This window comes from Mustela nivalis (assembly GCF_964662115.1).
Source record: "Mustela nivalis genome assembly, chromosome: 16".
NCBI lineage: Eukaryota > Metazoa > Chordata > Mammalia > Carnivora > Mustelidae > Mustela > Mustela nivalis.
In genome coordinates this window covers 65,287,835-65,339,982 of record NC_139035.1, presented here as the reverse complement: position 1 = coordinate 65,339,982, position 52,148 = coordinate 65,287,835, and the positions used below count along the sequence as shown (strand labels likewise).

Genomic DNA, 52,148 nt, shown 5'->3' with positions numbered 1-52,148 from the left:
CGTGGGCGCCGTGGTGCTGACGTACCAGAGCTCCAGGAGGGAGAGGACGCTGAGGAAGAAGTACATGGGTGTGGACAGCGCCGCGTCTGCCCGCACCAGCACGATGACGAACAAGTTCCCGGCCGGCGCGAGGACGTAGATGCACAGCGTGCCCAGGAACGCCAGGGGCCGCAGCGTCCTGGGGGCCGCGAAACCAGCCAGAAGGAAACTCGGGGTCCAGGTGCGGTTCAGCGGGTCCATGACTCCTAAGAATAAGGGACAAAGACAGAAGATTCACTAACTTCAGAATTCTTCTTTTGAAAAATTTCCCCAAGCCAAAAGTATGGAATGAATCAACCTGACAATAAATGAAATGTCATCAAGAACACTTTTCAACCCCTCATTCTTCAAAAGCGGAACTAAAGGCTGGAAGGCAAAAGAAGTCTGCAAGTCACAGGCTTGCTGACAGCCGGAGTGGAGTCCCGGTCCTGCGGCCATCCGTTCTTTTCAGATGGACAGAAAGTGACCCTAGAGTCAGGACCCAGGGCTTCCTCCCACACTCCCCGCCAGGAAACAGCAGAGACAAGAAATCCTCACGGCCATCCCCTTATGGTCCAGATGAAACGTCCCTTGATCCTTTAAAGCATCCACACCTGCCACCCCCCCCCCCCCCCGGTACCCAGCAGTCAGTCGTGCTAACCTGCGCAAGAAGAGAACACACCTTCTCGAAAGTGCCTGCTGGGTCTGCTGGGGGGACCTCTCTGGAGTTCGGGGATGCCCTCAGCAGAGGCTGGAGGAGGAAGCAGTGAGAGAAGTGTTCTCTGAGAGCACCCTCAGAGCTCAGAATGGTAAGGCCAGAAGAGGAATCAGTGAGTAGACTCGGTGCGTTCTGAGGAAGGGTTGCCACAGAGAATTCTGTACCAGGAGGTCCCTAAGGAGGTTACCTGTGAGCAGATGAAGTCGGGGCTCTATGGTATCGGTCTAGAAGAGCTGTGATGTAAGATAGAACTCGTTCTTTTTTTTTGGAATTGGCTTTCTAAACTCGTGTTGCCACCAACTCAAAATGAACATTGAGTCTGGCCATTTCTCCTCAACGTCCTCTTCTCTAAAATGAAAAGGTTTAAAGAGATGTCTTATAAGGACCTTACAGCCCTGGTATCTGTGATCCCATAAAGCTACTGAAAAATATTTTGGGGGTGAGGGTAGAGCTAGGTGACCTACACTTAGGTCCCCGGACTTCTCCTCCCACACCCCGCCTCCTAATGAGTCTCCCCTGGCAAAGACCAGTGCCTTCCCTTCGTCCTCCGTTTTCCCGACGTTCACGTCTGCTGCCCCACCCCTGCCCGTTACCTGTCTGTTGGGATGACATTAACACTCACAGCGTTCTCCTCAGCATCCTTTCTTCCCCAAGACTCTCCCCTACTTAGAGCTCATGTACCCAGACACACTAAGTGTCCCTGGGCTCCTTGCTGTGTGCTCCCCGGGGCTGCTGGGTGTGACTGGATCCTCCCCCCCGGGGTTCCTCTGGGGCAGGAAGTTGGGTGCAGGGAGATGAGGCAGATCTTCTCTGATTCTCAAACGATTTTTCTCATCTCTGCACCCCTGGCTGCTGGGCTTGGAATCCAGTCAGGGACGTTGCCTTCGGTGGGCCACCACAAGTCTGTGTGAGTTCCTGGTAGCTTTCTCTGAGGAGAGACAGCCCCTTTCACATAAACCTGTGCACACATGGACGGTAACACCTTGAGCTTATCAAGTGACATAGGGTCTCTTGGACCACAAAAAAATGACATTAATACATGCATCACATTAATAAATAGAATGTGTGATATTAATTAATTAATAAAATAAGTGAAATACAACCACTTCTGACTATCAAAGTACAGCATATAACACAAGAGAGAGTATCTTTGCATAAAGGTTCTGAGAAAGCAAACAAAACATAATCCCGTGCACACATGGACGGTAACACCTTGAGCACAAACAACAACAACAACTTCTCCGTGAATCCACATCGTTTGGAAAATAAATTCAAACTCATTTTAATATAATTATTTTTTGTTTTGTCCACTAAATCACATCCAGAAACAAGTACAAAGAAATTATACATGAATTGCAGTAAATACGCATTTAATTACTTTATTTATCATTCATTCATTCATTTATAATATTTAATAAATGCCGATCACTTCCCAATCACTGGTTTGGTGATAGGCTTAAAAGCCAACAAGGGAGCATTGAAGCATTACTGAAAAGGTGAACCTGAGGGACGCCTGGGTGGCCCAGTTGGTTAAGCAGCTGCCTTCAGCTCAGGTCACAATCCTAGTGTCCTGGGATCGAGTCCCACATCGAGCTCTCTGTTCCGCAGGGAACCTGCTTCTCCCTCTTCCACTCTGTCTGCCTGTGCGCTCGCTCTCTCTCGCTCTCTCTGTCTCTGACAAATAAATAAATAAAATCTTTAAAAAAAAAAAAAAGGTGAACCTGATATCTCCCCGTATCGTGGTTTAATAAACCGACAAACAACAAGCCAACACGAGAAACCTAATCTCTGATGAATAAAAAGTAAATCAGCCAGCACGAAACGTGCATCCCACTTCGGAGAAGGGCTGACCTTTCTCTGGGTACAGAGTTTTGCAACTGGCCTTTTACTAAGTTTTTGCTTCCTCTGCAGTCCCAGATACGAAAACACTCTTCACTGTTATCCTCATTTCTTGGGTCCATATCGACTAGCATCTCTCTAGTCTCTCCAAATGAATGATCCTGCTGTACCCGAGTGGTCCTATTAATGCTCGTTTCTTTGCTGTCTCTGTATCACATCACGATGGCATCCCTACCTCCGCTTTCAGGAGCCCGACTCTGAAACCGACGTGCATGTTCACTCGCAGAGCCCAGTTGTACGCCTGGATGTCTTGGCATTAACTCAGGATTAGAAGGCGGTCCGTGGGATGTAAGGACCCAGGTATAGGACTTGCAGACATTACCTGGAATCAGTAGCAAAGAAATAAAAATACCTATGAAAGGGCCAAAGGCTTCCATGTGGCCTTGCCAAGCCAAGAAAGCTGTCCCTGCTCTTATCTGTCCTCTTCGAGTCGAGATCGCCTCTTCAGCACCTACTGTGCATCAGGGACAGAAGGACAGAAAGACACAAGAACTCCTGACCCCCTTAAGTCATTCATGACTCAGGCAGGGAGATGACATCCAAAGTTACTTATGCTTAAAACACAAGTGAAGAAAGTAGGACTCAATGTGTGAAAAAACTCACAGTGTCGTGTTAATATTTGGAAAAAGTGTCTGCTTATTAGAAACTGATAGTGAACCGTGACTAATCATCTAAAAATTTCATTCGTCTAAACATTTTTATGTGCCGTATTCCTCTATAAGGCCTTCTTTTTTTTTTTTTTTAAGATTTTATTTATTTATTTCACAGACAGAGATCACAAGCAGGCAGAGAGAGAGAGAGAGGAGGAAGCAGGCTCCCTGCTGAGCAGAGAGCCCGATGCAGGGCTCGATCCCAGGACTCTGGGATCATGACCTGAGCCGAAGGCAGAGGCTTTAACCCGCTGAGCCACCCAGGCACCCCTGTATAAGGCCTTCTTAAAAAGCATGATTTAAAAGTTGGAAAATGGTGTCAAGTATCACAAAAATAATGTGAGAAATTTGGGAAATGATAGTCATTCATTATATTCCTTTATTTAATGCGTCTTTCAAACATCTTTGATTCCTAGGCCTCACGTAGGAAGTCAGCAAAATGAGATGCATGAAACACAGTCCTTTCCCTTATGGTGCATTTAGCCGGTAGGAAAAACCATCTGCGGGATAGAATGTCAGCCCTGATGCCCGTACAGAGCCGACAGCCCGGTTACGGTGGGAGTGCTGGCTCGTTGTCACCCACTAGTCTCTCCTGGTGGCAAAGCCAGGCCTTGCCTTGAGCCTCACCCCAGCAAGACATCGCCTCTCAACCATGTTTCTCACATGGCAGCACACGGAAAAATTGGCAACATCTGGAGAAAGCCCTTCGGTGAACAGAAAGGCTGCTTCTGCTGGGCAGGTGTCTGGGTGGGAGGCAGCCCCTCAGCACCCCAGTCATTTGTATCCGTTGGGAAACTACACGGAGGGAGACCTAAACTGTCTAGTTTAGGAGAGCGGGAGAGGGAAAGGTTGTACAGTGAAGGTGAGGGGGATTGGAGCAGTGACGAGACCTACGTAAGATCCTGTCTCCCGGGGTTAGAAGCGGGCGCCAATCTCTGTGACACGCATCTGAGTCTCAAGAGTTCATTCCTTGCTCGTGTCTTTGTTCCTAAGTCCGCTGGAATACCAAGTACTAGAAACCAACGGGGCTGCATTGAGTTGTTCCTTAACAACTTGTGTCTCCAAAATGCGATGGGGAGTCCCGAGGTGCGCCGCGCACTTAACCCACAGAGACCGGATCCACGGGGCTTTGACTTAGTACGACTCGAGCCATGGCAAGGACACGCAGCCCCGCGCCATTCCTTGGTGCTGCCCCCACAGAGAACAGAGTCGCTTCCATTGCACCATTGCACCTGCCACCGCCCCACACACGGCTGTCCGGGTGAGGAGAGAGGAAAGAGCAGAGCCCGTCTGCAGAGCGGGGTGCTGCCCCTTGCATGTGGGAGGCCACGTGCACTTCACGCAGGCAGGGCGACTCCTCAGGTTGTGCCCAGTGGGCGCTGGACACGGATCAAAAGAAGATGCTTCCTTTGGAATGTGACCTGTTCTACTGGCTTCACACACACAAAAATGGGAGCTACATGGGAAACGAAGCATTTTCACAAGAAGAAATTTCCACTGCAGAATGGATTGGGAGATCTCTGAAGTGGTGACAATGTTTATACAGTGCTCAGAGTTCTATGACTGTCCTCGTATTACAGATCAGGAAACGGAGGCACAGGGAAGTTAAGTGCATCGTCGAAGGTCACAGGAAGCAAATGGTAGAATTAATGTTCAAGCCCAGGCAGACGGGTCATAAAGGAACTCTTTGTTTTGTTTTGTTTTAAAGATTTTATTTATTTATTTGACAGACAGAGATCACAAGTAGGCAGAGAGGCAGGCAGAGAGAGGGGGAAGCAGGCTCCCCGCTGAGCAGAGAGTCCGATGCGGGGCTCCATCCCAGGATCCTGAGACCATGACCTGAGCCGAAGGCAGAGGCTTTAACCCACTGAGCCACTCAGGTGCCCTGGAACTCTTTGTTATAGGATTTCTTTTCTTTTTTTAAAGAAAACAAAAGAAGTCCAAGAGCAGTTGAGCAGTTACTTTTTTTTTTTTTTAATTTTAGGATCTTAGTCAAAAAGCCAGCAAAACTAGGGTTTGGGCCAATACCCCGCCCTCCTGTTCTGGATATGCAAATCTCAGGCCCTCCTGTCTCTAGGAAGTGTCACAATCACAGGATCAAAGCTCCCTGGGCAGGACGGCACGTGAGCAGCCGATGCTGTGGCTCTCATTGGTCAGAGAGGAAGAGGCCACCGGTCTCGCCAAGGTCGTGCCCACCAGAGGGGACCCATCCACTGTCAGACCCGAGACCTGGGCAGGGTCTCTGACTCCTCACAGCCGCTCTAGGAACGTTTCTATCTTCCTGACATAAATGTTGGGGTGATTCTCCCTTCTTCGGGGGGTCTCACAAAGAGGAAAGAAAACATCTGAAAGCAGCTCTCACTGTTCTCCGCCCCAGGGCAGCCGCAACAGAAAGTCACTGGCTTGACTTTTTCAGCAGTCATTTGTATGAAACTGAAAAGGAGAGAGGGTATTCAAGACCCATTCAGTGGCCTGGTCTCCACCGGGGCCGTCTCTCTCCCCAGGCCTCTGACACCATTTGCCACTGGACCAACAATTCACGCATCAGCCAAGTCCCACGGCTGAGCCCGAGTGTTCGTTCTCCAACTTGGCTCAGCGGAAGACGTGGGTGGGGGTGGGAGGGCAGGGCCGGGAAGAGGGCGCAGAATGGAACCGACTTTCTATTTCGACCGGTTTTCTACTTGGCACGTGTGTGCCGAGCGTACCAGACAGGCAAGGCTCTTTGCTGCTTGGTTTCTCTTTCTGCTTAGAAACACGATGCTCGGTGAGAAGGCAAACAACATCCTCACCGTCCCCACCGCGCTCGTGCCTCAGGGGACAGCAAGCCCTGGCGTCCGGCTCCCAGCCTCGCCCACGGGCCGCCCACTCTGCCCCTGCTCACCGCCTCACATCGGGGTCAGAGCTTCGGGCCGTGCTTTCTGCCGTGAGTCCCTTCCTCTGGGACACGCTCCCCCTTGGCTTCAGATTGTCTCCCCGCCCCGGGCTGTGCTCTCTCCCCAGCTCAGGGGTTCAGCAAAACCATTTACATTGAGACCCTGTTCTTCCCCCGCTTCTCTTTCGTGGCGTTTCCCCCCGGGAGACTGGAACGGAATCAGACCCATCTCCTTTCCCTCAACATCTTCCACATCTGATCATCCCGGACTACGTCCTCCTGAGTCGGCCGTGGCTGCATGTTTGACAAATAGACCGATTTGTTCCCCGGTGTTGACTGTCACTCTGACCAGATGACTAAGTGATCAGCTGCTTCCCGCTGTGGCCAGGCAGTGGGGCTGTGACAATAGAGATCCTCAGGGTCCCTCCAACAGAGCCCTGATCCTCTGGGTGACCCTTCTGACGGCCTCCTGCACCTCCTTGTTGCGGAGTGTGTAGATGATGGGGTTGAGGAAAGGGGTGAGAAGGGCATACACCAGGGCTATATACGAGTCGGTGCCCTTGGAGCGGCTCTCAGGCGGACCCACATACACCGTGAAAGCAGAGGCATAAAAGAGGGCCACCACGGTCATGTGGGAGGAGCAGGTGGAGAAGGCCTTGGCCCGGCTGGCCGCCGACGGCAGCTTCAGCACAGCCCTCAGGATACCGCCGTAGAGACCTAAAATGAGCACAAAGTTGCAGCCAGTGGCCACACCAATCACTGCTCCGTGGACTCTAGAAGCCAAGGCCCCCAGTCCCAGCCCGATCCTTTCCTAATTTATAAGATTGGGTTCTAGAGAGCCAGGCACCTGGATTTTGTATCCATTCCACCATCAGGAAATAGGACACATGGGAAAATTCCTACCTGTATCCTTCCTACACTTTCCAATGATGAAAAGACCAGCAGAACTGGGGTGTGGGAAAGAAAGGAGTCATGCCCCAAATGTGACTGTCAGAGATTCTGGAAGCCCCACTGGTGCTTATGGACTGTGCCCACAAGCTCTGGAGGGAGAGGTGCGGTAGGACAGAGCTGCGGGGGCTCCGGGAACAGGCCCTGACATCTCGGGTCCGTGGTGCCCGGAGGTGGCTCCTTCAGCAGACACGCTGTGTCTTTTGAAAGATGATCTCGGCAGGAGAAATGCAACAGGGATTCTCATGGAGGAAAACCGTGAGGTCAAACGTCGCAAGCACGAAGTCTTGTGGTATGAAAAGAAGAGGCATCTCTGAATCGGGAATTTGGCTTTGGTACGTGCTCTGTCACTGACGGCGACGCACACAGAGCTGAGCAACTTCTCACATATGCTCCACTTCTTCTCTAAAATAAAATTAAAAAAAAAAAAAAGTTTGAGCAGATGTTTTCTAAGACTCTTACAACACGGAAACTGTATGGTTCCCTAAAGTCACCGAAAAAGGTTTTTGGGGTGAGGGTTGAGGTAAGTGACCTACACTAAGGTCCCAGACTTCTCCCACCCCCGACACCCTAATGGTCTCTCCTGGGAAAGGTCAGTGCCCTTCCTTTGTCCTCCGCTTCCCGAGTTCACGTCTGCTGCCCCACCCCTGCCGTTACCTGTCGGTTGGGATGACATTAACACTCACAGCGTCCTCCTCAGCATCCTTTCTTCCCCAAGACTCTCCCCTACTTATAGCTCATGTACCCAGACACACGAGTCTCCCTGGGCACTTGCTGTGTGCTCCCCGGGGCTGCTGGGTGTGACTGGATCTCCCCCCCCCGGGGTCCCTCTGAGGCAGGAAGTTGGGTGCAGGGAGATGAGGCAGATCTTCTCCATTTCTCAAGCAATTTTTCTCAACCCTGCACCCTTGGATGTAGGGCTCAGAATCCAGTCTCAGGGACGTTGCCTCGGTGGGCCACTACAAGTCTGTGCGAGTTCCCTGTAGCTTCCTCTGAGGAGAGACAGCCCGCCTCACATAACCCTGTGCACATGGGGACGGTATGAGAAGTGAGTGTCACCTTTCTAAATATTGCTTTGTAAGACTTCTTGATCAGCTTCATTGCCACCAAAGACAAGAGCTGGATGACCCAGGAAGACTTCAGTTTGTCCTCAATTAGTCTTGCCATGGTTTGAGAAAGGTCAATAGCCTCAACATTCTTCTTTGGCTCCCTTCCTGTCCGTGACGACCATGATGACCACCAGCAATGGCTGTCCACGTCCGCTATCACCCATTCACCGATGCACTCATCATCATGTGCCAAGTGCTGGCCCAGACCACCACCACCACCTCCCCCACCCCTGTCACCCCCCTTAGCCCACCACCACCATTACTACTAGGCGGGACACCTATGCGCTCCTGATCCAGCTTCCGGTCATCCCTCTCAGGTTATGGCTGTCAGTATCACCTTCATAAACGTCCTGCGGTCAGCATCTGAACCCTGACCTCAACGGGATACCATACATGTATGTGCCCTGGGTGGATATAAAGTCCATATAAATAACAGACAGAAATCATTAACCCATTGGAGAATAACAGATTCTCACTTGTAGATGCAAGTGTGGATTAACATTTAGGAATCAGAGACACGGGATAAGATCGTAGCAAAACTGAATGGGCCCTCAAGACATTAACCATGAGAGATTTGCACATAGACTACATAGACTTAGAACCAACCATCGTATGTCTTCGGGTCAACCGAGAAAATCTTCCTGCGAGAGCTACAGTAGTTTGTGTGGTTTTGACAAATTTACTTTAGAAAACTATGTAACCTTGAGATCAGATGAATCTCTACCAGAGTAAATATTTCTCAGATGGTTGGACAGTTAGAGGTTCTCATTCAGTCATTTCTAGCCCTGACCCTATGCTCCCTGTCACCGGAACACCTGCCCTTCCTCCAGGATGGATGTTTGGCAATGTTGCTGTATCCCCCACAGTCCCAAACACCAACACCCTGAATTTGCAGCCTCATTTATGGATCTGTGAGATTCTCAGACGGACTTCCCCATGCTCTGTAGTGCCTGCTTTTAAAGCTACTGGCTGGGCAATGGAGTATATTATATTGACTGCATTTGCCTTCAGAAAGCAATCCATGAGCCACGCACGTGCGTTTATAAGAAGCTTATACACAAACCCAGATCGATGCAATGATTTGTGCTAAAGATTTGGCAGTGATTAAGTTAAAAGTAGCAAGAAGAAAGATATGAAAGTTGGAGTGTTCCAAGTGTACGCTTTTCTTGGCTAAGGAAGACACTTGTTTTCTCCAGGTCATCCTCCCCGAGCCGGCTGTGCTCACCTAACATTTGTTCTGTATTAGCAGCAGAGCAAGACCAGGAGGTACCTTCCGATGCCTCCATCAAGCATTTACAGTGTAGCAAAAGAGAACAATGTAGCAACTGAGGACTGGGCCAGGGTGTTAAGTGAAGAAAGTAAGATTTCCAAAGTGTCAACATTTTACAATATGACTGTTAATATTTGAAGAGAAAAAAAGCCTATGTATGGGAAGCAGTCCGAAATAAGAGATCAGTAATTGTTTAAAAACAATTGTATAAGTGAGTTTTTATTTTTATTCAACTAAATATCCTGTATTATGGACATTATTTATATATAATATTGTTCTGCATGGGGGAAAAAAAGGAATCCAAAGGTTAAAAAAAGGTGTTATAAAAGTAGCTTAAATGGTATGAGGAGAGGGAAAACCACAGTGATTCTGTTCTTCATGAATTAAATGTTTTTATTAAGTGTTTTTTTTTTAATTTTCCACACTATTAAGAAAAGTATGAGATGTATAAAATACCATCTCTTTCCCCAAGATGCTTAATTTGGAATGAGTAAGACACACCCCAGAATAGGCATTTATAAAACAACAGGGGCACTTAAATGTATGAAGAGATATTCAACCTGACTCATAGTAAGATTCATACAAATTTAAATACATTGAGGTGCTTTCCTCACCTTCAGATTGACAAAGATTCAGAAGTTTAAACACACCCTTTGCCGGCGGGGCTGCGGGGAAACATTCTGGTGCATTGCTCATAGGAGGACAGAAAAGCTTGATTCATATGGAGGAAAATCTAGCAATCCTCAGGCTCACTGCACATCCTCTCTTCTATCCCCCCAATGAGTCGCATGGATGTGTGGCTTCTGACTTCTTTCCGCCTCATAGCGGAAGAAAAAAAGCAGTATTTGTAAGATGCAATGAGGTGCACCGAAAGGCTGCCTGCTGACCCAGGCACATGGCCCAGGGGGCTGATTTCCTGGGGCTCTCGCTTCCCGCTCAAAGGGAGAGGTGCAGGGAGAGGAGGCAGCCTCTCCCCTCGTGTCTGCATCTGGCAGGAAGCCCTGCTCTAGGGACGACCAGAATGGAAAGACCTTGAAAAGCCCTTGAATTACGTGGGAGGGGGAATCCAGCACACTGCACTGAGGTCCAAGGGAGGAAGGATTGCTGGTGGGGTTGGGAAGGGGACCTCCTCCCCGTCCTCCTCACTAGGTCTTCAGGAAGTCTAATCATTCATTCATTCCTTTTTCATTTACTGTCAATGGACACACACATAGGCTGCATATGACGAGTCGGGTGGATGTGGACTTGTTAGGTCAGCACGTCTGTCCCCACGGCGGGACAATCTCTGCGGCTCACCGTGCAGTACTGAAGAGTAGGACCCGAACATTCACCGGGGGTGTTTTTGGCCTGCCACCGAGGAGTGCCCTGACCCGCGAGCTCCCCTCAGTAAGAGATTCTGAGAGCACCGTGCAGGCAAAGATAAGGACCCCAGAGCCATGCATTAGAGCAAAAGGTTAATTTTGTAAGGGTAGGGAGGAACCCACAGGAAGCTCCAGGGCGATTTTGGAAACCTAGACGCACAGAAGATGCTTGATTTGGAGTCTTACCAATTCACTGACCCACACGTGATGGCCATGAGAGGTTATAAAACGGGGCTCACTCGGGGAGAGGAATTCCCACAGCAGAAACCTATGTGGCCAATCTGAAATAATATTGACCGTCTCGCATGTAGGGTTTATTAGTCTATATGCTTTCCAGGTATAAAATAATGGAGCCCTCACAAGGTTTACTTAAGTAAGATTCCACTGTGGTGGAATTTTCATTTTCCAGATGGGATTGAGTGCCTCGTGCAAGGTCATGGAACAAGAAACTGGTAGAGATCATGATATTGAATCAGGAATCCGGGCTTCAAAGGCCCTTCCGGAACCACCCCATTGCCCTGCCTCCCGGATAGTAAGGTGCTTTGTCATTTATGAAACACCTGTGCACTGTCGGGAGAGCTCAGGGTTAGGCCTCTAGGCCCCTTGTGTTGTTTCCTTTAATCCTTGTAGAACTGTGTGGAGATCATTATACAGACGTATAACATGAGAGAACGGGTGTTTGCGAGGGGTTATGTGTTTTACGGGCATAGAGGTGGCAAACTGGGGTTTAGACCAGTACCTCCCCGCCTCTGTCCTGGACATGCAGATCTCAGGCCCTGCTTTCTCTAGGAAGTATCACAACCACAGAATCAAAGCTCCCTGGGCAGGAGGGAATGAGCAGCCTCGCGCTGACGAGGCCACGGGTGTCGCCAAGGTCAAACCTGCTGCAGTGGACCAGGACCTGGGGTTGGGTCCATGTCTCTCCAGCTCTAGGACTCTTTGTTAATTTTTTTAATCTTTACAGAAAAACAATTAAAAACAATTTTATGAGGACCGAGACCTGTCTCTGCCGTGCCGCAGTCCTGTCTTTGTCACCAACAAGACATGCATCCTCAGGAAGGCCGGTCACCTCCTGGGCCCGCAGTTCACTGGTCTGAAGAGCGAGAAGACAGGACTCTATGACCTCAGAGGAGGGGAAACAAGTGAGGGGTCGGAGAGAAGAGCAGGAGGTCAGGAGTGGCCGGGCCTTCCGGTCCCCACTTCTACTTTCTCCTGAGTCTGTTTTCTACTTTGTGCATACCTGCTTCATATATTATGGTTCTAATATTGTTTGTTTGTTTGAAAATATGGGACCAGATGATTTCCTGGGTGTCCTGGCTGACTCTCCAAGAGGGTCTGCTTCTTGCTATAGGCGAGGCCACAATTGCTGAATGGACACAAAGAAGGAGCGAGCATCCCCGGGCCCGGGGCCTGCCCACCTGTGGGGGACTCTGGCCAGGGTGCGTCCTGAACGGTGAGACAATGCAGCGTCCCCATCAGAACAAATCCAGATGCCTCAGGCATTGGGGTCCAGGAACCAAGGGCTGGATGATAGTCTAACTGGATTAAAAACTCCTACTGGCAGGGGGGCAGCAAGGACGGGGAGACAGGCAGGTCTGAGACCCTGACACAGTAGTGACTCTTTCATTTCTGCCATGCCTGGCACGGAACCTGGGTGCATTAAGAGGCCAAGGATGAGTTTTTTCAGCCGATCCGGAGCCACAGGTCAGGGCAGGCGGAACTGCAGTAACTCAGAGCTCCAGTATTTTCTGAATCTATTGTCTGTAATTGTGTCTCCAAGTTACCCCCTGCTTGTGTGCTTTCCTGTCCATTCATTCTGGGCTGTCCCTCATCGTGGAAACCACCTCCTTCCTACCTGTATCAGTCCTTCACCTAAAATCTGCTCCGCCCTCCCCGACCTGGGCATGAGTACCAGATCCATCCTTTTCCTAGACTAGTCGTGGAACATTCTGAGCCTCAGTTTCCCTAGTGTAAGTGTATATACCACTTCAGTGGACTCTCAAATCATATTTCTGCTGTCCCTACTAATGTGTTGGTGGTAGACATATAGGTATTGAATAAAATTACTGATGGCTGGTCTGAAGGGGCTGAAAGATCCGGCAACTTTGAGTGTCATTTCACGTGACCTTCCTTCACAAGGGCTACAAAACCCTCCCCCCATCTTGCATAGTCAGTGTCCCTTCTGGGTAAAGTCCCAGAGGCCTGGACCTCTGCTTGCTACATGGGGAGTCAGCGCATGTCCTGTCCTGCCTTGCTTGGTGCAGAGGCACTCCTGAGACGGGGGAATGTGTGGTGGACGATACAGAGCTGAGAGAGTCCTTCTGGGTGGGGGTGGGGAGCCTAGAAAACATCCAAGGATGGAGTGATGATCTAACTTAGTTAAAAATCCCTATAAATGGTGGGGGACGGCGAGGATGGGGGGGCAGGGCAGGGTCCGAGACCTCGGATACACCGAGTCTTCTGTTTCTGTCGTGTGTAACACAGAGCCTGGGTGCATGGAGAGACTCCCAGCTCACACCTAGCAGAGACGGGGCTGCCAGTCTCTGAACAGCATGTCCAAAACAAGCCTTAGCTGGTACCCTGGTCCTCAGTGGATCTCAGACAGTAGGAATGAACTGTCATATCCTTAACCAGATCAGGCTTTGCTTCCACTCCACATGGGTCAAACAAAGGCACCTTGGACCTAACACTGAACCTTCATGCCACACACAGATTTCCCGTAGGGAAGCAGGACGGCCAGACCCAAGCAGGGAGCCAAGGAATCCCTCCCGCAAAACTTTTCTTCTGAGCAGCTCAGGGGACAGAGAAAGGCACTAACAAGTTTGCTAATGAGAAGGCAAACAAGCTGCTTAATTAAGCTGGGCAAGCGAGAGGGTGAGGCAAGGGTACTGCTCCCAGGGGCTCTGCCTGCTTAATGAGGCACAGTCTCAACTTCGGTAATTATCAGCATGACGTCTGCAGAGACCTCCCCCTGCCTGAGTTGGGGAGCGGGCACTTTGGGGAGGCTCCTGTCTCCTCTGCTTGCCTCCCTCATTTTGTACTAATTGGGAACATGGGGATGCAGACCAGGATGTCAAGGAAGCAGCTGTAGTACACCGAACTTCTTAGAGTCCCTTCCCCAGGCCCCGTCAGGAGACAGCAGGGTCCCAGTGTCCTCGGAGCCACTATCTGTTCCCTGTGCTCACGGGAGGAGCTGTGGGTGTGCAGGGCTGGGGGCCAATAGGCCTGAGTATGAATCTAGGCTCTGCCACCAACTAACAGACTCAGAGTCAGTCTAACACTTTCCCTGACCCCTATTTTTGTAGTACTGAAATACAGAGATTGGATTTTGTGAATTCCATGATTTCTTTGAACTCTAATTTTTTGAACTATGATAAATAATACGTTTTTCATTCTGGTACTCAGGAAAACAGCATCAAGGATCTAGAGTAGTAGACTAACTTATGCCTTAAAAAAAAAAATTCTTGAGACTGAAGGAAGTGAGGGAATTGCTCGACAGACCACGGTGTGCCCAGCCCCCACAAAGAGGGGCGTACACCATCTGAGTTCCAACAAGGGAAGGTGCTGCCACATTGTTTGTTCTTTCAGATTATTTTTTTTAAACTCTCATTTCCTTTTTAAGAAAAAAAAAAAAAAGATCATTTCCTTCTAGAAAAAAATAATAAAGTGGGTGTTGATCACCTGCCTGTCCGCACATCCCTGTTTCTCTGCGTCTGTCTGTCTAGCCACACGTACAGGGCGCTGTGTCTCCTGGCCGCCAGGGCTGTCAGCGGCGAGCTGGCGCATCAGTCAGAAAACCTGGCATCTGAATTCCCTTCCACAAATCGGCAGTTAGGGGACGTAGTGCAGTTTAGCTAAGCCCTTCCTGCCCTGTTTTCAGAACTGAGAATGCGAATCGTATCGACTTCTCAGGTGACTGCAAGAATTGAGCTAATTCCTGCTGGCACGGAGTGAGTGGTTCAAGAATAAAATCTACCTCTGTGGATGGCTGTTGTGATCTGTTACAGGGACGCCCCTAATTCCAAACAGAACCAGAGCGATGACCCCAGTCCATGGAAAGGCTCAAGAAAGGGCATAACCCCGATTAAGCTGTAGGTCTGTGGAGTCCCCAGGTCCCTTCAGAAGCCCTGTGACCACGTCCGCACTAATTAGAAGTGGTCACTTAGGACGCTGAGCCAGACCGTTCTCTTCAAGGATCTGAACTCCTTCTGACAAGGGGCAAAGCACACCAGAGATCCCGTCTAGAAGGGAGGGAGTTCTCAGCTGAGCTGAACCAGCCTTCACGAGTTACCGGCAGGAATCGAGGGACCTGGGAAAGGAACCTGACCAACGCCTGGTACAGGGAGACGTTTAGTTAATGAAAGTCCCTGTCTTCTTCCCTTTTAGAAGTGCCCCGGCTGCTGAAACCCCCCCAACATGGGGTCACTCATCCTTTTGCCCACGGGGCTTTCTACCAGCTTCGGTCCTCCTGTGTGTTCTGGTGCAGAGACTGCTTCCGCTGCCTTTAAGCACCATAACACACCCTTTTTCATTTTTTAAATAGACTTTATTTTTAATGGTCTTTTTAGATTCACAACAAAACTGAGCAAAAATTACAGGGTTTCCCTCTCCCTCCTGCCCCCACACGTGCCCTGCTCCCCCTGCCCTCAACATGCAGTACCAAAGGGTCTGTTCACAACCACGGATGAGCCCACACTGACTGACGCACCGTTACCACCCAACGTCCGCAGCTGCGTGGGGCTTCGGTCTGGGGGCTGCACGTTCCATGGGTTTGGACAAAGGTGTGATGGCACGCGTCCTTTTTGGTGTCACCCTGTCTAGTTTCCCTGCCCTCGGAGCCCTGATTTCCACCGCTTTCTCCCCTACTCCCTGACAACCACTCTTGTTCCTGTGGCCACCCGTTCGCCTTTTCCAGAATGCCGCATAGTTGGAATTACTCCATTTGCGGTCTTTTCAGATTGGCTTCTCTTACTTAATAATGTGCAGTTAAGGGACCTCCATGTCTTTTCATGGCTTGAAGCTTGTTTCTCTGCAGCATTGAATAATGGTCCAAATGTCTGTGTGATGTGGGTTTGGATTAAGACAAGTGGGCTTCCTTCGTTTCTGTAGATGGTCTCAGAACATTCTCCTGCATTAGCTTTGGGAAAAGCTTGTCCTTCTAGCAGACCAGGTGGTGGGTTACCACAATCCGTCAGCTGACTGCTGTCATTTACTTGACATCTCAGGGGTATGGAACTCCAGAGTGTACCCACTCTGGAAAGCACTGCAGAGCAAAGGGTCTGTCGGGCCCCCTAAACTTTCAGAAGCTCTGTGCTCTTCCAGACTTTCTGAGGCTTTAATAAGCCCATCACCCATTTGTACTGGCTAGGGCAGAAAGCACGCATACCATGAGTTTAATCACTGGGGTAATGCAGCCTAGTCCAAAGGCAGTAGTGTCCAGCCCCTTTCATAAATTTGAGTCAGGACATATATTTATAATGAAGCTTCAGGTTTGCCAATTATTAAAAACTGGGTGAACGCTTAGGAACGGTTTAAACCAAAACAGTGTCCCAGAAGGCCCACCCCGATTCTAGAAGACCCCGTTGGGCACTAGCAAAAAGAGAAGCTTTTACCAAGCTCTCCTGCCACAGCTGGTCCGTGGACAGGAGCCTAGGGGAACGTAGCTAGGGGGCACACCGTTCCCATGTGATATGCTGAGCTTCATTCAAGGGCCTATAGGTTTCTAATGACCGACCTGTAAGTGAGCCGAAAAAGAAAATTCTAATGTTCAAACTCACTTCAGCCACTGATATTTTTTTTTTAAGATTTTATTTATTTATTTGACAGAAATCACAAGCAGGCAGAGAGGCAGGCAGAGAGAGAGGAGGAAGCAGGCTCCCTGCTGAGCAAAGAGCCCAACGTGGGGCTCGATCCCAGGACCCTGGGAGCATGACCCAAGCCGAAGGCAGAGGCCTTAACCCCCTGAGCCGCCCAGGCGCCCGAGCCACTGATACTTTTAAGTCAAAAAAAGCAAAGAGGGATTACTTAACTTTCGTTTCTCTTGTGCAAGATTACTATTTACAGACAGGAAACTTCAGTCTCTCGGGCTGCTGAATAGAAACCTACAAGTTTGAGAGGTGGGGCCTCAAAATTGCTCCCTAAATACATAACTCTTTCTCCCTTAATGTTAGCACAGTGTGAGATGGATGTCAACGACCACCTCTTTGAGGGACTCTCACCACTGACATTTTTCCTTGTTATGTTTCAGAAAACGTCATCTGCTCTGCCCTTCATGAGATTGTAACCTCGTAAAGTAGCCTTGACAGAGCTTTTCTGTTTTGTTTTATTTTGTTTTCCCATTCAGACAAGACGGTGATACCTGCATATCCGAGGATCCGAGTGGAGGACGTAGCCGGGGAGGTGAGACCTGTGCGAATCTCTCTAGGAAAGCCCCCAGGGTACCCAGTGGCAACTACACCATCACCGTGGAGAACGAATTATGGGATTGTCTGGGAGGAAAAGGGATGTATCAGCCGTGTTCAGAAAAGTCAAAACTGATTCTAGTCCTTCCCCTCTCTAGATGGCAAACAGACATCTTTCATTCTGCGACTCTGGGGCCTGAGCAACGGGACTCGTGGAAATGTAACATTAATTGTCACACGTCTGCTGGCCTAAGTGGGCATTTAGAGGAAAGCTTTGTTTTTGTCCCCTGGGGGTTGAGAAGGAAATCTGGTGACTGCTGTTGGGCCTGGCTAAAAGACAAGACAGTAGCGTGGGAAAATCATCATGAGCTAATATCCAGGAATCATGATACAACACCGTATTGTGGGCATTAATACTAAGGGGCTAGCCCAATTTTAGAGTGCCCCTCAGGAGACAACCTCTCACTTCCACAAACACAGTTGCACCAAAATGTAGCTTCTTTACTTTTTCTCGAGTCTGTTTAATTTTGTTTTGAGTTTCATTCTACAACAAGGGACAGAGGCATTCTCAACCCTTTTTGGATGGTTCCTCCTTTACTGCGTCACAGACAACTTGCCCTGGTGCCAAGGTGTAAGGAAGAGAGAGTTTTAAACACATGACCTAGCTTGGGGATACACGTTGACTTTGTGTGGCCTGGCACGTGGAGAACATTCTGTTACTATTCCATGTGTGCTTGCGAAGAGTTTACCAGCCTGGGATTCCACATCCTGTAAATTCAGATAAAGGTTCTTAAGCTTGTGACTTGTGTTGATCGAATCTAAGCCTAAATCTTCACTATTTTTTACCTTGTTCTTTCAGCAGTGGAGACGGTGAAACCACCCCTTCTGAGGGTAAGTGTGTCCATTTCTCATTGTCATTCTCTTGATTTCAGTGGTGTATTTTACAGATAGCTTGCCTATCTGTGCAAGTATATGTACTACGTGTGCACATGTGAAAATAAAGAAAAATTTACTGTATGGTTCTGTATTGAGTAAAATGATAACAAATTATATACATTTTTATTATTATATAAATACATAATTAAACTTTTGTTTTCTTGGGGATTGAATATTTCATCAATATGTAGTGAATTCCATCTGTACTGACATTTTTTTTCCCTAAAACCTTATTGTAAGCTACACTACTAAACTGGCTTTCTTCAAGTTCAGCTTTGAATAATATCACTTTTTCTAAGTTTTTGTTAAGCAACTTAACGCTTTATGTGGATTTGGTCGAGGACATATAGGTGGATGTATATTTAATCCAAATTGAAAACCCTTGTCTCTGAGCTGGGGAATTTGGTCTGTTGATGCACCTATTCTGTGAATATGTTTTAATTTGATTCTCCCATCTTTGTTCATTTCAGTTTGCTTTCTTTTTCTCCCTTCTTACCAAGTTTCTTTTAACAATTTTTTATGTCTCTTCTCCTTAAAGACAAATGCCTTAAGCAAACTCTCATAGCCTCCGGCTCCTAACCTCCTGTTACTATGTGATAGACTTTCTGTTTTCTTCTCCGTGGTTCTGCCTGGGGTGTATTTTTGTAAGACTGCCGGTGCAGGCACTTGTTCACTTACTTCCCTCTGGGCTCCCAGCGCTTCTTAGACTTACTCTTTTCTACTGAATAGCTGTTGCCAAAGGGTTGTCCATGCGGCTCTTTGCACTGCCCACTTGCAATTAATTCATTGCAAATTAATTGCAAATTAATCCGAGATTAATTTTCATTGTGGAAAAACGCATCTCACATAAAATTCACCATCTTCACCACTGTTGAGTCTACTGCTCAGTAGTGTGGAGGGCATTGATAGGGTTGTGTGACCACTCCCAGACCTCTTTGCACCTTGCAAAACGGAAACTCTGTCCCTGACAAGCCGCAAGGTCCCCAGTCTCCCTCCCGCAGCTCCCAGCAAACACCAGAAACACTGCTTTCTGTCTCTGTGAATGGGAATGCTCTTCGTACCTCATACAACCGCAATCATACAGTATTTGTCTTTTTGTGACTGTCATACTTCACTGAGCATAATGTCCTCAAAGTTTATCCAGGTTGATCAGGTGCCAGAATTTCCTTTCTTTATTTATTTTTTTTTCCTTTTTCCTATAAATGATCACATTTATGTATTTATTTATTTTCATTCAAGTATCATAGTATACGGTGGTACAGCAGTTTCAGATGTACAAGAAAAAGGAGACTCTTAGATACAAAGAACAAAGTGGTGGTTGTCAGAGGGGAGATGGGAAGGGCGTGGGGGGAGGTTGGGGGTGGGATGAGGAATGCACTGACCGTAATGAGAATTTCCTTCCTTTTTAAGGTGGAATTATTGATATTCCATTGCATCACACACCGCGCTTTATTAACCCACTCACCCGTTCACGGACACTTGCGTTGCTCCAATGTCTGGGTTCCTGCGAAGGCTGCTGGGCTATCCAAGGTCTGTCGCTGTTCCTTTCGGATTCTGCTCTCACTTCTTTGTGGCTCTGAGCCTAGCACTGGAATTCCTGGATCGCAATGATTCTATTTCTAATTTCTATGAGGCTTCATATTCTCTGCATAATGGCTGCCTTGTTTTACATGTCCAGCCACAGTGCACAAGGGTTGTTGTGACTTGTCTGAATCCTGATGGTTCTTGCTGTTTTCTGTTTGGGAGCAGCGGTTCTGGCGGGCCTGTTGTGGTAGCTCACTGTGTTGACTTTCATTTCCATAAGGACTATTCAATGAGTATCAAGTATTAGGGCCCATTTTCTCCTATGATCATTGTCCATTCGTATAGCGTTTTTGAAAAAAAGTCTATTCAAAGTCTTTGCCCATTTTTAAACCAGGTCGGTCATCTTGTTAGGGTATGGAGTTGACCACCCTCAGTTAGACAGAGAACACTCTCGACAATGCAAGTCACACAGCGAGGCTTATTTCCAGCTCGCTGGGGTCCAAGTATCCGCCCAGCGCAGCGGGTTTCAACAAGGACCCCGAGCACTCCGAGCCAAGGGTTTATATAGCATTTTCAAGGCACTTCTCCACAGCTACATACATATCCTGCGCCCCACTTTGACAGTTTAACTTTGTTTAACCTTTTGCCACCCCAGCGTCACCCTGGCGCCATCCTAGCGGTTAAGTGAGATTTAGGTTTAGAAGAAATTTAACTTTATTTACATTTCCTTCTGCCTCAGCCTCCTTCAGTTTTATGGTGGGGAGGGCGACCTTAGGCCTTGAGGAACTGAGCCATCTGTCTCTGGAAATTGGGCCATTCAAGAGATGGCCCGTTTTGTTGTAAATCACAGGGACATTTGCAAACCAAGGGAGACTCCGGTCTAGCAGAATTGTGACCTCTGCAAGTGAACTATTTGTTTTTCTTCAACATTTGGTACCTGTGGTGGTATATGATTAACTTGTTTCTTAGGTTTTAGCTACTTTCTCTTATCTCAAGTTATGGGCACCCTGTGGGCTGGTTAGAGACGCTCAGTAAAATGGCTTCCCGGCCCTCAGGGTGGCCATTCTGATGCTAACCCAGTCTTACAGCGCAAGGTGCCGGCTTTGCTTTGCCAAGATGGCTGTGCTTATGTCAGGGCCAGACCCGAGGTGGGTACAGCCTTGTTTTTCTTGGCCTCCACACCTGGAGCTGGTTTCCAGGACTTGTTTTTAAGTCCCCTGGGGGAAGGGGAGCAGGGACAGTCTAAGGGTTAAACAACAAAGTTATTGTTGAACCTCAGGGGAAGCCTCTGGCTAAAATAAAAATATAAAATAGGTCCTTACAATCTGTGTTTCACTGATTAGTAGTGGTGTTTCTGCATTAATTCCTCACAGGCAGATACACAATTCACAAACAGTTTCTGTCTTTCCAAAGGAAAAGGTTTCCTTTTCACTCTGTTGCTCTCGTAGTTTGATGCACTCAAGTTTCTCATTTTGATGGGCTCCAAGTCACCTGTCTCTTCTGTTCCCGGTACACTGTGTACACCACAGCCTATCTGAAGATCAGTGAATCCTGGGCCCTGGAGAAAGTTTTATTCAGTTTCCTCCCCCCGCAAAAAATAACTCCTTTCTGCACTTATGCTCTCTGAAGGGGAGCATTTGTGTCACTGGTTTCTCTGGAAGAAGCACGATCGCTGTTTTATACAGAGAGGCCAATATTTTGAAGATGCTTCCCCATCTCCAGCTGCAGGGAAATACTGAGTTCCATCCCCAGATCTGCCCATTCAAAGATGGGCAGTTGAACTAAACAGACATTTTTCCAAGGGAGACATATTAATAACCAACAGGTACATGAGAAAATGCTCAACATCAGTCATCAGGGAATGCAAACCAAAAACTACAATGAGCTGTCCCCTCATGCCTGTCAGAATGGCCATTATCAAAGATACGAGAGATAATCATGCTGGCAAAGTTGCAGAAAAGGGAACCTTCGTGCACTGTCAGTGGAATGCAAACTGGTGTAGCCACGGTCAGAAACAGGATAGAGGTTCCTCAAAAAACTGAAAATGGAACTACTATATGACCCAGCAATCCGACTTCTGGGTATATATCCAAGACTACAGGATATCAAAGAGATATACGTCACCTCCATGTTTATTGGAGCATTATTCACAATAGGTAAAATATGGAAACAACGTACGTGTCCATCAGTGGTGTATGGATAAAGAAAATGCGATGTCTATGCACAGTAGAATATTAGTCAGCCATGAAGAAGGAAATCTTGCTATCTGTGACCACATGGATGGATGGATTTAAAAAGCATTAAGCTAAGCAAAATAATTCAGACAGAGGAAGACAAATGCTGGATGATCTCACTTCTATGTAGAATCCAAAAAAAAAAAAAAAAGAAAGAAAGCTGAACTCACTGAAAGAGTAGAGTGTAGCTTACCAGGAGCTGGGTAGGTGCAGAGAAATGAGATATTGGTCAAAGTCTCAAACTGGCAGGTATAAACTGAGCGGGTTCTGGGGGTGTGATACACAGCATCATGATTGCAGTCACATATTTGAGGGAGCAAACTCGAATGTTCTCAGCACAAGCGAGGATGGCAATTAAGTGGTATGAAGGAGGTATTAGATAAGGCTCAGGTCAATCCTTTTGCAACATGTAAGTGTATCAAATCAACACACATGCCTTAAAAGTACACAGCGTTATGTGTCTGTGACATGTCAATAAAGCTGAAAAGCAGTCGAGGCACAAGATGGCAAACAGTGCTGGGGAACATATCAGATGTCTGAAGTGGAGACAGAAACTCTTGTCATCCAGCTTGATACCCGAGAGCCTGAATCCTGGGAAGAAGACCCAAGCACTAGAGCAGGGGCTGTTATGAAACACACCCCAAGAAAACCCAGACCAATCCCTGACATGAGTCTGAGTTTGAGTCACGACAAATAAGCAGGAGCAGGAAAACAGCGTGGGAGTTACACAAATCCACTTTAACTAAGGCTAAGCCAAGCTCTGACATGAGTCAGAGAAAGCAGGTTAGAGACAGGACAAAAAGAGAAGCTTGAGAATTACCTTGGCCAATTTATCAGAAATTTATAGCCACTCACAAGATGCATCTAATTAAAGCTTCCAATTAGAAAGCAAAACTTAATAGCATTAATACAGTATAAGATAAATCAACAATCATGGATACTTAAAAACTCTGACACAGTAACTGATAGAACAAGAAGAAAAACACCTTTCTGCTCACCAAAGTAAGACATAGGCAGGGACTTAAAGTGAGTCTCACTAAAACTCATCTCTGAAATCTTAAGAGCATATTTCATGACCGCAACAAGACTAAATTAGAAATCAATATTACAATATCTAGAACATTTTCAACTTGCTTGAGATCATGTAGCACATTTCATAATAAGCCATTACTTAATGCCAAAGATGATCGGGGATGATAAAATCACACCCCTTAAGACCTAGGGAGCCAGGCAAAAGTAGTGCTAAGAGAAAAAACATTACTTTTCAAGTGTTTTAATTTAAAAGAAGAGAGTACTAATCTAATTGATAGAAATTGACGTCTTCCAACATTAGGGGAAAAAAGGAGCAAAGCCAATGATAAGTAGTATATAGAAGTAACAAAGCTATAAACAGAAGTCGATGCACAAATCTGATTTTGTATATTGTGAAACAGAGGTAAACAGACAAAACAAAGGAGTAAACAGCAAACAAACAGTGAAATAGACACAAAACACAACGAAAATTAATACAGCCAAGTGTTGGTTCTTACAAGATACTAATTCCTGTGCAGGATAACTTGGTAAACATGTAAATAGATTGGTTGGCTCAGGAACAGGTTTTGTTCGGGCCCTGAAGTACCAGAGGTGGGGAGTTCCGATTGGACGGTGCTCGGCCCGCCACCCGCCACCCGCCCTCCAGTTTTCTTCTCTGAAACTCCAGCTCGCTAGACCTTCATCTGGAGCCCCAGGTCTAAGACGGAATTTAAGGACCTGCCCGTTATTTCTCGGTGCGGATGCCCTCTCCCTGCTCTAGCTCCTCCCCGTAGGAGACCTCTCTGTCAGCAACACAGACAAAGAGCATCAACCTGGTGGTGACTCTTGCCTGAGGATTTTAAGGGGTCTTCTCAGTCAGCTCTTGGGAAGAGGACTTGAGATGACAGGAGGTCACGCACATTTCCCAGACATTCCCACCCCCAATATTAAGAGTTCTTCCATCTCCCAGTGGGCTGGTATCATTACAAGGAAGCCTTGCAAATTCTGGAACACTGATCTTTCACTGGGTTGAGGGCCTGATAAATCAACGTGGATTTCTAGAATGACCCAAGTCACCAACTGCTGGACCACTGACTAGGAGTCAGGGCAAAGGTGCATCTGTTTTTCACTCTTTGGTTTGCCTTTTATCCTTCTAAGTGCACCAATGTGATGAGGGAGCAGAAAGCAAGCGGAGGACAGAGGACTAGCTACACCCCGCGACCACCCAGCCCCACCTTTGGATATGTGTGACATGTCCCCACCCTTGGACACGTGTGCCATTCCTCAGACACTCCCAGCTGCCCTAAAGCTCAGGGAAGGGCGGGGGGAAACTGATTAACTAATGGAGATCACAGTCTAGCAAGACAGGAGGCTCCCTCCGTCTTCCTGATGTCTTACTCATTTACACATCAATAGGCTAAGTTTCAGAGACCCTTAACTCAATTTCCTAGAGCCCTAACATCACCCTCCCTTCCACAAGTGATGTGGGAAACTGAGGCAGAAGGAAAAGTAAACAAAGTTAAATTTCTTCCTGACCTGTAGCCTGCAGACAAGGACTAGAGAGACGGGAGAGGATAGAATGCTTCCACTGGGAAACTCCCAACCATCCCCATGTGATTGCTTTGCTAGACGGGAAAACTGCTTTAGCTTGCCAACAGCCAGGCCTCCAGTATCCTGAGGGTCTTGAACATTTCAAAGTCCTTTTGGACGCCTCCCTTTTTCCTTACCTCCCCCAACTCCCTAGTATATAATCCACCATTCCTCACAACCCCAGCACAGGGCTCTTTCTGCCCAGGGGTCCGGTCCCTGTGCTTTAATAAAAATCACCTTTTTGCTCCAAAGATGTCTCAAGAATCCTTTGCTGGCTGCGGCTTCCAGAGCTTACAAAGATTGTAAACCTACATCATAAGGATGTAGGAGTCTTGTTCTGCCTTCCCTTTGGGCCAGTAGCCTGTGTGTTTTCACTGGAGAAACAATGGACGGCATCACCCCCACGGAAGTTAGTTTCTAGTACAGGGAAAAGAAAACATCCTGAATTACGGATATTCCTGGCCTCTGCCTCCTGGCCTCTGGTTTGGGGCCCTCTGACCTCCCCAGCATCCCTCCACTCCTCATGTTAATGATGAGGGAGCAGGAGGCTGGCTGAAGACAAAGCAAAGGCTGGCACCTGGCACCCCCTCTCCACCTGCTGCCCTCCCCTCCGTAATACATGTGACATTCCTCAGGCACCCCTGACTGCCCTAAAAGAAAAACAAAGAGTTAACTTGCTGAGAGCACAGTCCTGCAAGACCTGAGTCTCCCTTGGCTTACAAATGTCCTAGAAATCTACAAACAAAGAAGTTACCTTATCAATAGCACAATTTCCAGAGGCAAATAACTCAGTTCCTCAAACCCTAATGTCATCCTCCCCTCCATAAACAAAACTGAAGGAGGCTGAAGTAGAAGGGAATGTAAATACAGTTAAATCTCTTCTAAACCTAAATCTCACTAACAAAGACGCTTGATAGCAGGATTGTGACAGCCCACCAGGAATCTCCCAAGGATCTGGATGTTAATGGCCGGCCAAAAGACAACAACCATCAAGCCCGAGGCCGGTATCCCCGCACCTTGTAGGGCCTCTTTAGCATGTGAAAGCTCCATTGAAGCCTCCCTTCCCCTCACCTTCCCCCAACCGCATGGTACAGAACCTGCCATCCCTCACTACCCGGGGCAGCAGCTCTTCTGGCCCACGGGTCCTTCCCCGAGCTTTAATAAACCACCATTTTGCACCAAAGACGTCTCAAGAATTCCTTCTTGATCATCGGCTCCAGACCTCAGCCCACCGAACGTCACCTAGGTTCTAGAACTTCATCATTAAGAGCACCCAGTGCGCCCACGTACGCAGAACCTAAGTCTGTCATCAAGAGTCCTGACAACACGCCAACGATATTCTGGGCACCAGCCAGACCCCCCTGATTCCGCCTGACTCACTCCTGCACATTCAAAGGTTTTCAAACCCAGACGGCACAGTCCTCCTTCGCAAACTTGGTTAAACTTGGTTCCAATGAACTCAATCAGTTTTCTTCTCCCTTCACGTGCCCTGGTCTTTGGGACCCCTTTCGTTTCCCGGCCCCTTCCTCCTTGGAAGTCAGACGGTAGGTCACCAGCGCCCCACGTGCTGACGGCTCCTCTTATCCGACGTCTCAGGATGACAACTCTCCAAACGGTATCCATTGTCAGATACAGAAAAAAAAAACACTGTAGACAACAATCTTTATTGAGCCCTCAACTCTTCTAGAAGCTTCTAGCCCTGCGAAATATCAAAGCAGTTATTGCTGCGATATGAGCCTGTTAGTCACTCTTGTTTACCCACGAAAAATCCCCCACGATCTCCTCCTGCCCTGGTTGCTATGTGAGCGGAGAGGAAGTTGGGTTGGTGACTCACTCTTCCTTCACGGTCTCAGTCTCACTGAACGGGCTCTGGTGTCTTCTGACCCACACCGAAGCCTGCCTGTTAAAAAAGTTATAATGTTGCAATTCCTTTCAGATATTTGTAAAAAAAAAAATACAATAAAACAAAATAAGTGATAATTTACCTCAGATGAGGGCGTTGTTGAGAAAGCCGCCCAGCCCCTCTGACCGGGCCACCCGGGGCTGAAGGCCTGGCTGGGAGGAGTCTCCGACTCCGCTGCGTTTCGTAATCTGCCTCGGGGGGCCGAGCTCCGGGGAGGCAGCCGAGGCGGGCTCCTCTGTGACGCTCCCCACTGCCATTGTCTCATCCCAGAAATTATTTTCTCCGCTTTCAGGAGTTTGCAGCACCCCCAAGTGCAGATTCTGAGAGCTTGGCCGATTTATCTTCTTCCTCAAGCCGAACAAATAGTGACTGCTACATCTCTGAGGAAGATCTCGGGATCTGGAATACAGGAGAATCCTCAGTGAGGTGAGTCCGGTCAGGCTTTGTGTAGAGGACCTGTGGGTCGTCCCTCCAGCTCAGGATCACCCGAGGCCAGCGAGTGTTTGAAACTTTGGGGAGCGGGGAGGGACCGGCATCAACTGTATTCTGCAAAATGAAAATCTCAGAGCCTTCATCCTAATCCTAATCCTCCCACTACCTGGGACAATAGGCATCTCGGGCTGTTGCGGATTTTAGAATCCGTCCTGCGGGTGTTCACAGCTGATGTGGGGAAGCGGGCTTGGGCTTTCTTGCCTGGAGGGGGCCCAGGGAACTTGCTGGCTATGGTGGGCGCTGGGGTAGGGCACATGTGGCACATGGGTGAGGTATGAAAAAAGTATTAGGCAATGATATGAAGCAAGAAAACACGTCTGGACACAAACTATATTCTGTGGTATTATCCCAGTTTCACAAAAGAGAACACACACACACACACACACACAGAGCACAGACCGTTTCTCAAGTTCATGGGCACGCTCACTCAAGCACATGGCGCCCGAGCCTGTGCTGTGGGTCTGCTCTTCCAGGGGTGGCGGACAGGCAGGCGCCCGGGGCTCCTCTGAGGCAGAGGCAAATGGTCCAGTTTGTGGAAATGGTGGAGTTTGTGGAAAACAGGAGGTTGGAGACAAATCTGTAGCCACATTTCGGAAGATGCTTTGGTCGTTCTGTAGGGCTCAGTACACAGACATTTCATGTACATTGGAGACAAATGTAACATCTTAAATACAAGTTTCGGAATTTCCTAAGTGTTAGATCAGCTTTTTTTTAAAGCTGAGCAGTGTTGGTCAACTTCTCTAAGTCTTTTCTGATTTTTTCTTGCTTTGTTCAGTCACTAAAATATGCAAGAATCAAACTAGAATCAAGATTTTGTCCATTTCTTCCTTGTAGTTCTCTCAATTGTTAACACGTGTATATGGATATATGGTGAGAAATATGCTCTATGACACTATTTATAATATGAATAATAGAAGCTCATAATAAAAAATGTATATTATGACTGTTGGACCGATACGCAGTTAAAACTGCTGTGTCTTTCTGAAAGGTAGAGCCTTTGTTGGGCCCTAGAACTCCGGTTCGGATTGAAATCTTCGTCGTAAGGTCTGTTGAAGGCTGTACTGACAGACTGATTGCTGTCTTGAATGTTTCCACCTACAGCTTCTAGCAGCAACTTTTAAATAAACTTGTAGTTAGTTTTTGTCCATGACACATACGTAGATTTTTTTACACCAGTTTAGACATGTTGCCTTTTAGTGGTCTTATCACTTGATGTGCATCAGGTGAATTGCTGTGTGTTGACTAACTTGTAACACGCATCTATACTGTTCATCCTGTGCTTGCTTCTTCTTCGCAATACTTTAAAATTTGTATCTTCGACCTCGCCTAACAGGCCATAGCGGTGTGGGCACACATCCTCTTCCTATCTACCCCACCATGCTGATCTACTTCCTGTTTTGTTTCTCTTCCGTTGGGGCCTTATTTATTTTTAAAATATTGGAAGAGCCTACCAAGGTCTTGTTCTCTCTTTTTAGTTGGTAGCTTTTTTTTTTTTCCCCTGACCTCATGTATTTTCTTGGGGGAACACTTTCCAAAACACTGCTTGCTTGGCGTCTTCTTGTTCCAAGTCTTCTATCTATTGTGTGGGTCAGTATCACAGATTCATCTTGTTGTGTTGCATTTCAGTGCCATTGGACCCAGACACAGAATTCTGGTTTCAAAATTATTTTTTTCTTCAGTGTATGTTGGCAACACCTCTCTGAAACATCTGGGTTCACATATGTTTTGAAATTTGGAATTTGAGTGGCCTAGGAAGGGCGTCTGGGGCCCATACCACATCTCGGGGATTTTGTAGTAAGACCTGAGTCCTGGCTCTCAGCCCACAGGCGCCGCCAGTTGTAGGGCAATGCTGCGGGAAACAGGGACTAAAAGAAATGTAGATACGATTAAATGTGCTTGTAGCCTGCAGCCCATGGAGCAGGACTTGAGGCCAGCAGAGGATAACCTTCCTCCAGGAAGCTCCTAGCTGTCTGGGTTTTTGTTTTTGCTTTTGTTGTTTTTGTTTTGTTTTGTTTTGTTTTGTTTAAGCTCCTTGCTGTCTCAGTGGTAATGCTTTGCCAGAGGGAAAAACAACCTTAGTTAGGCTGAAGCTAAGCCTTCAGTAGCCTGTGCCTCTTCTTTAGCATATGAAAGTCCTTTTCAAACTTCCCTTATCTTTACTTCCCACAAACCCCAAGTCTGCCTTCAGTCACCCCTCAACCCCAGTGCAGCAGCAGCTCTTTCTGCCCCTGAGTCCTCCTGGCCCCAGGCTTTAATAAAACCGCCTTTTTGCACCAAAGATGTCTCAAAAATTCCTTCTTGGCCCTCGGCTGCAGGCCCCAACAATGCCGCTCAAAACCACATCAGCTGGACATGTGAGCACCTGCTTTAAGGTGGAATTTTTTAAAAAGAAAAAAAAAAAATCTACATAGGCTCCTGAGATCTCACATCAGATATTTTTCTAACCAATTTTGTCATCAAATCGACATGTACCCACACAACTTTTTGTCTTCACAATTTTGGGAAATTTCAAAAGTGTGGATTTAGAATTTGGGTGAAATACTATATGTAGGTACTCCATGCCAGTTTGCTGTTGAAAATGTGATTCTGAAACTTTGTAAATGATCCACTCTTTTTCTCTGGATGTCAAATATTTCTTGCTATTTTGGATATTTTTCAGTTTCCCTACATTATGTCCTGATGTGGGTTTTTCCTGTCCTTTCCTATTTGGCTCTCTGCTGGTCAGTTCCTCAAGGATGTTCATGTTATTTTAATCCCAAGAAGTATATCTCATTATTTCTTTAAATATTTTCTCCTTTTCATTTTATATTTTATTCTTTTAACAAGTAACAGCATGTGGGTGTGGACACTTCGACCTTGTCCCCTGAGAGGTCCCACATGCGTTTTCTATCTTCTGTTTCTGAATCCATTCTGTCTGCTTGTGGGACAGGCTTCAGTCTCATCGTACAGGTCGCTCACTCACATCCGAGTCTGTCTGTTGAGGTATGTGGTCGCATGATTATGATCTAGGAGCTAAGTCTTCTGAACTCCTAAGTCTAAGCTGTTAACAATCAGAGCCATGTGTTGAGGGAAGATATGAGAGAAAAAAATAAAGACAAAAGCGGCATTTTTCACACGTAGTGATTTTCATAAGCTGAGTTAGATTCTGAGTTTAGGACACGATGTAAAAATATCCAACATAAGAATACAATTGGATTCAGGCTGAACATGTCTGCACATGCACATAACTTGGCAGAATTTGAAGATGCATTATTATTAGTTTCGTGAAGACCATATATTCTCTAGATTTACTTTTCAGGAAAAAAAGAAGAAGAAACCAAGAAAAGGTAAGAAGTACATTTCATGCAGACAGCCTGACAATGAAAATGCCATGCAAATTTCTTGAGCTTAAATATGAAAAATGGAAAGGGGAGAAGTCAGGAAGACACAGTATTCAAGGCCTCCAACCCGTGCTAAAGATCAAGGAGTAGTTCCCAAAGAAAACAGAGAACTACTGAAGGATTTCGAGATGGCTAGAAGTGTAGGGTATGGAGAGATAACTGAGTAGACTAAGTAGCCCTAAAGGAAGAAATTCAAGCAACTCTTACGTAATTCTGGCCAATCAGGGCTGTGATTCTGCACAAGAGAGCCGGGGGCCAGGGCACAGAAAACATGGGGCACATGGCCCGAGCCTCAGGGAGAGAGGATGTGAGAAGGTATGACTAAGGGAGAGTCAGGTGTGCTGGGCAGGCACCCAGTGGGGAGTGTGGGGGCGGGGGGGGGAGACGGTCACTGGGAGTGAGAGGCTGCAGAGTCAGGAGCCAGCAGGCCCACATCCAGGGGCCCACTGCAGCCCCAACAGGGGATGGCAGGAGGCAGTGGGGACTCCGACCCCCGACAGCTCACACTCCACACAGGGCATCAACTGTCTCTTTCCAGACCTCCTGCCACCACACCCACCCCCAACCCCACCCAACTCAACTATCATTACTAAAAGGAAAGAATTTCTTAGAAGTCCCGAATGTAGCAGTTCTCAACCCAGTTCCCACAGTGACACACCTGGAAATTAAGTTCCTCTTTGTCACACACACTGAAGGACGACACCTTGGCATGGGTGCCTCCCTCACACAGACACAACCGAACTTTTAAACCATCCGGATGAAGGTATAACACCGTACGGTATTTTTCTCTTTCAGGCTCAGCCGCACCCGGAGAGATGGGGAGTGACTACAAGAGGATTATTCTGCTGAAGGGACTGGAGGCCATCAACGAGTACCAGTTCAGCATCGTCAAGTCCCTGCTGGCCCGCGATCTGGGACTCACCGCCAACATGCAAGAAGAATATAATAAGGTCAGGATTGCTGACCTGATGGAAAAGAAGTTCCCAGGACCTGCCTGCGTGGACAAGCTAATAGACCTATTCAAGGACATGCCACCACTTAAGGACATTGTTAAGCAACTCAGAAATGAGAAGATGAAAGGTAATAAGGAAGACCCCACACCGGACTGCTCCCCCCGGTCCCCCTTCCCCAAACTGAGTAGAAGAGTACTTGGTTGGGGCTGGCATACCCTTTCCTAGGGCATGACTCGGCGGCTGGGACCACACAGGGCGCAGGGACCAACATGCTGACAACCCGGGGTGTCCCCTTTCCTGGGATCTGCCCTGGAGGGTGTGTTAGGACAAGAATGAAAGATAGAGGGAGTGCATGAGAGCTCGAGGCTTCCCGTGCCTTGGAAATGTTAGCAAATCACAAAATAATCACTAATTTTAAAATAATTACATTCGACCAATGAATGTGCCTTTTTTTTTTTTTAAGATTTTTATTTATTTGACAGAGATCACAAGTAGGCAGAGAGGCAGGCAGAGAGAGGGGGGTGGGGAGCAGGCTCCCTGCCAAGCAGAGAGCTAATGTGGGGCTCAATCCCAGGACCTTGAGATCATGATCTGAGCCAAAGGCAGAGGTTTTAACCCACTGAGCCACCCAGACGCCCCTGAATGTGCCTCTTCTACTAACACTGTTTGCCACGTGATCATCTCCCCTCTGGTAACAAGGGTGCAGTGTTCTTAACATAAAACCTACTTCTCAGGGAGATGGACTACTTGCCTCTGGTAGGCAACACAGTGAAACAAAATTAAAAAAAAAAAAATCCAAAGGCCGATGTCCCCATTTTGTCACCTCACCAACCTCTACCTTATGTCCTTTCATTGGTTTCTGCTATTGTAATAGATCCTTTGAAGAACAGGACCAAGCAGTGAGTGTGTGAAGACCTTGGATTTTTAAGGAAATGATGGGAGAACGGGCCTGGGAACGGGTGGGCTGGAGGCACCTGGGAAGCCGGAGGATGGGGAGCGAGTTCGGAGTTCGGAAGCCACCACGGAGCAGGACACAGTCCCCGGCCTGCGGTGTGGCTGTCGGTCCCCCAGGGCCAGGCTGGCTCCTGCAGGGCAGGCGCACACTCCAGGGTACCTAGATCGCAAGCGGGAGCTGAGAGGACTTGGCTTTGAAACTGCCTCCGCTCCCGGTTCAGCGTGTCCTCCTTGTTTTTGTATCAGTTGCAAAGAAAACGAAAACAGAAGAAACTCCCAAGAAGAAGAAGCAGCAGCAGGGAGGAGCGGGCGCCGCGCCAGCCGCCGCCACCGCGAGCAGCAGCGCTCTGATGGGCGGGACCCAGGAGGTGACCGCTGGGACCCAGGAGGCGACCCCCGCGGCCCAGGTAAGCGGGAGGAGGACCAGGGGCCTCCGGGCCCAGGCGGGGGCTCTGCCACAGGACTCCCCAGTTTCCTAGCAGCGCCGATTTGCCCAGTGGAGGCCTTGTGGGCCACGTGCTTAGTGCCTCGTGTCCGGCCAAGGGAGGCACATCAATGTGATGGTGTCGCCTCGTCTGTGCAGATGTTCTGGAGTCTGGAGCTCTCCCCGTCCCGACTCAGGGGCGGCCCCAGGAGCGACCGTCTGCGTCCGTGAGCATCGCCCTCCCGGGCTGTCCGCTCTGCCCGCCCTCGCCCGCGGCCTGGCTCTCTAGGTGACAGCCGGGGTCGCCTGGCGTTTCTCCGGACGCCACGCTCCCTGTGAGAAGAGCCTGCAGCAAAGTAACGAAACTGTGTTGTGCTTCTTTTAATCCTGAAAACCGCTAACAGGAGCATTAAACTACTTTCAGAAAAGAAAAACTGCCGCCAGAGGGCCGGCCGCGAGCAAAAAGAACAAGGTGGCCCCGCCGCAGACTGGGCCGGCCTGCGGTCTGGGGGGCAGCACGTCCGCCGCGGCCGTCTGTCTTCCACAGCTCCCGGCCCCCCCCGCGGCCGCTCCGCTCGTCCCCGCGCTCCCCCAGGTACCGCTCCCCGCTTATCCTTGCCAAGTCTTCCCGCACCCGGGAGCCGCCGCCGCGGCCGCCGCAGGCATCCCAGCTCGCTTGGGCCAAGGGGCTCCCCTTGCTGTGGGTGGATGGGTCACAGGAGGAGAAGCCACAGCCGCAGAAAGGATGGTGGCAGTCCCTGCGGGGCCTACCCCGGGCCAGACCAGTTTAAGTACGTCGCGGCTGTGGGGGTGAAGGGTTGGGCTCCGTGTGCCACGAACCCAAGACCCAGCCTTGCCCGCCGTACTCACGGCCAGACAGGTGGTTTCCTCTTCATGACCTGATTCGCCCGCTCCTCATGCAGACCAGGACACAGGGAGCAAGGGGACTAGAGGGGAACACGGCTGTCTTCCTGTTGTCACCCAGGACTGCTGTGGACTCGTGGTTCCAGCCCATGTCCCCCCCGGAGCCATGGAGAATGGGGACCTGGGAGCCCCTAACAGCCCTGTTTCTCGAGCGGGGATGACCTGAGCCGGACCCTCAGCAGGGCCCCAGATACACCGAGAACCTGGAATCGCCATGGCTTCTGTGGGCGTCAGTTCCCCCCTCCGGGGCTGTCCCTGTTGTCTGTTCTTCACACTTTGTTTTCTTGAGTCGTTGAACACTAAATGGGTGGGGGATAGATTTGAATAAAATACTTGAATCTTCCTTCTGGGCGAGGCTCTGGTCGGCCCGGATTCCATGAGGATCAGGCTTTCATTCAGAAAGATTCTGTCGAAATGCGGGTGTTCGGGCTCCTGGGCTGCTGTCTGCTACCTCGTACATCTGCTAGAGAAGCCACTGGCTTGTCAGCTTTTCCTTTCTGTCAGGCAGTTCCCTTCTAGCTTGGCTCCAGCTCCAAATACCTCTGAGGGTCGCTGTGGTCCCCCGGCTACCATGAAGGCTTTGCATGTGAGAAAGTGACCTGCTTGGAATTCCCTGCCCAGACATGTAAGTCTGTTTCCCTGTGTCTCTCCAACACAGAGCCAGACGGTGAAGGCCCCACATCAGGCTGTTCCTAGAGGACGTGTCCTTCAGCAGGACCCCCTGACGGTCCTGGTACTGAAGGCAACGGAGCCATTCGAATACGAGTCCCCGGAAGAGGGCAAAAACAGAATGTTTCATGCTACGGTGGCCACGCCCACTCAGTTTTTCCATGTGAAGGTTCTGAACAGCAGCCTGAGGGAGAAATTCACAAAAGAGAAGAACATTACTATATTAAATTACTACGAGTGCAGAGGAATCCTGGAGATCAACAAAACCTCATCTGTGTACGAAGTGGACCCTTCCCAGTTGGTCATGGTCCCAAACAGCATCATCAAAAGAGCAAGTGAAACCCCCAAGATCGATAATCTTTATAAGCAAGCATCAGGCACATTTGTGTATGGCTTATTTCTGCTGCATGAGGTAAATCCCTTAAAATGGTTTTTTTCCTCTCCATCCGTACCTGAAATTGAGTGTTTCCACCGGCCAGGTTCTGCCCATGGACCCGGGGATGGAGCCTGGCTCCGGCCCGTGACCCGACTGCAGATAGGAGGTCGAGTGTGCCCCATGACAGGAAACAGGACAAGGAGCCTGCTCGTCTGCTAACCGAGATGCCTTCAAGCAAATTCTTTGAAAAGGAGTCCCTAGAAACCTTGTCATTTTACCAGTAGTAATTATTTTCACCCTCCATGAGCAAGGACAGCACAGGGTATAAATCATAATTATATCGCTGAGCTCCTCCATGACTGTATAAATCTTTTTTTTTTCTTTTTCTTTTTACTTTGAATAACAGACTGCCCTAACCAAGATTAATTCTGGCTGTAACACACATTCAGAGCGATAAATATTATTGGCTTCTATTCTCCTGAACGGGGATACTTTCAACATGTAGGCAGATAATATAATCATTCAAGGCTGTGCCCCCTAGCCTGTTTATTATAATGCATTATTTATAAAGAGTTGAAGACGAAGCGTTCATATTGCATGATATTTGGAAGACGTGGCAGTCTAATTCCATTATTTCCCCAAAAGGCAGAGGGATGGCTGGAGAGTTTTACTGCTATGGCATGTCCATGAGGACTAGTTGATGTGATGCATTCAGTAATCCCCAAACTGTCCCGAACTCCCCTGGTATCCCAGAGGATCTCATACGATCTTACATGCTTCATGATCCTAAATGCCTCTCTTCCGAGATGGCCCCTTAGTTTACTCCCATTCCTGTCTTACACTGTCTTTAAGAGACCATAGAAATGCATTTAGAGAATTGAGAAGTTATAACTTAAGAAAGTGAGAAGCCATAGACCGTGAACTGTAGGATCCTGGTCAGTGGAGATAAGATTTGGAGAAGAATGGGTACAGGAAGAAGGTTCAAAAAGAGAGTGAGGTACTGGAAACTTACTTGTTATATCAGTTTCTTATAACCGACTGAACGAATAGTCATGGTCGTGTCGGTTCCTTTCTGCCTAAGGACAGGAGCTAAAGGAGTCTGCGCCAGAGTTCAGCTCCTCTGATTCCAGTTACCCTAAGCAATCAACGCTTCCCTTGTGGTGAAGCAGCAGAAAATAGGAAGACACCTCATTGTTCTAGAATTGCAGAAAGAAAATAGCTAGAATGAGAAAGGGGAAGAACAGACGAAAGCAGGATAATCAAAGGCAAGTTCCCTGAGAAGCCCTTGCCACAGCGGTGTGTGCGTCGCGTCTGTGATTGCTTCCTCAGGTCCAGCATTTCCTGGGCCACCAGGTGCTTCCTCGTCCACGTGGAAGTCACTGCTATGACCTCAGACTCTGAACACTGCGTTTCTGTTACAGAAAAAAGTGAATCGGAAGACGACAGTGTACGAGATCCAGGATAACACAGGAACGATGGAGGTCGTGGGGACCGAGAGGTGGCACGACATCAAGTGTGAGAGAGGAGACAAGCTTCGACTCTTCTGCCTCCAGCTGAAGACGATTGATCAGAAGCTGAAACTCACGTGTGGGACTCACAGCTTCATCCAGGTGGGATCCGGACCGAGGAATGTTAGTTTGCCAAAAGAGGCAAATAATTTTGTTCAGGTTTTCAGGGCACCAGGTTCCTGTTTTCAGACACGTAGGGTCCAGCAGGTGGGGGGGGAACACAGCCGTACCTTGCATTCATTTTAAGTGGAGGATTTTTAAAAGGCTGCGAGGAAATGACATTCGCATAGAGTTCAAAAAGATAGGACGCTTAGGCTAAACAAGGAAATATTTGAAGACGTTAGGAAGGCAGGGAGGCAACTTCTCATAATGGTTGAGAGCAGAGCTTTGAACAGGATGGACGTGATTAGCGTCCTGGCTTCAGGAGTCACCACTTGGGGTCCTCTGCAAGGGTCACAGTTTCTGCGTCATAGGGTTGATGTAAGACCGTACATGGTTAGGGGAGACCATACACATCTGACTGCCCTACACAAAAATGGAAATCCGTCTGCACCAGGTAGTTTTCCCCAGCAAAGTAGGCACTGGAAAGAGTTCTAGGCAAAGGCCATGATGGACGCATATCCTCCAAACTGAGAGACAACACAGTTTCCGTACAACAGAAATGTCATGCATGATGTGGAGACAGTGGCAAGATGAGGCCGGGGGGGAGAACGGGTCAGGAAGCAGATGGGGTCTTTCTTTTTTGAGAAATAAACGGAAATGGAACATTCATTGTGAAAGTAAGTAACCACTTGAAAAATTTCATGCAGAAGAATGCCTGATGACTTTGACATTGTAGCACAAAGTACTCTAGTAACTCTCTGGAGAGATGCATTAGGGAGAGGCCGGGTTTGGCGGCAGGGACAGCAAGCAGCAGCAGCACTTGCCAGTTTAAGGATAATTCTTAAAGTCATGGGTGCGACTTATTGCACAAGAGAAATAATACTATAGTAAGTGTATATTCATATGAATAAGTATATATTCATATGAATAAGAAACCGCCTGGCTGAGGGCCTACTGTGTGCTGGGAACTGAGACAGTGACAAAGACACAGCCGTACTAACCGTTTCATTGATAGAGACCCTGACAGATGTCATTATCATTGAAAGGAAGGCGACAGCCCTCCTTGGTACAGTGCAGGACTCAGGAGAGAGAGAGAAGGAGCCTCCAAGGGGATGGGGGCATGGACGGAGCCGGAGCCCCAGTGCCTGTGGGAGGAAGAGCTGCACACCTTTGCAGCAGCCCCGAGGGTCTCACCACGTCTTTCTCCTCTCTCCTCTAAGGTCGTCAAGGCTAAGAAAAGCAAGAAGGATCCAGTCAATTTTGGTGGAAAGGTGGATTTTGATATGATGAACTCGCCTCTGGATCAGTTCATGGGTTTTAACAGTGGTCTGGTCAAGACTGAGGATTTCTATTGAAGAGAGATGCAGCAAGAGTAGCCCAGCTCATTAAGGGCTTTTTATATCTGCCTTGTAGATTATATTTCTTTATTTCATAAAATTTACTTATATTTTTTTGTATTTTCTAAGAATATTACATTTCGTATCTAACACAGTTAGAGTGGAAAAAAAAATAAAACTTCCTTTTACAAAGGGCATTGTCTGCCAAAGTCTCTCTAAACCAGCAGTGAGCTGTGTGACGGTGGTGGGTCTGTGTGCTGTGAGCCACTGGGGGTAGCGGGGTGGCTCTGGACCTCACCAACATGGGGTCTGCGTGCAGACGGTGGCTTCCAGAGGGCAAGGCCCTCACTGGGGTCACCTCAGGTGGTGCATGTTGGTCCCACAGCCTATCTGAAGATCAGTGAATCTTGGGCCCTGGAGAAAAGTTTAGTCTGTTTCCTCCCCCCGCAAAAAATAACTCCTTTCTGCACTTATGCTCTCTGAAGGGGAGCATCTGTGTCACTGGTTTCTCTGGAAGAGAAACAGAGAGAGAAACACAGAGAGACCAATATTTTCAAGATGCTTCCCCCTCTCCAGCCACGGTGACGTGCAGGGTCCCCCCCCCCCCCGATCTGGGGACACACCACGCTATCTCCCTTCAGTGGTGGTTTCTTAATTCTCACATTTTAAGTGTGTGGATTCCAGACCATGTGACCCAAGGAGGGACATGCAAAGAACAAAAAGTTATAAAATAGTGACAGGCATCTACTCTAAGTGCCGGCACATATCACCTAAAGAAATTAAATTCCTAAAATCCATATATAAGTATGCAGTTGACTCGGGTTCAGGGGATTGCCGAGAAGCCTACCCCCCCAGAAGCAACAGCGTGACTCTATCCTGGGATGGGGTGAGAGAAAGCAGACTCAGGTAAGTACCCCAGAGGCCCCGGGGGGGGCGGGGCTTACCTGGGAGGGGTTCCTGACCGCAGCCAGGGAGCAGGTGTCCGAGCCGAGACTGGGAGCCACGCCGGCCACTCGGTAAACATCACTTTGTGTGGCACCTACACAGCTGGCATCCGGAGAGACGAGAGCTCCGCACAGGGGGCCTCACTGACTGGCTGAGTCCTGGTTGCCCTCACTGGGGCTGGGATCAAGAGAGGCCCAGCAGCTGCTGTGGGGTTGAGCCCAGAGCAGAAGGATGACACAGTGCTGGCTGGTGAGTGTTACCCCAGTAAGACTTATCTTTCCAATCTGGGCAACCAACTGACCAGACAAGGAGGCTGCACATTAGGGGTAAGCAGCAGAGTGGACAGCTCCAGACCCATCCTGCCAAGACTGAAACCAAGCCTCAACCTGACTGAATAGGTCTTTCCACTGGACCCTCTCTGAGGTCCTTAATGTTCCTCTCTACTCTAATTTTTTTTTTTTTAAAGATCTGTATGTTTTGGAGAGAAAACGGGGGTGGGGGAGCCGTGCAGAGAGGCAGGTGGAGATGGAGAATCTCGAGCAGACCCCTCACTGACTTTGGAGCCTTATTCAGGGCTCAATCTCGTGACCCTGAGATCATAACCTGAGCTCAAATCAAGGGTCAGACGCTTAACGCACTGAGCTACCGGATAGCCCTATTCCTCTCTACTCTTACGACTGGCCCAGTGCATCCTCATAAGGAATACTAAAGTCTGTGATAAAGAATCATGAAAACCTACAGATTTTTGTAGGACTCATGCCGATCGCCCTTGATTTCTGCTGACTTATACACACTCTAGTAAAGTAAAACAGTTTGCAAATACAACTTCTTCTCTTCCATGTCATGAGCCTGAATTAACACAATCCATTTCTTCCTTCAGATGACTGCAATCTCTGTGATTAGCTGTCATGTGGGGACCCTATTTCCAGTTGTGACCTCATCCCTGTAGCCCAGATAACAGCTTACTACAATACCCACTCCCAGTGGGTTCCGTTCACTTGACTTCTTGGCTTACAGTTCACCAAAGTGCATTCCTTATCCCTGACAGAGAAGTAAAGTGTTTATCAGAGCCTCAGCCCTCTCACAAGCTCAGTGCTCTTTGGGAATATGAAAGCTTTATTGTTGTGGTCATATGAAGCTCATTACTCACTTGTGTTTTCTGTGTGTAATTGAGAAAAGCAAGGCTAATAATGAAATTCAATCACTGAAATAATGGATCCTAGGCATAGTCAAGAAGGCATCCACTGAAAAAGACATTTATAAATATTCCAGGAAGGTTCACATGTTCTTGGTGCTGTGCCTCTGTTAGTTTCCAGGAATGCCAGCTGTTAATAATTAGCAGAATGTGTCACACATTACTGAAACCTCAAGGAGTTCAGAGCAGACCTTCCTCTACCCAGGAGGTGCCATCAAGGGAGGACGATGATACATGCTTCTCCCAAAATCTCCTCCTGCCACAGCCACTCTGAGAACAAGGAAGGAGAGACAAGCAATTGGGTGACTCACCTTCCCATTTGGGTCTAATATAAGGGACTTGATTTCCACTGACTCATATTAAGGTTCTTGGATGAGAAAGGTCTAATGGTGTAACTCTTCAGCTATGAATATGTTTCAAGACAAAAGAGGGTATTTATGCTATCATTTCATTAATTTTGAATAAGATACTTGCAGGAAGGAAATTGGGGTTTTCCTAAGAATATCTAAAACTGTGAACATTGGTGGATGCAGTCTCCAAATCACCTCCTAAAAGATCAAAACTAAAAGACCAAAACTCTTTTTCTGGGAGAAAACAATCTCACAGCACTCTATGACAGAGCCAGCACTAGCCAACTTTTAAATCAGTCCAACTAGTATGATTTTCCATTGTACTTTTTCAAAATACTTCATTCTCTCAGGATTTCACAAGATTTTAGCATTCTGCACTTCAGTTTCCAGAGGTTTTCACTAATTTATCTTTCTACTCTTAAAAGCAAATAGCGATTTCTGCCATTTCTAAAGACTATCTCAAGGTCTAGACACCTATACAAAGCTCCGTGTGGTAAGACCATTAGGGATTTCGTAGAGAAAGAGCCAGGTTAAAGATCACATGTACAAAAGGGCATTTTCTCTTAAATAAGATATTTTCTTCTTGTTCTTCCTTTGCTCCATTTTTGTTAAAACAAAGATAAACTCGAAATGGATAAAAGACCTCAATGTGAGACAGGACTCCATCAGAATCCTAGAGGAGAACATAGGCAGTAACCTCTTTGATATCAGCCACAGCAACTTCTTTCAAGATATGTCTCCAAAAGCAAAGGAAACAAAAGTGAAAATGGACTTCTGGGACTTTATCAAGATCAAAAGCTTCTGCACAGCACAGGAAACAGTCACCAAAACAAAGAGGCAACCCACGGAATGGAAGAAGATATTTGCAAATGACAGTACAGACAAAAGGTTGATATAAAGAACTCCTCAAACTCAACACACACAAAACAGACAATCATATCAAAAAATGGGAAGAAGATATGAACAGACACTTCTCCAATGAAGACCTACAAATGGCTAACAGACACATGAAAAAATGTTCATCATCACTAGCCATCAGGGAGATTCAAATTAAAACCACATTGAGATACTACCTTACACCAGTTAGAATGACCAAAATTAGCAAGACAGGAAACAACATGTGTTGGAGAGGATGTGGAGAAAGGGGAACCCTCTTCCACTGTTGGTGGGAATGCAAGCTGATACAGCCACTTTGGAAAACAGTGTGGAGATTCCTCAAGAAATTAAAAATAGAGCTTCCCTATGACCCTGCAATTGCACACCTGGGTATTTACCCCAAAGATACAGATGTAGTGAAAAGAAGGGCCATCTGTACTCCAATATTTATAGCAACAATGGCCATGGTTGCCAAACTGTGGAAAGAACCAAGATGCCCTTCAACGGACGCATGGATAAGGAAGATGTGGTCCATATACACTATGGAGTATTATGCCACCAACAGAAAGGATGAATACCTAACTTTTGTAGCAACATGGACGGGACTGGAAGAGATTATGCTGAGTGAAATAAGTCAAGCAGAGAGAGTCAATTATCATATGGTTTCACTTATAAATAGCATGGAGGACATGGGGAGATGGAGAGGAGAAGGGAGTTGGGGAAAATTGGAAGGGGAAATGAACCATGAGAGACTATGGACTCTGAAAAACAACCTGAGGTTTTTGAAGGGGCAGGGAGGGGCAGTGGGAGGTTGGGGGAGCCAGGTGGTGGGTATTAAGGAGGGCATAGATTGCACGGAGTACTGGGTGTGGTGCAAAAACAATGAATTCTGTTATGCTGAAAAGAATTTTTTTTTAAAAAAGTAAAAAAAAAACCCCATATTATTGTGTTTTAGTCTTAAAATAGAATCTCATTTTGTCTTCCACAAAAATAACGCTAACTGTCACTTTAATCAAATGCATATACTGAGTATCATCCCTTGGCGAATTTGACATTTCTGACCTCAAGAAGTTTTCTGTCTTTTGCTTTCCTGGCAGAAGGGGAGAACTATGCAGCTTTCACAAGAATACATGTGAACACCGCACTGGGCTCGTCATCTACTGACTCAGTCTCTTGAGGGTTTTCTCTTAGCTTTCTACCCAGAGTCTCTTCAATACCCTACTTCCTTCTACTGAAGGGCTCACACAAACTTTTTCATCCCCTGGTTCCCAATTTAGTGTCTCCTTCCCAGGAAATCCTCTTGTAGGTCCTGTCTTAGGCTAGGAGAAGTCTTCTTTGTGTTCACTGGCATTGGATCTTTTTTTCCCCTTTTCTACCACTTGTGACAACTCTAATTATCAGTTGTCATTTCACCCGCACTATAAGCTTCAAGAGTAGACGTGCCCTTTCTGTCTTTTAAGGTAGGTTTATCCAAGTGACTAACTCAGGACCTCCTCAGAGTGTGCTCTCAATAAATACAGTTGCCCAACAAAATAGCACCACGTACCAAACTAAGAATTTCACAGGGTCCAATGGAGCGTAGACGAGAGTCATCTAATTGAGGCAAGAAGTAATATATAAGCTGAGATCAAAGATGTCCATCCACATACCCAGAGACATATACAACAGTACAGGGGAAAAGCCAAGCATCTAAGGGTCTAGGGAAATGTAAGCAGAAGGAAAACCATACACAAACACCTGGAAATGAAAAAGAGTAAGCTGCATTTTATACTTGCATGATTTTATTAGTTCTGATTATATTGCCCTGAAACCTGGATTTGCCAGACTCTTGCTCTGTCCCATAAATGTGAAAGCTGGTCTAAAAGGTCATGGAAATACCAATGACCCCTCGTGTAGAAGAAGAGAATTATATTCCATACAAGAAAAAGGGGCAGGCTTACAGGAGCCAGAATGGCAAAACTGTATCAGCTACGATCTTTTATCTTTCCTTCTTTTTCTTTTTTTTTAACTTTCTTTCATTGCAATTAATACATAATTACCTTAGCAAAAAATGACAAAATCCAGACCACAAGTCACTGAAGCAAAATGTAACTTACCTGAAATCCCAACATCTGGGTAACCTCATGTGCGCCCTTTCCAATTCTCACGGCATAGGATACACAAAACTTTTTATGAAAATGGCATCCTACATTAATCAATCATCTGTAGCCCATTTTATTTTTTAAGACCTTATGATCATCTTATGAGTGCACTGGAGAGGGAGCAAAAGATTTAAGGAGTAAAATGTAAAATGCATAGATGTCTTGAAGTGCATTTGGAACGATGGTAATCTCACGGAGTATGACTTTTCAAACCCTGTGTTACAGTTATGTCTGTCATGCACGAACTGACATTCTCCACTGTCCTATTCCGTCACCCCGAGGAGCTGTACAATTTCCTCCAGGCTGCATTCCACTGTTACTCCTATTACTTTCATATAGAAATCAGTACTGCTGATTCACTTCCCTGGGAAAGTGTTTTCCTGGGTTCTGGTAGATGGGTCACATCGGTGAGCACTCAGACACAAGTAATACTGGTCCAATCACACAGGTGACTGCCCCTAGTGGTCTCCAGCTCCCACCACTCTTTTTTTTTTTTTTTCTTTTCCTGAAGATTCATTTATTAGAGAGAGAGAGAGAGAGAGAGAATGAGCAGGAGGGGCAGAGGGAGAGAGAGAGAATCTCAGTCAGACCCATGTTGAGCGCAGAGCCCGGCGCGGGGCTCGATCTCAGGACCCTGAGATCCCAGCCTGAGCTGAAACCAAGAGTCGGATGCTGAACAGACCACACCCCCCGGGCACCCCAAGCTCACAGCACTCCCAAGTGTCTCTGGTCTGAGGAGGTGGTCCCCCGTCTCCGTGGACTTACTTCCCGTCCTTGCTGCTCACGATTCCTTCTAAAGATGAGGCGACTTTCTCTTCCTAAAGCATCCTGAAGCAGCCCACGTGAGCCGAGGCCACTGGGGAGAAAGGACGAGGACGGCGAGCTGGTCTGCTCCCAGGCTGTCTGTTGGCACGCTGGCTCCTACAGCTGTGGCCTTGAGAAGTCCTGTTCACTCACGCTCAAGGCCATGGCTGTACGAACAGCCCTGAGACTGAGGCACTCGGGGCCGCAGGGGGGGCTGCCGGCGCGTCTTTCTCAGGCCTTGCAACACGGCGCTGGTTGTTTGGAAATGGACACTGCGAGTTGGCCTCTCAGCCCCGTGCACACTCCTGACAAGGAAAAGCAGTTGCTGTTTGTGTCTTGCTGTGGTCTTCAGTCTCCAATTTCAAGGCTATGCAAGGTGGGCTTTGTTTTTCTTTTTTTTTTTTCTTTCTTTCTTTCCTTTATTTAATTATTTATTTTACTGATTTTATTTTCCTTGGCCACTTAAGTGGTTAAAAGTCTATTTAAATGTATTATTCTTTTCTCTAGAGAGTCAACAAGATTTCCAAGATCAATATTATAAACTTCAGGGACAATTGTGAACGGGTTGTTCAAGTTAATACGGCAAGCCGTCCAATGCTTGCTCAGTTGTCTTCTCCAACACATGGAATTAGAAGTCTTGACTTGCCAGAGGGAGCGTTGGCTGGTAATTGAATATAAAAAACCAGGACTATCGCTGACACTCTCCCGATGATGGTGAAGTCTTCCCACTTGGCAGGGTATGGATTGGAGGCCTCTTAATACACATTCTCTCAAGATATCTCCCTGAAAGTTCTACAGAAAAAGATTCATTAGGCAACCCTGGCATTTAATCAGCGATGATTATCTATTTTTTGCCACAATGATCAATGACAAAAGAAGAACAGTCGATATTTGTGTCTGTGAGATACAATCTTCTCAAGCCCAACTGAATTGTATCAATAGTCAATTTATTTCCATTTAAATAATGCATTTCCAACCAAGTTTGGATTCTGGTTGTGACGTGCTGTCAGAATAAGAAATAGACTGGCTGCTGTTGCCTGGGTTGGAAGTACATTCAACAGTTAAGCAAGTGATTAAACATTCAGGACTGTTGCCGCTGCTTAATTAGAGTTGGAAGGAGTATTTCAATTCATAAAACTATTTGCACGCTGCTGTCATCTCAGCTAACTCTTACATAATCAGCAGCTTCTTGACCCTGCCATGTTGGTCTCCTGGGATAGTCCCTCCACTGTACCTTTATTATTCTGTGTGCAGTCTCTCAGGAGATCCTTCCTACAGAGCAATGCTCTAACTGCTGAAGATAGGCCCCCTAGGGTTCCTCTCTATCCTTACCGGAAGACCAGCCTGATGCACCCATCTCAGCAGGGTTGAAGTCCGCCAAAAGGAACCATGGAAACCCACAGAGGTCTGGGTCTCCCTGGCAGGTCTTCCTAGGTTTTTGCTGACTTACGGCTGCTTTGGTGAAATTATCCAGACGGTTTCCAAATTCAGGCTGCAACTTCTCCATCCCCCTCGTGCAGATCCATGCAGTAGGTTTTTTTCTCCTTTAGATGACTTCACGTCATATGCCAAATGCGGCTGGTCTCCGAGCCCCTCCCTTCCAGCCAGCGCCCCCTCCTCCCTGAAGACCACAGAGCAGGTCACAGCAACGCCGCCTCCGGGTTCCTTCCGTTTATTTGACGTCTTGAGATTCTCCAGGGTGTCTTCCATGCCCTTCATAGAAAAACAAAAAAAAACAAAAACAAGGAAAAGCATTTTTAAGGACTTCAACCCTTTTAGAGGTTGGTATTTTTTTTCAAATTCTGGAAGTCTCCATTATCATACTTACAGAAGCTGATTACACACTTTACACACTTGTTCTCTCTATAACTGAGAAAGGCAAGACTAAAACTGGAATCCATCCATTCGCTGAAGGCAAGGATCCCAGGCAGGGGTGGGGAGAAGCGCAGTGCCCGATTCATTCACAAATGCTCCAGGAAGGATCCCCGTGCTTGTGACGATTCTGTCCCTTCATGAGGCCCCTGGTCTGGGTGTCCGCGGCATTGAAATCAAAGGACCTGCCTCCATCCAGGAGGTGCACTCAAGTGCTGGTAACGACAGGCCTCTACCGTCCTCTCCCGCTGCCACCGGGGCTCGGGGCTTGAAGGAGAAAGAAAGGGGGAGAAGTGTCTGGGGGACTCAGGGCTCCCCTTTGAAACTGGAGCCCGGCTAAGGGTGTTGGCATCCGCTGATCCACGCTTAAGTCTGCCCACCGGGTAAGAAAAGTTCAGCGCTGCAACTCCTGGCAGCTACAGACAGGTTTTTTTTTTTTTTTTTAACAATAACAACAACAACAAAAAAAATTAAGAAAAAAAAAAAAAACTTGGCTGTAATTTTTCTTTGTGACTCAGATGTTTACAGGAAGAAAACTGTTCAGTTTCTCTGGCTGATGAAACCGAAAGTCATAGATGTTGATGGCAGCAGGAGTTTCGAATGATTTCATAGGGACACACTCCGGGCCTGAAGGACAGCAAAGCTGGACACAGCCGGCCCTCGTCCAGTGGCTCTCGCTGTTGCCTTTGCCTTGTCATCCTTCAAAACATTTCATTCTCCTCTGCCCTTCAGGCGACCCTAACATCCTGTAGGTCTGAGTGTGAGATCTTTACTGATTTCTCTCTTGCTGCTACAAGCGGTGATTCTTTATTTTTCCTGGAGGCCTCAAGAGCTACATACCAGGGTAGTGGATTAGCCTTGGTTGTGTCCTGGGACATTCTCCGAACGGATGGAACCCAGTGCTTAGCTCGTCACCCTAAGTTCACAAGGGACAGAATTCGGTTTGGTTCTTGGAGTGGGGGAGAGAGGGACCGACTGTGTTCAGGAAAGTGGAGACCGCAGTGGTTTCATCCAAATCCTTCATGTACCTGTAAATAGAAGAGTTATCCTGTACTGTAGCACCACTGAGGCCTGAAGACAGCATTTGGCTGTTGCGGATTTTAGAATCCATCCTGGGGGCAGCGTGCTGATGTCGAGAAGCGGGCTTTGGCTTTCTTGCCTGGAGGAGGCTCAGGGAACTTGCCGGCTGGGGTGGGCGCTGGGGTAGGGCACAGCGGGGTGGGAAGAGAAAAGTATTGGGCAGTGATATGAAGTAAGAAAACATATCTGGACACAAACTATATTCTGTGGTATTATCCCAGTTTCACAAAACAAGAGAGCACACGCGCACACACACACAGCAGAATGCTTCGCAAGTTCACGGGCACGCTCACTCAAGCGCATAGCGCCGTAGTGTTGTCCTAAGTGCCGCGGGGCCGCGCTACCACGGGGGGCGGACAGCATTTCAGGTCATGGCAGACAGGCTCTCCGGGCTCCTCAGAGGCAGAGGCAAGTCTGCTGAAGGTTTGCAGGAAGGAAGTGGCCGGAGTTCATCTGTTATCTACGTTGTGAAACACGTTAGTCTTTCTGCGGAGCCTGGTACACCACGGTCTCAGGTGTGCTCGAGAGGAAGAGAACATTGAAATGTAGGTCTTAGAATTTCCCAAGTAGTACATGCAGTTTTTCATTTAACCTCTTTAAGTCTGGGGTCAGCTTAAAAAAATATTTTCTGAAATTTTTTTTCTTTATTTTGTCTGTTTAATAAGTGAAAAATGCTAAAATCTTGAAACGTAAGGAGGACTTTGTCCAATTTTCCATTCAGTTTTCCCAATTTCTAATATAAATATTGCACGTACATATATGTGTGTATTTATATATGCCTATAGAGAGAGAAAAATAAGCTATAGCTATTTTTAGTAATATGAAGGAATATAAAATGATAACAAATAATAGATTTTTATTACTATTAGGAAATACATAATTACAACTATTGTACATTTCAGGGTCTTCAAATTTTTAGGCTGAGGACCCCTGTAATCAAAAGGCAGATTAACGGGAGCAGAACAACTTTAGGTGCAGAGTGTGAGGACCCCACCAAGAAGCGAGCCACAGAGGCAGCCGGAGGCCGGTAGACCGTTCTGAGCCAAGCAGGGGGCAGAGGTCTGAGGTCCCGAAGGTAGGTGATTCACAGGCAGATGAGCAGAGATGTCTGGTACCCAAGCTTCGCCCTGTCAGGCAGAGGAGTGTCCTGGTCATCTCTGGTCATCTCTCCCCCCGGCGCAGGCCCGCTCTCTAAATTCTTTTAGGCAGGTCGAAGGGAGGAGAAGGACCTCTCCTGAGCAGCTCCAGCTCCACACACGGCCAAGTGGCCCCTGAGGGGTGGGCATCCCGCTGACCTTCAGCAATGAAATCCCACTTCTGCCGAGGCTCTCTGTCTTCCAGTCCATTTCTAATTAACGACTGAGATGAACTTGTCTGATTAGATCACAGTTCGTGTGACAAAACTCCCCCAACTCTTCTTCAACACTGAAAAGACCTTTTGTCAACAACATATAGGTAGATGAAGAGAAAGTACTTCGTGTCTTCCGGTTTTGCCCTTTATGTGTTTTATTTATTTGCTTATTTATTTTTTGAGAGAGAAAGGGAGAGAATGTGAGTGGGGTGAGAGGCAGAGGGAGAGAGAGACAGAGAGAGAGAGAGAGAGAGAGAGAACCTCAAGCAGACTCCATGCCCGGTGCGGAGCCTGACGCAGGCTGGATTGCACGACCCTGAGATCATGACCTGAGCCCAAATCAAGTCAGACGGACGTTCAACCAACGGAGCCTCCCAGGTGCCCCCTATTAAGTTTTCATTTTGATTCTACTTAGTTAATGATGCAGTCTCTGTGGAAATCATTATTTCAATTTGTACCTTTATTCTATGCTTCCTACTTTCCTTTTTTGTCAACATTTTAACATGTGTTCCCCACAGGGGATGATGTTCCCATCGTCCCCTCAGGACAGGGGACTTGGGGAGCTCGCGAGCGCCCTCTCCTCACTCCTCAGCCGCGGGTCATCTCCTGTGCATTCTGTTTCTCTTCAGTCCTGGTGTGGTTTGTTTGAGACAGTGACAGACCTAATTAAGATGGTTGTTCATTCTTACCTACCTTTTATCCCGAATCATTTCCTGGCGTTATTTATGTGTTTTCTTATTAAATGTGATTTCCAAAATAGTGTTTTGGTGGATGTCTCCCCCCCCCCCCCAAATCTCCTGGCTGTTAGCTGTGCTGGTTAATACCAGACAATCACGTTTTAGGTCCTCACATTAAAATAAAATTTTGGCTAGATATAAAACTCTAGTTTTTCAAAATTAGTTTTCCTTTGATGTAGGTTGGGGACACCTCCCTGAAGCCATTAGGGTTCCATAGGGTTTGGAATTCATATTTTGAGTAACTTAAGAAGGGGTATTTAATTCATACACTATACGTAGTATATGATGTACATGGCTCAGCGGGGTCTAGGTTATGACCCCGAATCGAACGAACTGATACTTGTACAACAAAACATGTAAAGCCACTAAAGCAATCCCATTCCATAAATACTCGATCCTGCTCTTGGGAGCAAGGAGAAGTCCAGCAAGAGAATGATGGTGGCACACGGACACAGAGAACGGGCTCCGACATCCAGTTTATTGCCTTGGTAGGGTTGCCAGAGCAAAGAAACCCAGAGTCTAGTTCCGTGCCTGCCTCCTAGGGACTCTCACTAAGTATATTTACTCAATGAAGAAATAAATATTGAGTACTAACAGATGAGTCAGCACAGCTAATAAAGGACAAGTAAGTGTCATCTTGTATTGAAAACCATTAGTAGGGGAAAAATCTACTTCCTCCAAACAATAGCAGACACTATCATACAAACGTGACAGAACAACGGAGTCCGTCCCAGGAGCAGAGCCAGCCTCTGGGGATGGTGGCAATCAGTGCATTCCCAGCTGGGTCACCTCCCCCCATACTTTCAGATACTTACACAAACCCCACACATGACCTGCTTCAACAAAGCGCCCTCTCTCTGTCCCTGCTCCTTACACCTCCCTGAAATTAATTACAGGTGCGATCACATCCTGAAAGAGCTTCTCATCAGTCTTAAACTGAATATAATTCCTTTACCCCATCTCTTGTTCCTTTATCAAACATGCAGTTGGACACACCACAAGATCCTACAACTTTTGCTCTTTACAAGGTATATGTTTATTAAGTGACTCCTGATCTCAAGACAATTCTTGCCTTTGGTTGGTCCAAGTTCAGAGGGAAGCTGTGGGGAGATGGCCAGACACGCGACCCGTAGAGGTGGCCACAGATGACGGCTCATTCTTTGTGTTCCAGTGCGCATTCCCACCTCTCACTTCTGCCCGCCCACACGCTTCCCACTTACGCTGTACTCTTCCTGCTCCCACACCATGACTTTTGACGTGTGCTTTCTTACTACTTTTCTTTTGTTTGGAATCTCTTTCTCTTGTCTGCTCTTTGTCTCAGTCTTTTCCAATGCTGACCTAATCCATTTTGGGTTAAGTCCTTCCTGATGCCCCACCCAGAATAACTCAGAGCCTTTTTTTTTTTTAATTTACTTATTTATTTTAGAGAAAGGGTGTGTGCAAGCAGGGGGAGGGGCAGAGGGAGAGAAAATCCCCAAGCTGACTCCACTGCGTGTGAAGGCTGACTCAGGCGGAGATCATGACCTGAGTCCAAATCAAGAGTCAGACACGTAATCGACTGAGCCACCCCAAAGACCCAGCTCAGATCTTCTTACTGCCTCCTTTCATTGACCTCTTTAATTTCTGGTAGGGGATTTGTCACAACTAAAATAAATCTACGGTTTTCTTCCCTATTAGAAATAAATTCAGATTATAGATACTTTGTTCAGAGGCAACAGAAGCCATGTGAAGAGTGAGTTCACTCCTGTGTGCATTAAATCCTGTCCCAGACCATGTTCCGCTGGGCGATGCTATCGACTCTGCAGTTACCTCCATGCAGGGCACAGAAGCCTGTGTCTGGAGTGAACTGGCAGGGGACTTGAGAGACAGGCATGAGGGACGCTAAGTCACTGTCCTATAATCTAGTTTCCAACCCACACCCACGCTGCTCTCTGACTCAAACTGTCAGCCTCCACCACCCCATACATCCCAGCTAAAGACAGACTGCTGGTATACTGGCTTTCTCAGTTTAAAAAATGTGTATTTTATTTTGTTGTTAGTTCCAAGAATCTGTATTCTTATTCTTCCTGGGTTCTGCCAAAGATGTTGTCTATGATGTGGGTTCTTGATGCTTTTGAATTCAGAACTGAAAGCAGGCCACCTGTACCTTTTATTTGTTCTGCCGTGTCTCCCTTCAAACCAGGAGCACGGAAGGGCACGAACAAACGCGGAACAAGGGACGGTGGTCTACAGGGCATCGCACTGGAGGGAAAAATAATCAGCCGCCCTTCTGAAATATTATGCAACCAAACTTTATCTTTGAGATCTCTAAATTCTATTGTTGTGGAAACATTTTACTTAACTGATTAAAATGCGGGAATATTTTACTTAACTGATTTTTAAAGGGTAATAATCAAGCCATTCCTGTTGATGGGATTGCATTACTACGGATGACTGATGTGAATACAGAGACTTTTCTTTATAAGGTGCTTCTGAGATTTCTGTCAATGGGGTCATCATAAACCATAAAACACTGTACATCAGAGAAGACACACAAACTCCTATCTGACTGTAAAATGACAATGACAATAATGTTATTTGCATTTATTGAGCACCTAAGGTGGGGAAGGGGAGAACTCCGACCAGTGTTCTTTCTTTACACCCCTCGTTTTTCTCTTCGTTACATGTCCCCATGAGCACGGTATTGTTGCTGCCGTTTCACACCAGTAGAAAATTTCCTGTTGTTTCTTAGGAGCTCAATGCGTATTTACTGAACGGACGCATGGATAGGTGGATGGGTGACATGCTGGCTTCTCACCAAGGCCACCATCATGCAGTTGTAAAATCTGGCTTGGGTGCCCTAGGCTGATGGCCAAGTTCTACTTCATCATGAAACACCAAAGTCCCGTCATGATTTTTAAAATGCCAAGATGGTCATGGTCAATTATTTGAGACACTCTCACACAGAAGAAGGGGTGAAAAGTTATTCAATGTTGTTTCTGATAGAAATGAGTAGTCCTGGGTGTCTGGGTGGCTCAGTTGGTTAAGCGACTGCCTTCAGCTCAGGTCATGATCTTGGAGTCCCAGAATCCTGCATCAGGCTCCCTGCTTAGTGGGGAGTCTGCTTGTCCCTCTGACCCTCTCCCCCCTCATGCTCTCTCTCAAGTAAATAAATAAAATATTCTTTAAAAATGAGTAGTTCTGGGCTAAAAATAACAGACAATGTTTGAATTTAAACTTTGAATTTTCTAGAAA

The 52,148-nt window shown here is 47.3% G+C and overlaps 1 protein-coding gene, 2 long non-coding RNA genes and 1 pseudogene across 14 annotated transcripts in view; 1 reads left to right on the top strand and 3 right to left on the bottom strand.

The window, feature by feature from the left end:
- LOC309850001 (olfactory receptor 10C1-like) overlaps positions 1-240 on the bottom strand; it is a 944-nt pseudogene extending 704 nt beyond the window's left edge. Inside the window, exon 1 of the transcript in view lies at positions 1-240. This exon is cut by the window's left edge and continues 704 nt beyond it. The product of the transcript in view is annotated as an olfactory receptor 10C1-like (transcript).
- A 16,635-nt stretch (positions 241-16,875) lies between these two features.
- On the top strand, positions 16,876-37,758 carry MNDA (myeloid cell nuclear differentiation antigen). 8 transcript variants are annotated; one of them, XM_082703102.1, is made up of 12 exons: positions 16,921-16,961; positions 17,189-17,244; positions 17,405-17,877; positions 18,106-18,137; positions 19,593-19,712; positions 26,737-26,870; positions 31,112-31,396; positions 32,470-32,612; positions 33,072-33,242; positions 34,230-34,652; positions 36,038-36,226; positions 37,447-37,758. In XM_082703102.1, exons 7-12 carry the CDS (start codon positions 31,132-31,134, stop codon positions 37,579-37,581), a joined length of 1,326 nt encoding a protein of 441 aa, XP_082559228.1. In that variant the 5' UTR covers positions 16,921-16,961; positions 17,189-17,244; positions 17,405-17,877; positions 18,106-18,137; positions 19,593-19,712; positions 26,737-26,870; positions 31,112-31,131; the 3' UTR covers positions 37,582-37,758. The 8 variants fall into 8 exon arrangements, with proteins under 8 accessions (XP_082559224.1, XP_082559228.1, XP_082559226.1 ...); XM_082703098.1 differs by lacking the exon at positions 17,405-17,877 and having other exon boundaries at positions 16,876-17,244; positions 32,470-32,630; XM_082703100.1 differs by lacking the exons at positions 16,921-16,961; positions 17,189-17,244; positions 17,405-17,877; positions 18,106-18,137; positions 19,593-19,712 and adding an exon at positions 25,652-26,085 and having other exon boundaries at positions 32,470-32,630.
- LOC309850008 lies at positions 17,752-26,578 on the bottom strand. Of its 3 annotated transcripts, none has more exons than XR_014304008.1 (5): positions 26,376-26,578; positions 19,640-26,240; positions 19,244-19,371; positions 18,093-18,223; positions 17,752-18,014 (listed from the first exon to the last, which is right to left on the bottom strand). It is a non-coding gene; the product is annotated as an uncharacterized lncRNA (long non-coding RNA). The 3 variants fall into 3 exon arrangements; XR_014304010.1 differs by lacking the exon at positions 26,376-26,578 and having other exon boundaries at positions 19,640-24,958; positions 25,784-25,871; XR_014304009.1 differs by lacking the exon at positions 26,376-26,578 and having other exon boundaries at positions 19,244-19,378; positions 19,648-26,267.
- A 5,361-nt stretch (positions 37,759-43,119) lies between the features above and the next one.
- On the bottom strand, positions 43,120-47,242 carry LOC309850010. Of its 2 annotated transcripts, XR_014304013.1 has the most exons (3): positions 45,703-47,079; positions 45,325-45,587; positions 43,120-44,666 (listed from the first exon to the last, which is right to left on the bottom strand). It is a non-coding gene; the product is annotated as an uncharacterized lncRNA (long non-coding RNA). The 2 variants fall into 2 exon arrangements; XR_014304012.1 differs by having other exon boundaries at positions 43,120-45,587; positions 45,703-47,242.
- Between the last annotated feature and the right edge of the window lie 4,906 nt (positions 47,243-52,148).

What these genes read in the sequence shown, in the direction of transcription:
- MNDA (XM_082703098.1), top strand. Translation starts at nt 31,132, where the DNA reads ATGGGGAGTGACTACAAGAGGATTATTCTGCTGAAGGGACTGGAGGCC. An exon ending in TCGTCCCCGCGCTCCCCCAG is followed by an intron (nt 33,243 to 34,229) that starts GTACCGCTCCCC and finishes TCTCCAACACAG; the next exon opens with AGCCAGACGGTGAAGGCCCC. An exon ending in GGACTCACAGCTTCATCCAG is followed by an intron (nt 36,227 to 37,446) that starts GTGGGATCCGGA and finishes CTCTCCTCTAAG; the next exon opens with GTCGTCAAGGCTAAGAAAAG.